Genomic DNA, 65279 nt, shown 5'->3' on the forward strand with positions numbered 1-65279 from the left:
TGGTATCTGTCCTTCTCTGCCTGACTTATTTTGCTTAGCATGACACCCTGGAGGTCCATCCACCTTGCTTCAAATGGCCATATTTCATTCTTTCTCGTTGCCATGTAATACTCCATTGTATATATATACCACATCTTCTTGATCCATTCATCAGGTGATGGACAATTAGGCTCATTTCATGATTTGGCTATTGTAGAAAGTGCTGCTATGAACATTGGGGTACATGTGCTCCTATGCATCAGCACTTCTGTATCCCTTGGGTAATTCCCTAGCAGTGCTATTGGATTTTAATACACATTTCTCCAAAGAATATATGCAAATGACAAAGAAGTACATGAAAAGATGCTCATCATTAGCTATTAGGGAAATGCAAATCAAAATGGAATACCACTTTGCATCCACCATATGGCTACAGGAAAGAAAGAAAGAAAAAAGAAAGAAAGAAAGAAAGAAAGAAAGAAAGAAAGAAAGAAAGAAAGAAAGAAAGAAAGAAAGAAAGAAAGAAAGAAAGAAAGAAGAAAAGAAAGAAAGAAAGAAAGAAAGAAAGAAAGAAAGAAAGAAAGAAAGAAAGAAAGAAAGGAAGAAAGAAAACAGACAATAACAAATTAGAACCTGATACTGCTGGTAGGAATGTAAAATGGTACAGCTGCTTTGGTAAACAGTTTGGCATTTCTTCAAAAGTTTAGGCATTTGGTTATTATACCACCCAGCAATTCTGCTCTGATACAGATATCCAATATAAATGAAAACACGACCACAGAAAGACTTACACATAAATGTGTGTAGGTGTGTTATCTATAATTAAAAATACTAATAAGGAAAAACTCACAAATGTCTGTCAACTGATGAATGAGTAAACAAAATAAAGTGTATCTATCCAATGGAATATGGTTGTGCAATACAAAAATTAAGTACTGATACCTGCTACAACATGGATAAATCTTGAAAACATTACAGTATTTTAAAAAGTCAACAACAAAAAGACCACATCTTCAATGATGTCAAATGGCTAGAAGGGGCAAATTTGTAAAGACAAAATTTAGATTAGTGGTTGCCTAGGGCTGGGGGCAGTGGTGTGGTGGTGGATCACAGAGAGGTGGATGGTGTTAAAGGGTAAAATCCTTTTTTGAGAGTAATGAAAATGTTCTAAAGTTAGATTGTGTAGATATTTGCACAGTTCTGTGAATATACTGAGAACCACTGAACTACACACTTTAAATGGTTGAATAGTGTGATATGTGAATTATATCAGAATAAAGCTATTTAACAAAAATTCATCCCAAAGTCCATTTATCCAAGCCAAATGTTTACTCTGGGTTCTTTCCCATTTCAAATAATTTCCAGCCACATTGTCCATTCAAGCCTCAACAAAATTAAACAAATACAATTAAACAATTGTACTCTAAATATAAGTCAACATAGAAATTTCCCACCACCTCCCCCCACCCTCATTAACTCATTCCCAGGAAAAATTAAAGTTGAAGACTAATTCCCCTTATATGGTAAAGTCCTAAGTATTCAGAATACTCTTATTCTCATGTGAGTTAAAACACCCAAAAATTTAAGTTTATAGTTTATAAATTATCCTCCCCAAATTCTTATTCAGCTCAGATTCAGTCAGAATCTGAGCCATTGAGATTCCCAGGCTCAGTGGCTGGGTGAAGTCCAACTTCCTACAGCAGCTAAAGCCTGATTCTCATGATGATTGTGTATAAGGTTTTGAAAGCAGCAATTCCCAAAGTGTGGTTTTTGGATCAGCTGCAACAGTAACTGTTTTTGGATCAGCTGCAACAGCAGTTACAGCAGCCAGGAATTTGTTAGCAATGCAAATTCTCAGGGCCCATCCCAACCCTGCTGAATCTGAAACTCTGTGGGAGGGTCCGATAATCTGTGTGTTAATAAATTATGATAGGCAGCCTCCTAAGTGGCCCCCATGATCTCCTGTCTTCACACCCTTGTATAATTAATCAGCCCCCTTCCCCTGAGCATGGGCTGCTCTTAGTGACTAGTTTGCAATGAAAAGGATATGGCAGAAATGAAGAGATGTCACTGGCAAACCCAGTCTATGCAGTCCATAAAGACTGTGACTTCCATCTTAGGTACTCCCTGGGTCTCTATCTCTTAGAGCACTAGCTGCTGCAATGAAAAGACACTAAGGAAGCCTGCGGAGACACTGACATGATGGGCAACCAACGCTTGCCAGCCACCACGTGAGGAAGTTTGGCTGCAGTTCCCCCACCAAACAATTCCAAACAAGCCTCCACTGGAGAACACAGCTCTGGCCAATAGCTTGGCTGTAACCTCACAGAGACCTTGAGCTGGAGGCACCCAATTAAGTTGAACTTGCATTCCTGACCCACAGAAACTTAGATAAGAAAAGCTAACTGTCTTAACCTTCTAAGATTTGCAATAATTCATTACACAGAAATATGTAACTAATTTACATATATTATGTAATTAGGTGATTCTGATACAAGGTAAGGTTTGAGAACCACTGCTTTCACATCGGAAGTCGTCAGTCACCAACTGAGGCAGAATTTCTCACTCTTGCCCTTGCCTTGCTGTAAGGATCAGGTAAGTTTTGATGGCTTTACCTACTTCTCAGATTGGTCACCAGCCTTTCCTAACTCTGGTAGGACTTTTGTTCTTTGCCAGATTGAATGCCTCCCTTTCTGGCTTTTACTTTCTCCTTGCTTTCAAACCCCACTAATTTTTCTTCTCACACTATATTTTGCCCAAGTGGTACCATCTAGAAGGATATAAATCAGTAACAGCTATCCTGTCAAAGTCATCAGCTATTGAAACAAGTCTTGTCCATTATCTCTTCCTGAGATGGATAACTTCCATCTAAGGAGACATTTGCCATCACAGTCCACTCAGTGCAATTCCCTGTGGTAAGTATATTCTGTCTCTGCTGTACTCTCCCTGGTTTCCTTCTGTTCATCAAGTACACTCTCCTGGAAGTGAAGGAAACCTGCATCTCCACCCATAGTGTCCACATCACCTGGAAAGCCAGCACAAAAACTCTAATGAGTTTAGGTTGGTGAAATTGATTGGCAAATCTGACCGAAGCTGTGATCCTCTCCCTGACTGTACATAAAATCACTCAAGAGCTTTGGACACATGCTGACCCCTAGACTCCATCCAGACTGCTGAAGTCACACTCCTCAGGTGACTCTCACAGTTTTAGAGAGCAATCCCTCAACTCTTCTTACTGTGGGTACTCTTTGTGCAGCACCCTTCCCCAACCCCATGGTTTCATAGATCTCCCCACTCCTCTAAAGGTGTCATTCCAGTCTCTCCTGAAACCTCTCTTCTCTTCAACAGTGGGATGCCTTTGGCTCCAGCCACTGTTTTTAATTCAGTTACAACATATGTCTCCTTCACCTCACATTTGCATTGCCTCCTTCAAGAACAATTGGATACATACTGGTCTCCATCTACCTTTCCTGGCCTTCAAATCCATTTTGTGTTTCATGTCAGTCTCATTGGTCCAGATACTTAAATTCATAGGGAAGACACTTCCTTTAGCTAAATTAGTGGGTATATCAGTAAGTGTTCTCCAAAGAAACAGAAACAATAAGATCTATGTAAATATATGGAGAAATTTATTTTAAGTAATTGGCTCATGTAATTATAGGGGCTAGAAAGTCTGAAATTTGCCAGGCAGGCCAGCAGCCTGGAAACTCAGGAAGAATTTATGTTATTATCTTAAGGCAGAATTCCTTCTCCTGGGAAGCTCAGATTTTGCTCTTAAGGCACCAAACTGGTTGGATGAGGCTTATCTAACATTGCCAAAGGTAACTCTTTTACTTAAAGTCAGGTAAATGCAGATGTTAATCATATATACAAAAATACCTTTACATCAACATCTAGACCAAACAGCAGAGTCAAATAGATACATAAAATTTAACATCACCATTGATTTTCTTCCTTTTTGTTCTTATTCTTCCTCTGTTCTAGTTTTGAAAGCTAATCTTAAGAATGCTTTCCAAAACACTTCTGTTCTTGCTTACGTTTTCAAAGAAATATCATTCTAGGGACAGAATGTTCCATACAGAGGCCTTTCAGTGGCATTCCTGGCCTGTAGCTTTACAGTGATATCACTGAGAAGATTATTTTTATAAATACAGCAAGAAGTGCAGTGACATCAGCAAGAAGGCTGTTTTGTTCCTGATATGAGCTTATACATGTGAGCACACTCATCTGGGCCCAGGCTTGTGTTTCAGAACCAGTGGTATGTTTGGGCTGGTCCTTGTGGTTCTTATTATGATGGCAAGATGCCCTAGGTAATAACCATCAGAAATATGTAGAAAACCTTAAATACTCAACAACAACAACTATTAGAACAAGTAAATAAGCTAAACAAAATTGTAGGATGCAAAATCAACAAACAAAAAATCAGTTGCATTTCTATACACCAGTAATGGATTACCAAAAAAGAAATTTTAAAAATCCCACTGACAAGAGCACCAAAAAGCAGAAAATACTGAGAAATAAGCCCAGATGAGAAGGTGAAAGACACATACACTGAAAACTATAAAATACTAATTAAAGAAATGAAAGCAGAAACACATAAATGGAAAGCAGTCCATGTTCCTGAATTGGAAGAATTAGTATTGTTAAAATGTTCATATTACCCAAACAACTTATAGATCCAATGTAATCCCTCTCAAAATCCCAAATACATCTTTATAGAAATAGGAAAGAAATCCTAAAATTCCTAAAGAACCACAAAAGTTTCATAAAAAGGTCCAAAGCTGAAGGCATCACACTTTCTGGTTTCAAAACATGTTACACAGCTACCATCAAAACAGCATGGTACTGGTATAAAATAAACATATTGCCCAATAAAATAGAATAGAAATCTCAGAAATAAGCCCACATGTATACATGCTCCTGGTTTTTGTTAAGGGTGCCAAGAATAAACAATTGGGAACAGATAATCTCTTAATAAATGGTGTTGAGAAAGCTGGATGTCCACATCCATAAGAATGAAATCAGACCCTTCTCTTTTACCATAACAAAAATTAACTAAAATCAACTAAAGGTTTGGACATAGATTTATAAACCTAAGCTCCAGAAGAAAATATTACAGAAAGTTTCTTTTTTTTTAATTTAAAAATATTTTTAATTTATTTTTGAGAGAGAGAGAGCACTAGCGCGAGAAGGGCAGAGAGGGAGAGACGGAGATACAGAATCTGAAGCAGGCACCAGGCTCTGAGCTGTCAGCACAGAGCCTGACTTGGAGCTCAAACCTTGAACAGGGAGATCATGACCTGAGATGAAGTTGATGCTTAACCAACTGAGCCACCCAGGTGCCCAGAGAGTTCTTGACATTGGTCTTTAGCAATAATCTTTTGAATGTGACAGCAAAAGCACAAGCAACAAAACCAACAATAAACAAGTGGGACAATATCAAAGTGAAAAGCCTCTGCACAACAAATGAAACAATCATCCGAGTGACAAGACAATCTACAGAATGGGAGAAATCAGTTGCAAACCATATATCTAATAAGGAGTTAATTTCCATAATGTATAAAGAACTCATAAAGCTCAACAACATAAATAAATAGATAGATACATGATAGATGATAGATAGATAGATAGGTAACCCATTTAAAAAATGACCAACAAACTTTAATAGACATATAAATGGTCAACAGTTACATAAAAAGATGCTCAACATCACTAATCATCAGGGAAATGCAAATCAAAATCACAATGAGACATCACCACACATCCTTTATGATGGCTATTATCAACGAAACAAAAGATAAGCATTAGGGAGGTTATAGTGTAACTGGAACTTAAACAGTGTTGGTAGTGATATAAAATGATGCTCCTGCAATGGAAAATGGTATGTAGTTTCCTCAAAAACTCAATAATAGGATTGTCATATGATCCAGAAATCCCACTTTTGGCTAGATACACAAAATAATTGAAATCAGGATCTCAAAAAGATATTTGCACTCCTGTGTTCATGACAGCATTATTCACAAAATCCAAGATATGGAAACAACCTAAAGGTCCATCAACAGATAAATAGATAAAGAAAATATAGTTTTACACACACACACACACACACACACACACAACTCTAATTCATCCTTGAAAAAGAAGTAAATCTTACCATTTGTGACACTATTGATGGATCTAGAAGGCATACCAGGTGAAATAAGTTACTCACAGAAGGAAAAATACCGCATGATTACTCTTACCTGAAGCATCTAACACAGTCAAAGGTATAGAGGTAGACAACAAAATGATAGTTTCCAGGGATGGGGGGAGTATAAGAAGTTGCTGTCCAAAGGGTAAAAAGCTAATTTTACAAGGGAAGTAAGTTCCAGAGATCTTCTGTACAACATAGTGACTGTAGTTAACAATAAGGTGTTGTGTTCTTAAAAATTTGTTAAGAGAATAGATTTTAAGTGTTCTTATTACAAAAGAGAGGGACACAAGAAAATATTTGGAAGTGATGGATATGTTTATTACCCGAACTGCAGTGATTGTAACAAGAATCTATGCATGTGTCCAAACTCACCAAGTTATGTACATTAATTATGTGCATTTTTGTGTATCAATTATACTTCAATAAGCAAGAAAAATTAAAACAAAATAAATGCAATGTGTGACACTGGATTGCATCTTGGACTAGGGAAAATCACTTCTATGATGGACGTTAGTTGAACAAAATCTGTCTGTGGACTGTAGATTAACCATTAATGCCATATCAGTTAAGTGTCCTGATGTTTATAACTGTCTTGTGGTTATGAAAAGAATGTCCATGTTTTTAGAAAATACAACTGAAGTATTTAGGGGTATTACATAATTGTAAAATATGCATACAAAGAAAAAATAGAAAAAAACGTAGCCAAAAATGTTAATAATTGGTGAATCTTGGTACAAGGGAGGTTTTGTACTATGTTTACAAATTCCTTATAAGTTTTAAATTATATAAAATGAAAGCTTAAAGGAGAAAAAAAGATCAGGGAGAGGAATTTATGACCCTCATGGATCTGCTTTCCTTCTGCCCACACCTCCAAGCCAGTCATGACTCACTGGGCACCCCCAGCTGCAAGGCGTGTGGGAGCTGGTCTCCAGGCAGATTCTTGTGCCAATCACAGCTCAAGAATTCTATTGTTAAAGAGAATACATATAATATAGCAAGAGTGGGCTAATGGACCCAATTGTTATTCACATAAATAAAATGGATCCATATCTCTGCTTTCTAAATTCTATAAGTTAAACATTATAGTCCATGAAATTAAACTGAACAGATCTTGCATGAATGTAAAATATACCATCGCCCTTACATGTGACTTAGAATCAAGGAGAGAATCTCCACCTCCATGAAATATCTTCCTGATTTTATCTGTCCTGGATCCACTTCCTTGGGATATACACAGTCTCTGAGAGCAATATCCTTTCAGATATGTGTCACTCTGTCTCCTCCAGCTTGACAAGTCTCCTGCTGGCACCATACTGCCCCCCACCCCAACTCAGCAGAGCCCAACAGGGGGTGGCTGGCCTCCGGCCCAGAAGTGCTGTAGAGGTTCATGGCCAGCACAAGGGCAGAGACTGGAGGGGGACCTGTGTGGCTTAGAGACAGCAGGCGCTAACAATTGGAGAAGGTAGTCATGGATCCTTGTTCAAAATACAGTTAAAAGTTTAAACCTAGCTTGCACCATTTAATAGTTTTGTCCTTTTAAATATGTGTGTATGAGCAAAAGAGAGGGAGAGAGGAGGATTGGTTCTCTGATGGGTTAGATCCTTCATTTGGCTTGGGAAGGCAGGAGACATTATATTTTAAAGAAATTAAGGTATATGGTTTCAAGATTTTTAGGATTTGTGGGTCAGCACCCCAAAGGTGGATTAGTGGGAGTCACACAAAAGAACAATCCCTGGTAGAACATACCAGGTGTGGAGCAACAGTCCTCTCATTCCAGGTACTTGGGTCTGCTCTTTGGTGCTACATTTTCAAATACGAAATTCCCCTTGGGGTCAAAGCTTAACTAAAACTCTATGTGATCATTAGGACAAGGAAACTTAAAGACAAACACATTGTATTTCCAGGGGAATGACTACATTTCCTCTTAATTCCCTAAAGTTTTTCTTCCTTACCATTTTCTTAGCTCTCTTACCTGTGTTTTAAAAATATATGGGCATAAAAGAATATTATGCTAAGTCACAAGACAATCGCTCTATGGTTCCACTTATATGAAGGGCCTGGAGTAATTAAATTCATAGGGATGGAAAGTCTAGTGGTGGCTGCGAGGGGCTAAGGGGAGGGTAGAATGGGGAGCTGCACAATGCATACAGATGGGGAAGATTAAAAAGTCCTGGAGATTATGATGGTGATGATTCACAGCAAGGTGAAGGTATTTAATGCCACTTAAAATGGCTAAGATAGTAGATTTTATGTTATGTATGTTTTACCACAATAAAAAAGGGGGGAAACCCCTCCAAATTCACGCAAATTATTATTCCCCTAGAGTGTTTCTTGCATTGATCACATCCTTTTCAGTAGTTGAAGACACTGAAATCTCACATCAAGCCAAAAAGTTTCCCAAAAAAGCAAGGTCATTCATTACCCATCTCTGAGACTAGGTTGGGCAGAACAAGATTGGAGCATGCTTTCTGAGGATGGTTCTCACCTCCCATAAAAGGCCCTGCTGTTCTCCTCCAGGGACTTGCTGGGCTAGAACCCAAAGGGGGTCACAGTGAAGAGCAGGAGCAGTGTGTGCTCTTCCCACGAGAGCTCCTTTCAGCTCCCAAAAGGATCCACGACTTGCGAGAGGCATGACATGGGCAGGACACTCCTTTTGCAGTGAGCTGTGGGCAACCCTGAAGAAATTTCTGATCCTCCTCCTATTAACATGTTGCCTTGTGTTAAGAATGCATTTATTACATCAAAAGATGGGGAGACAGGAAAGCTCAGAGGACACTTGAGATCTTCTGCCTCATGGTTTCCAAAGGCTGGCCTGTAGATGATGCCCTTCCTGTGTATCAGAATCACTTGGAGGGTTTGTTTAAAAAAAATGCAGACCCCACTGCCAAGAGGGTCTGACTCTATCAGATAAGACCTCAAAGTCTATATACATTTTTTAACTCTCCAGGTGTTTCTGGAGTCAGATTTCAGATTGTTGCCAATGGCAAGTAACATTGAACGTAACTTCCAGTTTGAAGTTGAAAGGTTTGAGTGTGAGTCTGATGGAGTTCAGTGGCCTCCTGTAGCATAGGAGGATTTATAGTCCCTGACCATCTCCTCCAGTACTCAAGTAGACTTTGAGATTGGTCACACCTCCAGGACTTTAGTAACCCATCTAAGGACACAATAGAAAGTGCCACCCTCTGGGGCCAGGGCACACTTGTGTTAGGGCTGAATTCAGTACTCTGAATTTTCACTAAAGAATCCTTTAGTTGCTTGGGTATTTTTGTTTGTTCAGTTGGTGGGGGGGTTTTTTTAGTGCTAGAGTGCATAAACATTGCTTTGAATTCAATTTTTCCAAAGTAATCTTGCAATCTCATGAGACAGGATAATGTGCAAGCTCTAAGGTAGAATGTCCAGAAGCAAAGGCAGGAGCACATAAATAGAGTTTAGACTGAGGAGCCTAAAGGAAAATTCTATAACCTCAGAATCTGATTGTGAAGACCCAAGCTTCAAGTTCTTGATACATGTGGTAGTGAATGAAGAATTTCCCCAAGGTTATCTTAGACCATTTAATTGAAAATCTAAAGAAAAGTGCCACAAATTATTCCCCAAATGACTCACTGGATTTTCCAGGAGCTTTCCTGCCCTTCTGTCCTGCTGCTCACCTAGGTACTGCTAAGGAGAATGGAACACCCCCAAAGGAGGATGGAGCATGTCTTGCAGAAGATGGAGCACCCCCTGAGGAGACAGGATCACCCCCTAATGCACTCTCTCACAGCCTCCTGTCCCTGATCACCAAACTGCACCATTCTATTGACTCGGATAGCTGCCCTTTACAGTCAAGAAGATGAAAAAAAGCTGAGAACCATTATTTGATTTTTGTCAAAGTAATGTCTGCAAAGAATAGGAAGCATGGATGAACTTAAGATGAAAAACAATAGTCTCTTCTGCTCCAAGCTACTGCCCTGGTCCCACAGGCAGACTGCAATGCTGCAATTCCTCTAGTGCCTTCCCTTATGACTTGTCTAGGCTGTAGGCTTATACTACCCTAATCATATTTTTCAGTGTTGGACAAGATCTGTAAGGTTTCTGATATGAAAGGTGGCAATTGATCAACACAGGCATATCCCCATCTCCAATATTTGATGTTTATATTTCAATACCACTATTCACTATCTTTTGATTTGTACTACTGTGTATGTGGACATTGGAGATATATATCCCAAAGCTAATTCCTTAGCCTGAATTCACATGGATTGCACTGTGGCTTAAGAAAGGCATTAGCTTAGTCAAGAACAGCTGATGTGCATGGAAAAGTAAAAAGGTGGAAAATGGACTGGTTTAGTATTTTGTTCCCCAAAAGGGAGTGTTATCTTTGCAGCAAGTTGACTGTTTTATGTTTCCAAAATAAGTGCCAATGTTGGACATTTGTGCTTGAGGAAGTGGAAATTTGGCTGAGTCAATGGAAACTGCTGCAGGAGACCCAAAAGGAACTCTGAATGGAACCATTTCAGGGAGAAAGCAGCCCTTGTCCATGCCTGGATAACCATTAAGGAAGGCAAAAAGGACACATTTGTCAAACTGGCCAAGAGATTGTTTTGGAAGAAGCAGCAGTAAACATTGCCCAAAACTGCCAAATTGAAAAGAATTGAGAACACTGTGCACAATGTGAATAAACTGTCTAAGGCAGGACAACCTCGACAAGCAGTGCAGAGAGGGCTTCTGTGACAATGAGCCAGTGTGAAATAAAATGGAGCAGTTGAATGGAGATTTTTGAGGTTCTATTTTTATTTCTTATTTTATAATGCAATATAATTTGCTCCCAGTAGAGAACAAGAAGAACCAAAAGCTTTTGGACTTCAGCATGGGGGCAGAGAATAGGGGTAATATACAAGGCAACATTTAAATTGTGTGTAAGAGGCCATATAGCATCTTTCCACATGTCTTGCATGTGAACTTGACACAATACCATGTCACAGCAAAGGGGAAGGGGCTGCAGGAAAGCTGAGTATGGGGCAGGGGGTTCCCAGCTTCAAGGTCAGAACATAAGGACTTGAACCTAAGCTTCTCAACACCAGTTTAAAGCTGAAGAGGGTGAGTTTAGTTGACAGAGCCTCTCAAAGAGGAAATCATTATACTTGATTCTCCAGAATAAGTTTTTTGAGCTCGGATCTCACATGAATCAGACTGTAAGTCTAAACTTAGGCCAAACACTGTAAGGCCAAACAGCAGTGCCTATTCCTATGTCCACACCATCTCAGGGAACCTGATAGATGTAACAGAGCCATGGAAACTTCTATTCCCCTGCCTTCCCAACACACTCCCCAGTCCCAGAGCTCAGAATATGTAGTGTTTCACACCTCAGCTCAGTTACCTTCTGCGGGAGATGATAATTGTTAGAACCAGCTTGTCTCCTGAGGGATGCTTTTCCAATAATCAAGGAGAAGAATCAAGGACCACAAATATAATTTGTTGAGCATTGAGTTCTGCCAGACTTTCTATCATAGGCCTATGTCCATTGTCTTATTCACCTCATAACAACCCCTTGGGTGCAATACCAGGTAATTCTAATTTTATTGTTGTGAAAACAGAGGCTCATGTAAAGTAAAAATGTGCCCTAGGACTGCAACCAGCAAGAGATTCAAAGGGGACCCAAACTCAGGTGTGTCCACCTCCAAAGACATCAAGTCAGCTTTGCCTCCTTCCATGGCTTCTATAAACTACATCATACTGATGATGCAAATCATCTGAAAACTTGAGCTTCTATAATGGACACAATGATGGTACAGCTTGTTTGCATCAAACCATGTTCTCAGTCTGCATCCCCAGTTTTTTGTCTTGCTCTTCTGAGCAAGGACTTGCCTGCATCCAAGAGGTAATTTCAACTTCCTAGGAATACAAACTTCTTGAAGAATAAAACCCAAAAAAAGTTCAGAAAAGGATAAAAGAATAAGTCTCATGTTTCCAAATGATAAAGGAATAAGGTGGAGCTTGCAGTGTTGGTGCTGGGGATACTAATAACAGCATAGCTTATCATGGCTGTGACTTATCAAGTCCAGGAAGGGCTTCCTAAAACCTGGGATCAAACCCAGACCACCTTCCCCAAAATCAGGGTGTGAGTGCAGAGCACAGAGGGCCACAGGCTTACTGACCTAAGGTCACAAACACAAGTTAGGGGCTGGAAGGGAACAGCTCTGTGCAATAAGTGAGGCCTCGGCTCAGTAATGTATCTGGACATTTTATTCATTTTTCTGATCAAGGTCAAATGATCACCTTCTTATAGTGGGCCTATGCCTTCACCTAGCCAAAAAGGTAGAAAGGAGACTTAAAAGGAACCAGCATGTTTGGAAAAGAGGCATAGGATAGACATGATTTTGGAATCCAAGAATAAGGACAAAATTATTCTATAAACAATGCCAAAAAGCCATCTGTGCATCTGGGGGCAGGTGTCAAGTCTCAGATCCCTACTTTACACCTAACACATACTCAAACTCCACCTAAAGGAAAAAGCAATAAAAATAACACAGTTCAATGAAAATATAGGAGAATATGGGAAAGAATTTTTGGGTTTTTTTTTTTGAGAGAGAGAGAGAGAGAGAGAGAGAGAGCGAGAGCGTGAGCAGGGGAAGGTCAGAGAAGGAGAAACTCAGAATTCAAAGACAGGCTCCAAGATCTGAGCTACCTGTCAGCACAAAGCCCAACACAGGGCTCGAACCCACAAACTGCAAGATCATGACCTGAGCCAAAGCCGGACGCTCAACCAACTGAGCCAACCAGGTGCCCCATGAAAAGATTTTTAAAATTAACATAAAAAGAGCACAAATCCTCAATAAAGATGTTGATACACTAAACTATCTTCAACCTAATCTGTATAATACACTGTCTTCAGTTTAATCTGTAAACAGAAATGATTAGCACAGTGATCTCTGATAAAGCTAAAGGAGGAGCTATCCCGTGTCCCAACAATACTCCTTCAGAGGCCCACCCCAGAGTAACTCACACGTGTGCATGTGGACAGTAGGATGAAGGTGCCAATTGCAGGCCCAACTCTATCAGAAAAAGAGTAGTTTGACTCGGTGTCACCCAGCAGAGAATGATTTCATCCACAATGGTCAATTACAGCAAGGTTCTAATGCATTACACAAAAGCAATGCCTGTGGAAGAACTAGATTGAAAAGTGCCCACATTGGGAGGCCTGGGTGGCTCAGTCGGTTAAGCTTCCGGCTTTGGCTCAGGTCATGATCTCACAGTTCGTGGGTTCGAGCCCCGCGTTGGGCTCTCTGCTGACAGCTAGCTCAGAGCCTGGAGCCTGCTTCAAATTCTGTGTTTCCCTCTCTCTCTGACCCTTCCCTGCTCGAGTTGTCTCTCTCTGTCTCTCAAAAATAAATAAAAAGCATTAAAAAAAAAGTGCCCACATGGGCAACTTCACTGATATGATTTCAGTAAAACCATAAAGTTGCAAGAAATGCAGTATGATATATATGAAAAATGCTAAAAGCCTGTAACTCAATGATATACATCTTCTTGGCTGATTTTCTCCCTCTTTATTTTAAGATTTTTTTTTTTTTGAGAGAAAGACAGAGCACTAGCACACAGAATCTGAAGCAGACCTTAGGCTCTGAGCTGTCAGCACAGAGCCTGACGTGGGGCTCAAACTCACGTACCATGAGATCATGACCTGAGACGAAATTGGGCACTTAACCGACTGAGCCACCCAGGCACCTCTGACTTTCTCCCTGTTAAGCATCAATAGGACAATATGTATAGAGAGCCTGGGACAGTATCTGGCAAGAGTGAGCCCATGTGACTATCAGCTACTGTCCTTATCAGAAAAAAAATAAACCTCTTGCTTGTTGAAAGTCCTGTTATTTGGAGTTTCCGTTTTGCTGAGGTGGCTCTACATTTTACCTAGTAAAAGTGGTGTTGTACCATTTCATACTTGTTAAATTTATTTAGAATATTTTAAATTTTAAAAACTTAAGTACATACAAAAGAAAAATAATGGGCAATATTAGGAGAAAATTCTGTTCTGAGCACACAGCCAACTTATTGAAAGAGAAAGTTGGTGCAGGTGCACCTCAGGAAAAAGTGAGAGAATTTAGGACCTGTTAGAAGTGAGAGAAAAATGTCTTAAAAGACAAGATCTCAGCAACTACAATCACATTTATGACAGGATTGGCTGTTTTTCTCCTGTTTCAGTTTTTAAATCCACTTTGCCCACATACAGCTGACCCTTGAACAACATGCATTTGAGCTGCATGGGTCCACATATAGGTAAAGTTTCTTCGACAAATAACATAGGACAGTGCTGTCAACATATTTTTCTCTTCCTTGTGATTTTCTTACTAACATTTTCTTTTATCTAACTGAGTTGATTGTAAGAATACAGCGTATAATACAAATAACACCCAAAATACAGGTTAAGCAACTATCAAATTATCAGGAAGGCTTCCTGTGAACCATAGCTATGTTTTGGGGGAGTCAACAGCTACAGGCTGCACAAAGGTTGGTGCCTTTAACCGCCCCTATTGTTCAAGGATCAGCTGCATAAACCAAACTTCAAGGAAAGCCTCTGTTTTCATGTAAACAGCAACGAAGGAGATGGAACAGCTAGCTCTGATAACGAAGGAAAAGGACAATTTCCAAACATGAGGAATGGAGGGGTGAGTGGGGCAGCACTCTGGCTCAGCGGGAGCATAGCTGCCCTGAAATGAGGCACTTGTGGTTTCTGTCTATGTGCAGTAGGCAAGACCACTGGCTCATAATCACACTGCAGAGTGGATGGGTGGAAGGAGGTAAAAACCACCCTGCTGGCTTTCCATCCATACATACTTCAAGTGATTCCTGATTGAGGACTCACATATTTTTGGTAACATTAATATTTTTATTCTTCTTTTGGCCATTTTCACATTCAGTTTTTACTCCTCTTCATCAGTTTAAATTTTCTGGAAGTATAAATGAGATGTAGATATGTATGCTTTAAATGATCAGGACTCAAAGTCTCCTGAAGACTCAAGCAAGAAGAGCACTCCAAATGAGAACCAGGTGAAGAGAGGTCCAGGGTGGAAAGAAGCTCTGCCATGCCTAATGGTTTCCTTCTTCCTCAGTGGTTTCCTTTAATCTGGCTGTGATCACTCTATTCTGTGATGAGTCTTGGGGTTCTCTCTCCTGATGTTTTCCTCTTTTGCTTACATAGACTCTGGGCACATTCTTGTTTCTCAGCACAAGAACATGAGCAATCTTGGGTTATCTGGGTAGAGCCCCATGAGAGAGTGTTAAGCCAGAGGTGTAGGGCCCTTAGTAAGTGGTCAGGAAACCAAACAGGTAATTCTGAGCAAGATGGTGCAGGACAGTTGGAGGGTGAGGCTGTGTCAGGCTGGATGGTGAGTCAGACCACCTGGAAGGTGTTGAGCGATGAGGTCAGAGGAAGGGAGCTCAGGAGGAGGAATGCCACATGTCCAGAACAGAGATGATGGTTTTTGCTCACCTGCTGCCTCACCTTTGGCTTCACAGAGAAGAGCTGGTGGGTTGGTCCTAGCCACTGTTGACATTTTCTGATTTCTGAAAAGAGTCTTCCAGAAAAGCTGTGTTTTGCATAAAGAAACTCATTGATATTAATACAGTAAAAGTAGGATACTTTAATACCCAACTTACAGCAATGAGCAGATCTAAGCAGAAAATCAAAAAGGAAACAATGGCTTTGAATGACACACTGGACCAGATGAACTTAACAGATATATTCAGAACATTCCATACGAGAGGAGTGGAATACCATTCTTTTGGAGTATACATGGAACATTCTCCAGAATAGATCACATACTGGGACACAAATCAGCCCCAAACAAGTACGAAAATATTATGATCACATTTTCAGAACACAATGCTATGAAATTAGAAGTCAACCACAAGAAAAAATCCCTCAATACATGGAGATTAAAGAACATCCTACTAAAGAATGAATGAGTTAACCAGGAAATTAAGGGAGAAATAAAATAGTACAAGAAAGCAAATGAGGGGCACCTGGGTGGCTCAGTCAGTCAAGCATCAGGCTTCTGGCTTCGGCTCAGGTCATGGTCTCATGGTTTGTGGGTTCAAGCCCCGCATCAGGCTCTGTGCTGACAGCTAGCTCAGAGCCCGGAGCTTGCTTCAGGTTCTGTGTCTCCCTCTCTCTCTGACCCTTCTCTGCTCATGCTGTCTCTCTCCGTCTTTAAAAAATTAATAAACATTTAAAAAAAGAAAGCAAATGAAAATTAATGCACAATAGTCTAAAACCTTTGGGATGCAGCAAAAACAGTATAAAGAGAGATGTATATTGCAACACAGGCCTACTTCAAGAAGCAAGAAAAGTCTCAAATATATAACCTAACCTTACACCTAAAGGAGCTAAAAATGTAACAGCAAATAAAGCCTAAAGCCAGTGTAAGAAGGGAAATAATAAATTTCTAAAATTTTCTCACTTCAATATCATAAATGAATCATATAGTATGTAACCTTGGAATCAACTTTTTTTACTCAGCATATTTTCTTGGAGATTTGTCCAAGTTGTTGTGTATATCAGTATATTATTCCTTTTATTCTTAAATAGTAACCCTTAGTTAATATACACTGTAGTTTGTTTAAATAGTCACCTGTTGAAGGATTTCTGGCCTGATATCAGTTTGGGGATATCACACAAAATAATCTGTTATAAACACTCTTGCACAGGTTTTTGTGTAAATATAAGTTTTCATTTTTGAAAATCGAACATTTTTGAGATCCCAGCCCAAGGTGTAATTGCATGTTGAATTTTATAAGAAATTGTCAAACTGTTTTCCAGAATGACTATAACATTTTATATTCCCATCTGCAATGTATAAATGGTCTAGTTTTGCACATTATTGTGGGTATTTAGTGTTGTCACAATTTTTTTTCTAGTCCCTCTGATGAGCATGTAGTATATTTTCTGGGTTTCTTTCTGTTGAAAAATATAGTTCAAACATAATGTTACATTGGTTTCAGATGTAAACCATAGTGACTTGAGAAGTCTATACATTACACTATGTTCACCACAATGTAGCTAATGTCTGTCATCATAGAATGCTCTTATAGTATCAGTGACTATATTTCTTATGTTGTACACTTTATCTCTGTGACTTATTATTTCAATAACTGGATGCCTGTATATCCCACTGCCTTTAACCTATTTTTTCCATACCCCATGGAAGTCATCAGTTTATTCTTTGTATTTATGGGTTTGTTTCTGCCTTTTGTTTATTTGTTTTGCTTTATATATTTTTTAATTTTTGTTTTTGAGAGAGAGACAAACACAGACAGAGGTGAATGGGGGAGGGACTGAGAGAGATGGAGACATAGAATCTGAAGCAAGCTCCAGGCTCTGATCTGTCAGCACAGAGCCTGATGCGGGGCTCGAACTCACAAACCACGAGATCATAAACTGAGCAGAAGTTGGATGCTTAACCAACTGAGCCACTCAGGAGCCCCTTGTTTTGCTTTATAGATTACACATATAAATGAAACAAAATGGAACTTGTCTTTCTCTGACTTATTTCACATAGTATAATACCCTCTAGAGCCATCCATGTTGTCACAAATGGCAAAAATCCCATCCTTTTTATGTCTGGGTAATCTTCCATTATATATATATATCTTCCTTAAAAATTTTTAATGTTTATTTATTTTTGAGACAGAGGGAAACAGAGCATGAGAGGGGGAGGTGCAGACAGAGAGGGAGACACCAACGTGGGGCTCAAACTCACAAACCATGAGATCATGACCTGAGCTGATGTTGGATGCTTAACCAACTGAGCCACCCACATGCCCCATTGTTTATGAATTTCTGAGACAGAGAGACAAAGCACAAATGAGAGAGGGGCAAAGAAAGAAGGAGACACAATATCTGAAGCAGGCTTTAAGCTCTGAGCTGTTAGCACAGGGCCCAATGTGGGGCTTAAACCCACCAAGTGCAAGATCATGACCTGAGCTGAAGTTGGGTGCTTAACTGACTGCACCACTCAGGCGCCACAACCACTTCTTATTTATGCATTCAACTACTGGGACACTTGGGTTGCTTCCATATCTTGGTTATTGTAAATAATTGGTTATTGCAATATTGCTGCAATAAATGTAGGGATGCGTATATCTTTTTCAATTAGTGTTTTCACTTTCTTTGGATTCCAAATATTGGAATTACAGGTTAAATTTAAATTTTTCAATTTTTAATCTTTTGAAGGGCCTCCATACTGTTTTTCACAATGGCTGTACCAAGTTCCCATTAACAGTGCTCTATGGTTCCTTTTTCTTTACATCCTTGCTAATACTTGTTATTGCTTGCCTTTTTGATATTAGTCTTTCTGACAGGTGTAAGGTGATAGCTCACTGGGGTTTTGATCTGCATTTTTCTGTTGACTAGTAATATTGGGCATCTTTTTATGTGTTTTTTGGCCATCTGCATGCCTTCTTTGGAAGGAAGTCTATTCAGGCCCTCTGCCCATTTTTGTATTTAGATTTTTGGGTGGGTGTTAAGTTGTATAAGTTATTTATGTACTTTGGATATTAACCCTTTGTGAGATATATTTGCAAATATCTTCTCCAACTCAGTAGGTTGCCTTTTCAATTTTGCTGATAATTTTCTTCATTGTGCCAAAACTTTCATTTTGGTGTGGTCCCATAGTTTATTTTTGTCTTTGTTTCCCTTGCCTCAGGAGACATAACTAGCAAAATATCATGAAGGTCCATGTCTGAGAGATTACTGCCTATATTTTATCTAGAAGTTTTATGGTTTCAGGTCTCACATATAGTGATAAAATAAATTTTGTTTTTCTTTTTGTGAATGGTATAGAAAGCGGTTTAATTTCATTACAGTTTTCCCAGCACAACTTATTGAAGAGACTGCCTTTTATCCACTGAATATTCTTATTTTCTTTGTCATATATGTGTGGGTTTACTTCTGGGCTCCCTATTCCTGTTCCATCCACCGATGTGTTTATTTTTGTACCAGTACCATACTGTTTTGATTATTGCTGATTTGTATTATATCTTGAAATCTAGGATTGTGATACCTCCATCTTTGTTCTTCTTTCTCAAGATGGCTTTGGTTATTTTGGGTATTTTGTGGTTCCATATTTTAGTATTACTTGATCTAATTCTGTGAAACATGGTGGTATTTCAATACAGATTGTTTTGAGTCAATAGGTTGATTTGGGTAGTATGGACATTTTCACAATATTGATTCTTCCAATCCATTGTGCATGGACTATTTCTTCATTCGTTTGTGTAATCTTCAATGTCTTTCATCAGTGTTTTACAGTTTTCAGAGTACAGGTCTTTCACATCTTGGGTATGTTTATTCATAGATATTTTATTATTTTTGGTGCAATTGTAAATGGTTTGTGTGTACATGAAGAAGGCAAGTTCAGGGTCTTCCTACATTGCCACATTGTACTCTTCTAACTTATTGCATTTAATTTGCGTTTCCATGTTGCTTAGAAATGTTGAACCCTTTTCATATGTTTATTTTCCATCTGTATATTTTCTTTGAAATGTCTGTTCATATTTTTTGCTCATTTTCTAATTAGTTTTAACTTTTGAGTTTTTGAGAGTTATTAAACATTCTAGATCTTAGTTATCTATTGAAAGCATGCTTTACAAATGTTTTCTCCCACTCTGTTTCTTGATTTTTCATCCTGTTCACATGGGATCTCACTGAGAAAACATTTTTATTTTTGATAAGAATCACATCTTTATTTTATGAATTATGCTTTGATGTCAAATCTAAAAACTCTTTGCCTTCTATAGAATTTTTATATTCACATTAATGTTTGTCCTCTATCTCTAGGTGTCTACTTTTTCATTATTAATATTTTACATTTTATCTTTTTCTATCTTTGTTTCTATTTAGTTGCTGCTAAATATCTTCCTGCTTCTAATAATCTTTTCACCCAATGTTTGGCTTTTTCTTATTTTACAGTTTTGTTTTTCATTAATCTCAATGTTCTATCTTATATAATAGTATATTTTTATGTTTCCATTATTTATAGCATAATACATGCATCTATGTGTATAAATATCCCATGTAATACTATATTAGCTCCAACTGACAAAATTTAAAATGTATTATATATGTAATTTAAAAATGATTAACAGATGAGCTATTGGGGGGTAGGTATTCAATAATATAACAAAATGTTCCAGTTGTGTTTTTGCTCTTTTTGTGAGATTTTACTATGAGCAAAATGTATAATGGACTTATAAACTAATTTACTATCAGTTTATTTTATAGTTCTTTGTTGTGAATTTAATTTTGGTCATTTCATCTTCACAATAATTTACTAACATTTTTAATGTTTATTTATTTTGAGAGAGAGGGAGAGAGAGAGAAAGAGAAAGAGAGAAAGCAAGCAAAGAGGGCAGAGAGAGGGAGACACAGAGAGAGGGAGAGACAGAATCCTAAGCAGGTCCTGCACTGTTCTGGAGCCTAATGTGGAACTCGATATCACAAACTGTAAGATCATGACCTGAGCTGAAATAAAAAGTTGAATATGAAACCAACTGAGCCACTTAAGCACACCATGAATGTATTTTTTATTACTAATATTATTACCAAGAAATGTGATTAATCTGAAATTCATCAGATACAATTTTATTGATGGAATGCTAACATGTCTATGACATTTGCAATGATATCATCTCATGATTATCAGGCCATTATGTTAAAAATCCACTTTTATTGGGTGAGAGGGGTTTACAGGTACTGTGGACATAGACTAGTTCACTCATCTTTCATCTCTGCTGCTTCTTTTATAATATTTAGTCTTCTTGGTATCGGCTTTGAGACACAGGATGGTGTCTTCTGGTGTTATGTGCCATTACCCATTTTTCATATAAAAGCATCAACTGCTGTGTTGAATAGTCCAACTCAGTGGTGTTAATGGATGCATGTTCATGAGTACTAGAACTTCCTCATGATCATTTCTCTTAGCATCATCTCACTGCACCTGTATTGCTCCAGAGGTTTCCAGCCTCCATGCAACCACATACAGCATAATTACTGCTTTAAGAATATTCTTGCAGTTGTCTTCTGACTAGTGATGTGTGAGAGGAAATAGGCCCACAATACAAGACTTTGAGAGGAGCTATAGATGTCCACAATTGAGGTGGGTGATGTCCTTACATGGGAGAGAAATGTGACTTCCACCCTCCATGCTTGTGTGGTTCTGTGATGAGGGTTCAGCATGAGGGCTGGAGAACACACATGCTATAGTGTCAGTGGGCATCATGTATTGCAAATAGTAAGGACAGAGTACTGAAGCAGGGGCAGGTGGGTGGGCTGGACGGTGGATGAACCAAGTCCCTCAGCACTGGGAGGTGGGCCTGAGACTGGGGTTGCAGTTCATCCTGCAATAAGGCCTGTGCTCCCACCCTCTCCATCAGGGGGACCACCCCTGACCCACACTCAAGGTCACTGATAATCACATTGGTGAGCACAACTTCTGGAATCTGCACTTTGATGTCATCTCAGTTGCAGGACCAAGGCCCACCTTAACTCTTGTCCCCAAGGCTGTAACCAATGGTCAGACACCATGGACCAATAATCAAGTTCCACATGGACTTGAGTGGAGACAACAAAAAAGAAGAAGTAGTCAGAGTAGCTCCAAACTATGGAGACCATTCTAGAAAACATGGCACATCTACTCCATAGCCCCAAATATTGTCCCAAACATCATCCTTTGGAGAAAGTATGGGCAATGCTATCCCCATGTGGAGTGGGGCAATCGAGATATAGATGGCTCAGGGCAGGGCAAAGGCTGCAAGCCTGCCATGTGACAGAGCTAGGCTTACCCTCTAATTTCCAGCCAGGACCCCCACAAACTCCCTGGGACTCCTGGAGAACTGAGGAGGAATTCAACACAGCTTTCCAGTGCTGAATGTCCCCCAGGGTTCTCAGTGGCCTCACACCAGGAAATGACCTTTGTCACCTACTGCCTAGAGCAGAGAGGGTCAGCCAGAGAGTGGGGACCTGTATCCTCAAAACCTGACCCTGTTTCACCTTACATGGGTTAATCTCACCTGTGTTCTCTCTCTTGGCATGATGCCCATGGAGACAGGGTGTGCTCATACACAAAGAGTACTATGAGCCTGAACAGGGTCTCTGCCATGGCCACACTCATACTTGGCCCAAAGCCTCGAAGGCTGTGAACATCTGGCACTCCCTGAGGTAGGATGGTTGCAGGCAGTGTGTCCCCAATGCTTTTTCAAGTTCACTCCACAGCTCTTCCCTGGATACTCAGATTTCTTCCCTTTCCCAACTCCAGGAAGCCAGCTTAGGCTTATTCAACAAACTTATCCTGAAAGGAGGAGAAGCAGGTGGGAGCCCCTCAAGCCAGGTGGGCAGGGTAAGAGAGGAAAGGTCTCCCCATCGTACATGGTCCTCAATCCTACACCTGCTACAAAGCTGAAGCACCTGGAACATGGACTCACCATCAGGGTCCTGTATAGAATAACTGGGTGGAGGGCAGGACCATTATCAAATCTCCACAAGTGTGATCTGAGGCAGGGTTTAGTGAGTCTGTGTTGGGAGCCATGACTTAATGCTTTCCTTGTGGGCTCAGAACACAGAGAAGACCCTTTCCTGGATCTACCTGATGGGACTTGAGTAAAATTGGTATGGTTGTCTAGAAAATATGTTGGAATCACAATGTCTCAAGAGACACTTTTATGTTTCCTTCTGTGGATTGAGACACAACTCAGGACAGACCAGTATGAGAGTAGGCAGGAGGGTGGTTGGTGGGAGGATCTGAAGAAAAATCTACTCAAGCCTGGAACCAGGTGGGAGGGTTTGGGGACAAAAGTACAAATGTGTCCACTCTGAGAGATGCTTGGATGACAGCAAGGATGCCTACCATGAGGTTCTCCCTATGGCTCTGCTTCAAATGTGCCCTCCTGGGAAACTCATACAAGGCTGCACAGATGATGAGCCTTGAAGACGTCTGCTCTGAGTCCCCAAGGAGACCCTGCGATTCAGACTGGAGGGTGCAGGAAGAGCATTTGAGAGATGATCACAGGGGACACAGAAAGGAAGGGAGGCAGTCAATGTCGCTGCTGTTATGGGTCACTGAGCAGCTGGAGAACGCGACAATCCTATGGATTTCTGACCTGCCCATCTGGAGCTGGGACTCTAGGCTTTTCCCTGCTGCAGCCCTATGTAGGTGTGGAATGTTGTTTGGGACTCATCTCTCCCCGCTGAGGTGTGCCTGTTTTCTTGACGGAGTTCCACTTGCACAGAAGAAGCCCTGAGTAGAGCTTTGGGGAGATGGAGATCTTGTGGATCAAGGAGTGTCAGGTGCTGGGTGGTCCAGCTGCAAGGGCAGTGGAGACAATCCTACTTGGGGAAAGTGAGCCATGGCCCCAGGACCAAATGAAAGCCCTGTGTATTTAAGTAAATAGTCTTACTGGAATACAACACTCCTATTTGTTTTATGTTGTCTATGGTACTTTTTTTTTAATTTCAAAAATATTTATTTTTTATTTTTTTTCCTTATCAAGTAAGTTTCTTTTTTTTTTAATAGTTTATTGTCAAATTGGTTTACATACAACACCCAGTGCTCTTCCCCATAAGTGCCCTCCTCCATCACCACCACCTCTTTTCCCCCCTCCCCCTTCCCCTTCAACTCTCAGTTCATTTTCAGCATTCAATAGTCTCTCAAGCTTTGCGTCCCTCTCTCTCCCCAACTCTCTTTCCCTCTTCCCCTCTCCCAGGTCCTCCATTAGATTACCACCCTGAAAACGGCCAATCTCGTCTGATCTCGGAAGCTAAGCAGGGTCGGGCCTGGTTAGTACTTGGATGGGAGGTCTATGGTACTTTTAAAGAGAAGTTAGGGAGTTGAAAACAAGGTCATCTGGCCTACAAAGTCCAAAATAACTACACTTTACTTACAGAAAAAGTTTGTAAATTATCTTCTAAGAGATTCAGGCTGAATCTCACACCATCTGGTAGTGCGGTACCTCTCAAATGGTAAGTGTCCATGGGTCTCCTGGGAATTCATGGACATGCAGCCTCCTTGTCCAAAGGTGGAAAGGCCCTGAAGGACAAGTTTTGAGTTTCCCGGACATGTTGATGCTGCTGGTGGGAGCTTCCAACCATTCTGTGGATGGAAGCTACAGACCCTCCCACATCTTCACAACTGTGTGGACCAGGGAATGGGTGTGAGCAACCCCCCAAGACAGGGACCTCAAGTGTCCTGAGGACCTGAGGGCCTGTCTGGGTCAATCCTGCACTTTGGGTTCCCTGTCAAGTCACAGTCACAGTCACTGAACCTCTAGGGAGTCAAGGCATCCCTAATGAGCCCAAAACAATAGCTCAGAAGTCCCTATGCTTCCAGAAATGGCTCCATAGGTCCTAGAGGGAAGAGAACCCTCCCCAGGCACACCCTAGTGCCCTGCTGAGATGAGTCCTTCACTTGCCCAGCCACTCCCTCTGCAACTATGTCTCAAAAATTTTCTTGAAATGTAGATGTTGAATGATCTGTTTTATAAGAAAAAATGAAAAATGAAGAGTTTCCACAATGCCTTGAAGTGAGACCCAGACATGTGCAAGAGAACAACCTGTATGTTGTTCCACCTAATGGAAAACTGGTGTCTAGAAGAAGAACAGCCAGAGGTCAGGTAGAGCATGGGCTCAATCAAAGAATTCCTCCAAGCAGGTCTCGTTCAGGAGTTCAAACCTTGTTCTCCAAGTACTGATGGTGAAGAAGCAGGTGGTGGTCTGAGAGAACAAGCACAAGAATGGAGGGTGGGTGGAGACTAGCAGGAAACAGCCCCTCCAGCTCTAAACCACCCATCCTGGGTTGAGCAGCTGGGGATGCAGTGTTGGGGCCCAGATAGGCCAAAAAACCTCCCCCATAGCAACCATTGATGGCTAGGCCTCCGGGGCACAGGAGAATCTATGTAAGTGACTGTTGTCGGCTCTGCCTCTGGGGTGCAGGAGAACTATTTGGGAAGTTGTGGAACAAGTTGAAAGACTGTGAAACAACATTTGGCCTCTTGGGCCGCACATGTGGCCTCTGTTCATCCTGTCTATGATTTTCTTGTAAAGAGGCATATACTTTTAGGCTTTGAATCAACTTGGGGCAGTCAGTGGTTCCAGCTTTCCCCTTACTTTGCTTTCTAGCTCTTTGTCTGCTGTTGGGAGTAAATGCAATCCTCTGCCAAAAGATTTGCCTCTTAAAGGATAAGCATCTCGCCCATGCATAACTGATGAGGGGCCTTAAGAAATGTAAATCTCCTCATAGAATTCTTCAGGCTCATCTTCTGCTTGGAGCCAGACTATTGTTAGGGAATCCCTCTCTTGCAATGACTTGATAATTCCTGATATTTACACCTGTCCTGTTAAGCATGACCCTTTCCAGAGCATGTCTTTACTTCAAAGACCTTGAACTATGTAACCATTAAAGAAATGATGTAATCACCCATGGTATATAAAACCCTGGTTATCTTAGTAAAACGTGGCTTTTCCACCATTCACGTTGTAAGTCTTCTTTCTTATAGATATTGCACCGACACCAACCTCCTACTCAGGACCTTTCGACTGGGGTGAGTGGGCTGGTCCCCTTCAATGCAGGATGTGGCATTCAGGTGTACCCCCATCTAAGACCAGCACCTTGTCCTGACCTCAGGGGCACCTGTGTAATATGTCCTACCTTGGTCTGTGGTCTCCTGGGGAACACTCAGGCTGACTCAGTGTGACCCATGCCCCTAGTTCAGCATTGGAGTGCTTTTTCCTAGTGGGTACTCAGAAGAGTCTCTGACCTTAGGTGGGCTTGTCCTAGAGCTGGGTACTTCTCTTTTGACCAGGAGCTTGTAGTTTAGTGGAACCCAGATAAGGGCATAGAAGAAAAGGCAGTGGGCCTGTCTTTAATCATCACCCCTTCAAGGTCTTTACAGAGCCAGGGGGAACTCCAAATATCCAGTGAGTCAAAGGGAATGTAGGCCTTTGATCTATACTCCTTCTCCTGAAGGTAAGAAGGGAGGTGGATAAAGGGACATATTGTCCCCTCCCATGAGTTTGGATTCTCATGGCCAAGAGTAATCTGACACCACCGTGGCCTGGGATTCAGGGAGCTTGAATGGGGTGAGTTAGCAGAGTCAGTTCCCAGATTGGCAAGGAACCTAACAGTGGACCCTAGGGCAGGCCTGCCCAGCTAAGCTTCTACTACAGGACCAGCAATTGGCATAACAGGGCCTGAAGTTCCTTCACTCCTCTGTGACCCAAAGAATGGCACTATCATCTGCTCCACCTCCACCTCTTCACCGTGCTGCATCCTCAGCTATGTAACCCCAGGGACCTGCTGTGTGTCTTACATTGTTCAGCTCTGGGCTTTCTTGGAAGGAACAGTTGTCAATGTCATCATCAAACTTCCCACATTCAGTTCTGCACAGCTTTATCTCTATGAAGAATGCCAGGATGTCTTCTATCTGTGGTACATGCAGACATTAAATGCCAACCTACCTCGTGCTTCTGTTGAGCAGCTGCTAGTGCAGCTCCATCCAGTGTAGGGAGAACCCCAAACTTCTCCACTAGAGAGCTGCCTTTGGGTCTGGATCAGTGTGCTGGGGTTAAGGCCAAGTTTGGGAATTCAGAGCAAAGAGGCCTGTGGTTGGTATTCAGGCCAAGGAGGGATGCTAATAGAGTCATACACCATTAACACATCACACCTTGCAACCCCAGGTCCTCAGATGCCCCAGGGAGACATGAACTGATGTCCAGCATGCTTCTCAAGCTACAACAACAGGAGGGTGTTGGCTGTGTAAGAGTTTGCCAAGTAATATCAGCCTCAGAGTGGGAAATTCATCTACAGCCCTATTGTTATACCCGTCACCTGCCAAACAATGGGAAATCACCCTGCAGTGCTGCTGGAACACTCCCTTGTGTGCACATACACACCCATACACATGAATAATGGTTTCTGTATACTTGTCCTATTACAAAGTGCTGCTGGAATTCTCTCTACTCTTCTCCACTCTATTCTGCTTCATTCCATCCCATATCCCCCACTCCACCTTCCATTACCCTCAACACCCAAACTGAATGTAAGTGCAGATTTAGGAAATTCACAACAGAGGTATAGCCTGAGAGAGGTTGGGTGGGAGACCCAGCTGGAAGCTGGCACTGCAGTGTCCATAGAGGCTGGAGGTCATGCAGGGTGGAGCTCCCACTGCCTTTCCCTTAGACTTTCAGGGCAGAGGCCCTGAGGGAGAGAAAGGAAGATCCCAGGCTCACAATGTGCACACACACTCACTCACACACACCTGCAGGACTTTTGCAGGCCCACTTTTATGTTACTGGCACAGAGCGCCCCATATGGGTTGAATGTGAAAGTCTCAGTAACTAACTGCTCATTGAGATGGGCCTAATTCCCTAGAACCAAAACCCTGTATTTCTTCTTTGTAATTTTAAAATATACTTTCATATTTATTTTTTTTCTTTGCAAATTTTAATTTAAATTCTAGTTAGTTAACATACAGTACTCTATTGATTTCAGGAGTAGAATTACTAACATGCAACACCCAGTGCTCATTGCCTTAACTGCCTCCCTTAATCTCCATCACCCATCTAGCCCCCCCACCCAACTCCTTCCATCAACTTTTAGTTTATTCTCTATCTTTAAGAGTCTCTTATTGGTGGCTCATGGTTTGAAAGAAAAAAACATTGCTAAAATGTTTATACTATTCAAAACCATCTACACATTAAATGCAATCTAAGCAAAATACTGCCACCATTCTTCACAGAGCTAGAAAAAACAATCCTAAAATTTATATGGAATTGGAAAAGACTCTGAATAGCAAAAGCAATTTGGAAAAAGAAACCAATGCTGGAAGAATCACAGCTCCTGACTTCAAGCTGTATTACAAAGGTGTAATCATTAAGACAGTATAGTACTGGCACAAAAACAGATACATAGATCAATGGAACAGAATAGAGAACCCACTAATGGACCCATAGATGCATGGACAACTAATCGTTGACAAAGCAAGAAAGAAAAACCAATGGAAAAAGACAGTCTCTTCAGCTTTTGTGTATGGTGTTAGGAAAACTGGACAGTGGCATGCAGAACCACTTTGTAATATGATAGTCAATGAGTCTAGTGGGGCGAGGGCAGGAAAAACTGAGACAGGCCACCTTGATTGCACTGTGAGCCTTTTAAATCCTAGTACCATCTGAGCAACCAGTCGCCCTGCAGCCACAGTCCCCATGCCACACACACATCTTACCTCAGTGGGGGAACAAGCACTTAAGACTAGATTTAAAATACTTCCTTGAGATATTGCTGTTTAACATTGAGATATTGCTCAATAATTAGATGGTGGACAGAACCACTTCTATGCCCTTGACTCTTTTTGTCATGAGATTATCCTACAGAGATGTTCTAGAATAAAGTATCTTACCAGCAGAGAAGTGATACTCACTGATCATTTTGAAATCAATGACATAGAAATAACTCATATTAAAAAAGAGAATGACAATGTTTGAATGACCTAAAAATGGACATTTATATGGACATATCCTAAGAGAGGAGCAATATGCAACCCTGACCATGAGGAAGTTGCCTGAAAATCACTGGAGCCCAAACTCTTGATAGAAATGGCCCTAGCTCAGGCAAGAACATTCAGGGAGCTCACTGCAGAGAGGACATTACTAAGTTAGCACACTGGGAAGTCTGCTCCACATTGGCTGGAAGTGGACAATGCCTGAAACCAATAATCTGAAGGATATGCTGTTTGAGACTATACACTTGCCAATGTAAGGGTCAGAGCTCATGCCACCTCCAGTGATGCCTCAATGGCTATGAGCACCTGCCAGTGTAGCAGCCTGGCTCTGTGCTCCAGGCACATAGGCTGTGGGGACAGACTTTGGTCCCAAGCTTCACCACAGGGGGCTAGAAACTCCTCCATGACCAGCAATTGGTCCTGCACAATGATAACAGCCAGAACGCTGGGCATCCTTAGAAGGCAATTCATATTTGGACATGAACGCCTGACACCATATGTTGGTAGAGGCAATCTTCATTCTTCAGAACCACCTGAAAGCCAAGATTTCTGGCAAACATTCTCAGGAATGAATCCCCAGGCCTTCTCATGTAGGACATGAGAAGAACATACCTATGTGGTCTCTTCTGCACCAACCAGGGAACATTGGACACTACTCTCAGCTTTCCCAGGGTGTTGGGGTCAGGAGACATACCTGGCAAAATAAATATAGGACTGCATACAAAGTAGCAATGAAGTGGATAATATCTCCCCAGGCTTCCCCCACGGGGAAAAAGGAAGAAGAAGACTGGAGCAGGGGATGATAGACTGTCCAGTGATATAAATAAGGACCTACCCCAGCTGCCTGCAGTCCCTGCCATATGTGTGGGACTCAGCATGGCTTCCCACATCTCTGAAGAAACTAAGAATTACCTCTATGACATGGAAAATATAGGGGAACATCAATTATATTGCAACTTTATAAGACATAAAGATGTAGGGTAACTTTAAAGGGGAAAATAGCACCATTTGACCTATATCAAGGCTGAAGGGCCTTTCAGGATAGGGGAAGAGGTACAGAGCATTCTGATAAAGGGCAGTGATTGAGATTTGTACTTATCAGAAAATAAAGCAATTGCTTACTGTCTGAAGAAGCCAATGAGGATAGAATTATCATAAATAAGACTTGGGAAATAAAAACAATTTTCAAGAATAATTATAGGGGACATTTACACAATGTGTATTCCAAATTCTGAATAAGTGAAACAATATAGAATAAGAAATTGAAAGTCTGGAAATTGTGCTTACAAAGAAAGAATGATCAGGTATAAAAATACACACAGTAAAACGTTAGACAGTAAAACATTAGATTCTGAGTAACTTGTTCTGCAAGTGTTCGGCAAGATGAGAAAACATTTCTAATAAATGTTAACTTGATAAATGAATGATATCTTGCAATGTGAGTAGTATATGATGCCATACTCATACTCATAATCATAATCACACTCAAAGTCATACTCATAATCACAACTGAACCAATGATTTTTGAAATTCATGTTGATATACAAGTGCTTTGGATTACAAGCATGATTCTAAAATGAATTATGCTCACAAGCCAAGGTTTTGCTACATAGAAAAGAAATATTTGGCACAAGACTTATCACAATAGAGGAAAATAGAAAAAAGATGAATCAGTAAATTTAAGGGCATTGTTTAATGTGAGAATGAGTTTTGAGAGGCCCTATCCTGGGAAGAATGCCAACTCTCAGGGCCTCTGTGCAGTGAGAGCAGGCTGTCAGCTTAAAGCAGCTTTCTTTCCATCCATAGGGCCATCTGATCACTGATGTCTAGGGGTCTGCATCCTATAGCAGGCAAGGAGTGGCAACCCCTTCCTTGATCCAGTGCAGCCTCTACAAACCAGCCTCAGCCTTAGCCCTATGCCCTTGCAATTGTGCTCTTGCCTTGTGATTCAACGGCATCCCCTCCAGGCACTCACTCAGAACTGTGCTGCCCAACATGTGGTCCAGGACCAGGAACCATCATCATCCCCCAGGCGCAGGTGAAGATGCAAACTCTCCCACCCTGCCAGAATGACTGGGTCAGAATCCTAAGTGAGGGAAAGGCCCAGGGTCCTGGATGTCCACAGGCCTTCAGGGCATTCTGGTCCCCTTGAGTTCACAAGTAGCTGCAGACATGTGCTGAAGCTTTTCGCAGGCATAGAGCGGAAGCCTTGTTTTTGAAAGATGTATTCTTCAGTTCTTCCAGAGCCTCATTTGCTGTTCCAGATGGAGGCCGTAAGGGTCTTTTTCTAGAACCCAGACTCTACACAAGAAATTGTGTGTCCACTGAGCCCTGAAAACTATGGCCACCAGAGGGCACCTGTGCTTACCTATGCCCTCTCTGGGAACTTACTGGCTTTGCTCTGTGTCTGTCTTCTGTCTGTCTTTTACTCCACCCTCCCTCCTCTAGAACAAATTCCTACAAAGGGATCTATCTCTAGACCCAGGGTGTGTCATGGGTCACCCTGCTGCCACACCTTTGGAGAGAGGACTCTTATGTCACATCCAGACAGGCCCCCAGGCTGAACATGTGGCTGATAAGTGCAAAGGGAGATGCAGTGAGCTTCTGGGACTCCAAACTCCCCTAACCTGGCATCATCCCAGGAGCCAGTGAGCCTTGTCTGCTCCCCTGCTCAAGGCTGGCTGGGGAGCTGAGGAAGCACACAGACACCTTTGCCCATCAAGACCGCCATGCTCCTTCCTTCCCATGACACCCATTTTCTCTGGACAGAGTGCCTTCTGTCTTCCCCAAAGCTGACTCTCAGCAACTAACTCATCCTTTTGGCTCTGTCCTTGTCTCAGTGGCCCTCACTCTACTGCTGTGTCCTGGGACCACCTTCCACTTCTACTTCTTGCTCCTGTGTCCTTGTTTCAGCCTCTGGTTCTGGGGCATCCAGATGAAGTCCCTCCCCAGGGAAGTCCGGAGGGAGAGGTTGTGGCTGGAAATCAGCTACAGGGGATCCCTTCCTCCCATTGTTATTTCTTTCTAAACCACCCTGCCTGAGCTTGTTCCTCTTTCTGTACAAGAGGCAATTATGCAGCTTGGGATAGGGGAGACAGGGTGACATGTGGGAAGAGACAAGGCATAATCACAGAGAGGAGATCCAGAGGAGGATTTGTTCTGAAGCTGATGTACTGGACCAATGTTCAAGGAGGCTCAGTGGGAGCCTGAGCTAGAAGGGCAAAGTCAGTGGGTGTCCTGGTATCTGTAGTCATGCCACACTGGCAGTGCAGGTTGGCTCTGCTCTGGGTCACGCTTCTGTTTCTTTTATGTTCGGAGCTCCTGATGACTCATGGGTCAAGGTACCAAAAGGAAATAGAGAGTAATGACCAAAAATCATTTCAAGATACTTCCTTGCCACCTTGGGGTATGCCATATACATATTCAACCTGCAGAGCAATGATGCCCGTCCAGTGCCCATGAAGCTGATGGACCCATTGTCCCATCTTCTATTATTTAATCTTGGGCTGAAAATCACTTTATAATTAACACTTTCATGATTATCTGATTTTTCAAAAATCCATATTCTATATTGAGTAAGAAGGGTTACAGTCATCATGCAAGCAGACAAGTTCACTCAGCTTTCAATTCTCCTTCTTCCTTTATAATGTTTAGCCTTCTTGGTATCAGCTCTGAGACATGGGATGGAGACTTCTAAAGTCATGTGCAAATGTCTGCTTTCTACATAACAGCTTTAGCTGCTATGTTGAATAGTCCAACTTGGTGGTGTTATTGGATGCATGTTCATGAGTACTAGAGCTTCCTGATAATCATCTCTCTTAACATCACCTCACTGTGACTACTGCTCCAGAGGCTGCCGGCCACCATACTCATACAGTATCACCACTGCTCTAAGAACATTCTTGCAGTTGCCTGCTGACTAGTGATGTGTGTGAGGGAATAGACTCACATTACGGGAGATTAAAAGGGAGATAAGATGTCCATACTTGAGGTGGGGAATGAGTTTACCTCCTTGTCCTCACATGGATGGGAGAGAAACATGACATGGACAATCCATGCTTGTGTGGTTCTTTGTGGACAGTGGGTTAAGCATGAGTGTCAGGGATCACACATGACGTGGTGTTGGTGGGCACAGGTGTTGCAGGTGGTAAGGATAGAGCACTGGGGGACCCCAGGTGGGAGGGCTGGGCCAAGCACAGTGATTTGCTGAGTAGCAGGCTGTGGCAGGGAATCAGCTACAGGGGACCACTCTGTACCATTGCTGGTTTTTCCACCCCACCCTATGTGGAGCTTGTTCTCTCTCCTGGACAGCAGACACACTGATATACTTGGACAGATAAGGCAGAGTAACAGATCAAAGGAAGAGGGTGTAATAACAGAAAGTAGGCCTGAAATAAGAGTTGCTTTGGAGCCAATGAATTGGATGAATGCCCAGGGAGGCTCAGTGGGAGCCTGAGCTGGGAGGGCAAAGGCCATGAGTGCCCAGATGTTTGTAACCATGCCACACTGGAAGTGCAGATGGGCTCTGCCCTGTTTCATGCTCCTGCTTCTCTTAGGTTCCCAGCTTCTGGGGACTAACAGCTGGAGTTCCCAAGAGGAAAGGGACAGCAGTGAACAAAAGGACATGGAAAGTCATTTCCCTGCCACCATAGAGTATGCCTTACACATATATAACCTGCAGAGCAAGGACTTAAAGGCCTACAGGCTGGTGATCATCCTGAATGCCTGTAAGGAAGAGGTAGGTGACTGCATTTTCTGGACTAATGACCTGTACTTGCTATGAAGTTAGGGTCAGGAGAGAAGGACATCTTCTCAAGGAATCTTGCTAACTATCTGAAATCCATAAAATATAGCGAAACTACAAACTATCCAGTTAATATTAGTTTTATAAAATAAATAATTTCAAATTTAAACACTCCACACAAGGTCTAGTCATTTGAAGATGTATTTTCATGACATTCCATATTTTATGAAATTGTTTAATAATAAATGACATCAAAATCTGGACTAGGAGGTAATAAAGATCTTGAGTAAGGAAAAGAGGAGATGGGTAGAGGAAATACCCTAAGAAAACAAAGGCAAAAAGATTATTAGCAAACAGAGGAACAGACAGGAAGAGAGAAGGAGGGAGAGGGGACCGAGGATCCAGGAACTAAGAATTTTCCCTCATTCAAAGCAACCTCGTGACCTGAGGGCTTCTTTTCTGGACTCCTCCCTATAGTCTTCACCTAAGGGGATGAATGCTATGCTATACTCTTCCCAGACCATGGATCTCAATCCTAGAGTGTTGTTCTTGTAATCAGGCATCTGCAAAATGCAGCCAGGAATGGTGTTTTCATGTGGGCACTGCATTAGAAGCAGGATTGCTCATGTGTGTTTAGGTGTGTGTGAGTGTGTATGTCTGTGAATGAGTGTGTGTGTGCACATTGGGAGTGCAGGACTTTCTTTCTCCCTCAGGACCACTGGCCTGAGATCCACAGGGAAGGGTAGTGGAAGCTTCACCCTGCATGAGCTCCAACCTTTGTGGATGCTGCAGTGTCAGCTCCCAGCTGGGTCTGCTGCCCAAGTTCTCTCAGGCTGTACCTCAGTTGTGGGTTTCCTGGATCTGCACTTACAATCAAATACTGGAGTGTGGAGTGGGTGGTATGGAATGGAATGAAAGAGAATAGAGTGGAGAAGAGATCAGAACATTTCAGAATGCACATTGTAATAAAACAAGAGGTATCCAGAAACCATGTCCGTGTGTGTCTGTGTGTGTGCGTGTGTACATGTGTGAATATCAACCACAGGCCTCTTTGCTCTGAATTCCCAAACTTGGCCTTACCCCAGCATGCTGACCCAGACCCAGAGGCAGCTCACTAGTGGAGGAGTGTTTGGGTTCTCCCTACACAGCATGGATCTACACTGGCAGCTGCTCAACAGAACCATGAGGTGGGTTGGCATTTAATGTCTCCATGTACCACAGATAGAAGACAGACTGGCCTTCTCCATGGAGCTGGAGCTTCACAGAACCAAATGTGGGAAATCTGATGATAACATTGACAACTGTCCCTTCCAAGAAAGCCCAGAGCTGAACAATGTAAGATGCTCAGCAGGTACTTTAGGTTACATAGCTGAGGATACAGCTTGGGGCAGAGGGGAAGGTGAAGATGAGTGCCATTCCTTGGGACACAGAGGAGTGAGGGGGAAACCGGCCCTGTCACACCCATGGCTGATGCTGCAATAGGAGCCCAGGTGGGCAGACCAGCCCCGGGTCCACTGGTAGGCCCCAGGCCAATCTCATAACTGACTCTGTCCACTCACTCCATTCTAGCCTCCTGCACCATGGGCCATGGTAGGGTCAGACTGCTCCTGGCCACAGGATCCACATGTCTCCTGGGGCTAAAACAAGAAGTCCTTTCTCTGAGCTTTATCAGTCTGTTTCTTGCCTGCAGGAGAAGGGACATGTCACCTGGTCTGTTGTGGCTATTTCTGAGGTTTCCATGTCTCTGCCGAGTGTGTGAGGGTGTGAGGGTGTAGGAGGATCCCACACTCCTCTTTCCCATGCCTGACCTGCATCCCACTGATCTATCAGCTGCTGCTCCAGGGAATATATTCAAGGTGAACCCCGAGTCTGAGACATGATCACCTGGTGTTAGAGGCTCCTCTGAAATAGCATCCATTGGGAGAGAGCACCCTAATGCTCTACTAGTGGTCAGGGTCACACTGCATCAGCCTGAGTGTTTCCCTGGAGTCCACTTGCCTAAGGATGAGAACATGATACAGGAGTCCTTGAGATCAGGACAAGGTCCCAGGTCCAGAACAGGCAGGGCTTAGTCAGGGAAGAACCTGAAGGTCACAGCCTGCATCCCTAGCTGCTCACCCAGGATGTGTGGTTGGGATGTGTGCTGTGTTGGGAACTAGAGCCTCTGTTTTCCACCACTCTCCATCCACCTTCCACCTGTGCTTGTTCCCTTGGACTTTAAACTGCTTCTTCTCCATTGGCACTATGCCCTGGGAAACCACTTTCAAACTCTTGTATAATGATTGCTTAGAAGGCATCCACTGAATGATGTCACAACCTGCCTGTCTCTGACCATTCTGCATCCAGTTATTCCTTGTAAATATCACTTTAGTGACTGTGCAACACCAGCTCTGCTTGTTTTCTAGCAAGTGCCTAGGTCTCACAAGTGTCTGGGTCTCACTTCCAGCCATTATGGAAGTTTCTCATTGTCCATTTTCTTCATGTAGAATAGATCATTAAAAATCAGCATTTCATGAAGCTTTGTGTGGCATAGTTCCAGAAGGAAGGGATGAGAAAGTGAAGGAACCATCCAGCAGGGAAACCTCATGGTCCCAATTGTGTGAGTTTTCTTACCTCTGGGACCTCAGGAGCCAGTTCCAGGTGGCACAACCTGGAAGCACAGGTGCTTCTGAGCTGCTATCTAGGCTTATGAGGGATGACCTGCAATGAGGTGCAACGACCATGACCCTACAGGGAACCCAAAGTACAAGATGGACCCAGAGAGGTCTCCAGCCCTCAGGACACATGTGGCCCCTGTCTCATGAATCTTCTAAAGAAAATTTCTGGCCAACTTTTGGCTTTTGTGGCTCAAATAGTGTTGTTCTCAACTCTCCAGCATTGTCTTGAAAGTACCATAGGCAATATGAACATAAATAAGGGTGTTATATTACAGTCACACTGCATTTATACACAGGCAGGGGCCACATTTTTTCTGGGGCTGTGGGAGCACCCCCCAAATAGCCATCCCTTCAGTGCCCATGCAGTTGGACTACCCAGTGGCTGACATTCCCTGCTTCACCCCAATATCCTTGTCTACCCCAGTTTCTACTCAGGGCTTTTTCTGTAAAAGTGGCACTCCAAAAGCAGAGCAAGCACAGCTCAGTGGTGAGAAGTAAGGCAACACTTGATCGCAAGGTAGGGCTATAGTGGGGAAAGACCCAGTGTCCTAGCCTCAGAAAGGCTATCAGAAGCAAAATCCACAGCGTATCACAGTCTCCAGCAGGACAAAACCCATGGCTGCTCAGTGGCTCCTAACAACAGCCCACAATGACTTCTCCCTCCTCTGACTCCCTTCTTTACTGTGTGCCCCTGTGATCATCTCCCAAATAAATTGCCTGCATCCTCCAGTCTGCATTACAAGGTCTCATTGGGGACTCGGCAGACATGTGGTATTAGATGTCTTCAGGGGTCCTCCATAGAGACATGGATGGGATTCCCAGTATTCAAGGCAGAGACAGGGGTAGAGCCTGACAGTGGGCATCCTTACTGCTGGCCAAGCATCACTCAGCATGGACACAGCTATGTTCTTGTCCCATAGTTCTCCTGTCTGGTCCCAGACTTAAAGATTTTTTTTGAAGATTCTCCCACCCACCACCCTCCTGCCTGCTCCCACACTGGTCTGTTCTGAGTTGTGCCTCCGTGGGGAAGCATAAATGGACCTCTTTACCCACTGTGATCAGTACCATAAAGGGACCTCTTTACCCACTGTGGGAAGTACCATTAGGTAGCTCTAGGAGACAGTCTCCTGTGGTGGGGTGGGAGAGATACCTGTACAAACCCTTTGTGATCTCATCCCACCTCCTGGGACTGGGGGAGTGGAGCCCACAAGGGAGGCACAACAGTGGCTCCTGGCAGGGTCTCACTAAATTTTCCCCCAGATCATATTTATGGTATTTTGTTAATGGTTCCACCCCACCCCCTTCCATGGGAATCTACAGAGAGTGGGGATTTTGTCCCAATCCCTACTGTGCCCCAAGGGCCCTGGGAGTGAGTACATGTTTCAGGTGCTCCAGCTTTGCAATAGATGTAGGACTGAGGGACCAGTTCTTGAGGGAAAGCCCTTCTCTCTTACCCTGTTCATCCTTTTTGGTTTGGGGTGGTCCTGCTTGCTTCTTTGCCAGAATCTGTATGTTAAAGGCACAGGGAAATGGGTTTCTGCATAGGTAGGTCTTTAGGCAAAACTCTACCAGAAGCAGAGGTAGAAAGTTGCTAAAAGCTTCCTGGCCAGGTCCCAATTACCAGAAAGGAAGAGTCCCAGCCCATGGCTCAATCTCAGGATGGCTCCTACTTCTCCTGAGATGTGAGTCAAGTGTTGACTCCATCCACCACCCTAGTTGTTGGTTGACCTGTCAGCCTCAGTCTCTGGGTCAAGACCTAAAACCTCAAAAATAGCTGTGCTGGTTATCAAATGGTCTTCACACATTAACAATATTCTGCTCTATTGCCACCTCACCATCTTCAGGGGACATTGGACACTTTCCTCAACTTTTCCAGGGTGTCAGGGTCATGATATAGCTTCAATAAGTACAGGACTGAACACAAAGTAACAGCGAAGTGGAAAACTTGAGGCAGCTTGGAGGATGCCCGGGCCTCTCCCATTGGAACCAGAAGGAGAAAAGGGGATGGAACCTGGGAGAGGTGGAGCTGACAGGTGATATACATGAGAACGTACCCCAGAAGCCAGCAGCCCTTGCCCTCTGGGTGAGCCTTAACATGACTCTGCACATTCCAGATTTCTATCCCAGTCCCTGATGCTGATTCCCCTCAGATCCTAATACCTTGGCTTCTCCCTGGCCTTCTTCTAGCTCAGGAAAGGAGCATACCCTGATTGAAGGTACATTTTTGACTACCTTTTTTTTCAAAATTTCCCATGATTTAAAAAACAAGGACATGGTGGCAAAGCCAATGCATCTGTCATCTATGTGTCTTCTAAAAAGCACAATTTCCACAGAGAAGTTTGAAAGCAGTATGCAATTTCTCATTGGCAGCCACCCATCCCTACCCTCCCCCTACCACCAGTGGCCCAGGCTTGGCCTTAATGAGCCTTTGAATCTTGGAAGGGAATGAGCCAATACTGAAGGTGTCTCAAAGCCCGTACACCCATACATTCCAATATTCTTCATGCTACATATAACCCTGCCAACTTTAGGCAAATAAAAACTCAGAAATCTCAGTCAATGTAACTGTCTTGATCCTGATTCTTCATTCTTACTAACTCAGGGCATCACAAGGGCCCAGGTAGTTTTAGAGAGTTAAACCGAAGCAGTATCCCACTAATACTAACCAGCTGACATGGCTGCGGTTAGTACAGTCTGGTTTGCCCCAGATGCTTGCAGGTTATTATGGGTAAGATGAAAACAATCAGTCCAGAGTGTGTGAATGTGTTAGGTCTTTCCAGGTGTGGAACCACACTGTCAGGGCTCAGGGGAGACAGTCCTGCAACAGGGGCTGCTCATGGGAAAAAGTGAGGCTGGCCAACTCCAGCTACAAAGCAAGAGAACAAGTGCCCTAGAAGTTCAGGTTGTTCACCACAGTTGTTAGGGGCTGAGAGGCAGAGGTGGGCAGAGAAGCACAAGATACAGGTGCTGTAGGCATAGGGATGTGATGAGACCTAATCTGACTATATCCCCAGAATTCCATGACCACATGGAGGAAGATAGAGGCCAGTGTATGCCTTTCCCAGGACACTAATGTTGGCTGAGGTGAAAAGGTATAGACAAACTGTGCATTGTTGCCTGGCTTCCCCAGACATATCCCGGGTGGTCTCAGGCTGCCCCTCACAGTGGACCTGAACTCCACTATGAGGTTGTTTCCTCCAGAAGCTAACCTTGAGACAAAAATCAAGTGAAAGTTTTTTATTTGGAGATAATTGTAGAAACTACCATAAGAACAATGGGGAAATAAGAATGGTAAGAACCATGCAATGGTGAACAGATTGACAATGTGGGCAACTAGGGCTTTGTCTTGTCACCACTCAGTGGCAGATAGAATATGGCTCTGTGTTTTCTCCCAGGGGTAGAAAGCCTGGAGCATTCCCTCCCCAGCACTCTAGCCACCTCCAGCAGGTGGAGAGGAAGCCTTCAGGGCAGAGAGGCTCAGTGTGGGGGTGTTTACCTGTCAGTCGAGTAGCCTCTGAGCTTTAACATCTCTCATATGTCTAAGATGACATGCATTACTGCTCCTGTGCTACTGTTGACTGCCCTGGCTGGCCTTGACCTGCACATTAGTGCTGTAGTTTCCATATCCAGGTTTCAGAAAGTGCCCCTTTTTGGTCCTGTTAACTCTCTTCATTATCTTAGCCCACCTCTACACACATACAGACAAATATACACATGTACACAAACACACACACAGTGGTAGCCAACATGCAACATGGCCTCCACAGATCCTTATCTTCTGGTCTCACACCCTTGTAGAGTCTCCCCAACACTGAATCAGAGCTGATCTGGGTGACCAATAGTACAAGGAAGATGTGATGGTGTGTGATATCTGAAGCTAGATCACAAAGGGCTCAATGCCTTTTGGCTTCCACCTTGGTCTCTGAGCACATTCTCTTTGGAGGAAGCTATATGAAGCACATAGCAGCCCTGTGGAGAGGCTGACATTGAGGAGAACAGAGATCTCCTGTCACTGGCCAATGTCAACTTGCAGTTATGAGTGTGAGCCACCTGGGAAGTGGATTCTCCAGAGCCAAATTAACCTTCATATGAGGCCAGTGTAGTCAATGACTGAGTGTAGACACTCAGACACTCACTCAAGAGACAGTGACATCTGGATTGAGGAAAGCAAGATGGTGGAGAAGTAGGCAGCTCTATAATCTTCATTGTCCCTCATCTACCAAACTGAGAAGGATTGAAGCATCAATACTCTGATCTGCAAGAGTGGGAGGAGAAAACACAGACTCCAGAAAGAAGACGACCTCAAAGATGCCTGAGTGAGTGAGTGCAAACTGGGGAAATTAAAAAACTGGCCAGGCTGGGAGGTGCAGAGGGAGTGGGAGCCACAGCCCAACACAGGGAAAGCGCGTGAAGCCCTAGAGAAACAAGAGGAAGAGAAAAAGAGATTGAAAACGTTCCTAGTACTGTCTCTAGAGAAGAGATAAAGAACTTAGCTGGAGACAGAGAGAAAGAGAGAGAGAGAGAGAGAGAGAGAGAGAGAGAGAGAGAGAGAGAGATTGTCACCCCATACATATATAACTGCTCAGCTCAGGGATGGAAATCTGTCCCATATAGCTGGTGAATTCTTCCTTAGGCTCAGCGACATCAGTGTCAACCCCCAGACGGCACCAGAAAAAAACAGCCCCCACCCCTACGGGGGGGCTGGCCATCAGCAGGCACACACCTCATCTCTGATGGCGGCAAACCCAATCCTGGGCGGTGCCAAGAGAAACAGCTCCCTCCCCCTATGAGATCCTAGCTAAAAAGCCAGCTGCCAGCATGAGTACATCTCATCTCGGGTGGTAGCATTAAAGTGCATGGACTAGGATTTCTTAGTGAGGTGGGCTTGGAAAATACAACTTCATTCACCGTCGGGCACAGGAAGATCAGACTCAAAGGAGAGGCTTGCAACATTGGTTGGAGCAGAGCTTGGGGTTCGGCTATTCTTCTCCACACAACCACCAAGGCAGGGCCTCAGAAAGCAGTCCTGGAGACCTCCCTACAGCAAACCATGCCCATCCGCGATGGAGAGCTGCTTTTTTTTTTTTAATTTTTATTCTCTTTTATTCCTTTTCTTTTTTTCCTTTGTTTTTCTCTTGCCATCCAGATATATTCTCCCTTATCTCATTCTTATCTCTCCCTCAGCTGGTTATACGCTTTTCAACTGTCCACTGTTTTTTTTGTTGTCTCTGCCCACCTCCTTTTTTTCTCTTCTCTTCTCTTCTCTTCTCTTCTCTTCTCTTCTCTTCTCTTCTCTTCTCTTCTCTTGTTTTCTTTTTATTGGTCTCCATTCCTTTTCTTTTCAACCTTTTCCCTTTTTGATTGCTTGTTTGTTTGATTTGTATGTACATTTTCAGGCTTTTGTTCCCTGTGTGCTTGTCTGTTTTCCTTCTCAGGGTTACCTCCAGAAACAAACAAAAGTACACATGGCGGAGAGTCCCAAGTATTGTTGAGAAGGGAAATAAAACAAAGGCACACCAAGAGAAACTGAGAGACACCATTAAAAAGAACACTTCCTGAAATGACAGGCCCTGGACAGTCAATGAACCTCCTTTAATAGAGCAATACAAGCAGGTGCACAGTGCAGAACAAGCTTTTAAAACTGACAAGAGACAGAAAACAGACCAAAATGACAAAACAGAAGAACTCTTCTCTAAAGAAATTCCAGGAAGAAGTCACAGCCATAGAAATGCTCTAAACAAATATAAGCAGCATGACTGAACAAGAATTTAGAACAATTGTCATAAAATTAATCACCAGACTTAAAAAAAAAAAAAGGATCAGAGAAGCTATTGATACAAAGACTAGGGACCTTCAAAATAGCTGCAACGAGTTTTAAAAGGCTATTAATGAGGTCCATAATAAAATGGAGGCGGCCATTGCACAAACTGAAGAGGCAGAGAGGAGAATAGGTGAATAAGAAAACACACTTATAGAAAGAGAGGAAGCCAAGAAAAAGAAATTGATAAAGGAGTATGAAAGGAGAATTCGACACCTGAGTGATACAATCAAACAGAACAATATCCATATCATAAGAATTCCTGAAGAAGAAGAAAGAGAAAAAGGTCCTAAAGGGATGCTTCATCAAATTATATCTGAGAATTTCCCAAACCTGGGGAAAGAAATAGACATTGAAAGCCAAGAGGCACAAAGAAGCCCCTTAAGACGTAACTTGAATCGGTTTGGCATGATATATCATAGGGAAACTGGCAAAATATAAAGACAAAGAGAGAATTCTGAAAGCAGCTAGGGATCAAAGGGCCTTAACATATAAAGGGAAACCTATTAGAGTAGTTACAGACCTATCTACTAAAACTTGGCAGACCAGAAAGGAATGTCAGGAAATCTCCAATGTGATGAACAGAAAAAATCTTCAGCCAAGAATCATTTATCCAGCGAGCCTCTCATTCAAATTAGAAGGAGAGATCAAGGTTTTTCCAAATAAACAAAAATTGAAAGAATTCATGACCACCAAACCAGCCTTACAAGGAATCCTAATAGGGACTCTATCAGGAAAATGTTGTAAGGAATACAAGGTACCAGAGACACCACTACAAACATTAACTCTATGGAGAACACAATGAATCCAAACCCACATTTTTCAATAATAACACTGAATATAAATGGACTGAATGCTCCAACCAAATGACACAGGGTAGCAGAATGGATCAAAAACCAAAATCCATCTATTTTCTGTCTACAAGAGACTCATTTTAGACCTGAAGACACCTTCAGATTGAAAGTAAGGGGATGGACAAATATCTATCATGTGACTGGAAGTCAAAAGAAAGCCAGAGTAGCCATACTTATATCAGACAAACTGGACATTAAAGTAAAGGCAGTAACAAGAGATGAAGAAGGGCATTGTATAATAATGACAGGATTTATCCATCAGGAAAAGGTAATAATTATACATGTCTATGCACTCAAATTGGGAGCATCCAAATACATAAAAGAATTCATCACAAACAGAAACAATCTTATTGATAAGAGTGTGCTAATTGCAGGGGTCTTTAATACTCCACTGACAGCATTGGATAGATCAATCAGACAGAAAATCACTAAAGAAGCAATGGACCTGAATGACACATTGTAATAGATGGAATTGATAGATATATTTAGAACTCTGCATCCTGAAGTTAGGAAATTCACCTTCTTCTCGAGTGCACATGGCACATTCTCCAAGATAGATCACATACTGGGTCATAAAACAGCCCTCCATCAGCAAAAACGAATATAGATCATGCCATGCACACTTTCAGATCACAATGCTATGAAACTTGAAATTAACTACAGGAGAGTCTGGAAAACCTCCAAAAATGTGAAGGTTAAAAACCACCCTACTAAAGAATGATAGGGCAATTAGAAAAGAAATTTAAAAATATAAGGAAACAAATAAAAATGAAAATACAACAATCCAAAATCTCTGGGATGCAGCAAAGTCAGTCCTAGGAGGAAAGTATATTGCAACCCAGGCCTATTTCAACAAACTAGGAAAAGCGCAAATTCAAAATTTAACAGAGCACCTACTGGAACTAGAAAGGGAGCAGCAAGAACACCCCAAACCCAGCAGAAGAAAAGAAATAATAAAGATCAGGGCAGAAATAAACAATATAGAATCTAAAAAACAGTCAAGTAGATCAATGAAACCAAGAGTTGGTTCTTTGAAAAAATGAACAAAATTGGTAAACCTCTAGCCAGACTCCTTAGAAAGAAAAGAGAGAGCACCCAGATAGACAAAATCATGAATGAAGAAGGATCTATTACAACCAATCCCTTAGAAATACAAGCGATCATTAGAGATTACTATGAAAATTATATGCTAACAAACTGGACAACCTAGAAGAAATGGACAAATTCCTAAATGCACATGCTCTGCCATAATTCAAACGGGAAGAGATAGAAAGCATGAATAGACCAATAACCAGTGAAGAAATCGAATCCATTATCAAAAATCTCCCAATGAATAAGAGCCCAGGGCCAGATGGCTTCCCAGGGGAATGCTACCAGACATTTAAAGCAGAGCTCATACCCATTCTTCTCAAACTATTCCAAAAAATAGAAATAGAAGGAAAACTTCCAAACTCATTCTACGAAGCCAGCATCACCGTGATTCCCACACCAGGCAGAGACTCAGCAAAAAAAGAGAACTACAGACCAATATCCTTAATGAATACAGATGCAAAAATACTCAACAAGATAATGGCAAATCAAATTCAACAGGATATAAAAAAATTATCCATCATGATCAAGTGGGATTTATTCCTGGGTTACAGGGCTGGTTCAATATTCGCAAATCCATCAATGTGATACATCACATTAACAAAAGAAAAGATAAAAACCATATGATCCTGTCAATAGATACAGAAAAAGCATTTGACAAAATACAACATCCCTTCTTAATAAATTGAATCAGTTATCAAAAATCTTCAAACGAATAAGAGCCCTGGGCCAGATGGCTTCCCCAGGGAATTCTATCAGACATTTAAAGCAGAGTTAAAAGCCCATTCTTCTCGTTATTCCAAAAAATAGAAATAGAAAGAAAACTTCCAGACTCATTCTACGAAGCCAGCATCGCTTTGATTCCCAAAACAGACAGAGACCCAGCAAAAAAAGAGAACAACAGGCCTATATACTTGATGAATACAGATGAAAAAAATACTCAACAAGATATTAAAAAATCGAATTCAACAGCACATAAAAAGAATTATCCATCATGATCAAGTGGGTTAACAGGGCTGGTTCAATATTCACAAATCCATCAATGTGATACATTACATTAACAGAAGAAAAGATAAAAACTATATGATCCTGTTGATAGATGCAGAAAAAGCATTTGACAAAATACAACATCTCATCTTAATAAAAACCCTTGAGAAAGTCAAAATAGAAGGAACTTACCTAAACATTATAAAAGCAGTTTATGAAAAGCCCACAACTAATATCATCCTCAATGGGGAAAAACTGAGAGCTTTCCCCCTGAGATCAGGAACACGACAGGGGTGTCCACTCTCACCACTGTTGTTTAACAGTGCTGGAAGTCCTAGCATCAGCAATCAGACAACAAAAGGAAATAAGAGGCATCAGAATTGGCAAAGATGAAGTCAAGCTTTCACTTTTCGCAGATGACATGATACTCTACATGGAAAACCTGGCAGACTCCACCAGAAGCCTTCTAGAACTGATCAATGAATTCAGCAAAGTCACAGGGTACAAAATCAACATACAGAAATTGGTTGCATTTTTATACACCAAAAATGAAACAACAGACAGAGAAATCAGGAAACTGATCCCATTCACAATTGCACAAAAAAACCATAAAATACCTAGAAATAAACCTAACCAAAGATGTAAAAGACCTGTGTAATGAAAACTATAGAAAATTTATGAAAGAAATTGAAAAGGCACTAAGAAATAAAACTTTGTGCTCATGGATCGGAAGAATAAACATCGTTAAAATGTCATTATTACCCAAAGCAATCTACACATTCAATGCGATCCCCATCAAAATTGCACTAGCATTCTTTTCAAAGCTAGAGCAAATTATTTAAAATTTGTATAGAACCACAAAAGATCCCAAATAGCCAAAGTAATATTGAAGAAGAAAACCAAAACGGGAGGCATCACAATCCCAGACTTTAGCCTTTACTACAGAGCTGTCATCATCAAGACAGTATGGTATTGCACAAATACAGACACATGGACCAATGGAATAGAATAGAGAGCCCAGAACTGGGCCCACAGGTGTATGGCCAATTAATCTTTGACAAAGCAAGAAAGAGTACCCAATGGACAAAAGACAGCCTCTTTAACAGGTGGTGCTGGGAGAGCTGGACAACAACATGCAGAAGAATGAAACTAGACCACCTTCCTACACCATTCACAAAAATAAACTCAAAATGGATAAAAGATCTGAATGTGAGACAGGAAACCATCAAAATCCTAGAGGAGAAAGCAGGTAATACCCTCCTTGACCTCAACCACAGCAATTTCCTACTCGTCACATCCCCAAAGGCAAAGGAAATGAAAGCAAAAATGAACTATTGGGACCTCATCAAGATAAAAACTTCTTGGGGAGAGAGAGGGACACAAAACCTAACATACTATTGAATACCGAAAATGAACCAAGGGTTGAAGGGGGAAGGGGAGGGGAAAGGGAGGTAGTGGTAATGGAGGAGGGCACTTGCAGGGAAGAGCACTGAGTGTTATATGGAAACCAGTTGGACAATAAACTATTAAAAAATAAAAAATAAAAAAACAAAAATATAAAATATAAAAAATTAAAGATTAAAAAAAAAAAGCTTCTGCACTGCAAAGAAACAATCAAGAAAACTAATAGGCAACCGACAGAATGGGAAAAGATAGTTCCAAATGACATATTAGATAAAGGGCTAGTATCCAAAATTTACAAGGAACTCACCAAACTCCACACCTGAGAAATGAATAATCCAGTGAAGAAATGGGCAGAAGACATGAACAGTTACTACTCCAAAGAGGAAATCCAGATGGCCAACAGGCTCAGCATCACTCATCATCAGGGAAATACAAATCAAAACCACACTGAGACCAGTCCAAGTGGCTAAAATGAACAAATCAAGAGACTATAGATGCTGGCGAGGGTGTGGAGAGATGGGCACCCTTCTACACTGTTGGTGAGAATGTAAACTGGTGCAGCCACTCTGGAAAACAGAGTGGAGTTTCCTCAAAAATTAACAATCGAACTCCCCTATGATCCAGCAATATTACTAGTAGTAATATTCACCCAAGGGATACAGAAGTGCTGATGCATAGGGGCACATGTGCCCCAATGTTCATAGCAGCACTTTCAACAATAGCCAAATCATGAGAAGAGCTTAAATGTCCATCAACTGGATGAATGGATCAGGTAGATGTGGTATATATACACAATGGAGTACTACATGGCAATGAGAAAGAATGAAATCTGGCCATTTGTAGCAAAGTGGATGGACCTTGAGGGTGTCATGCTAAGTGAAATAAGTCAGGCAGAGGAGGACAGATACCATATGTTTGCACTCACAGGTCTAACAGGAGAAACCTAACAGAGGACCATCGGGAGGGAAAGGGGGAAAAAGAGTTAGGGACAGGGATGGAGGAAAATCATGAGAGACACTTGAATACTGAAAATGAACTGATGGCTGAAGGGGGAGGGGGAGGAGAGAAGGGGGGTGATGGTCATGGAAGAGGGCACTTGTGGGGAAGAGCACTAAGTGTTATATGGAAACCAATTTGACAATAAACTGTATATGAAGTAAAAAAAAATAAAAAAATAAAAAAAATAAGAAGGGACAGTGACTAGTCAAAACACCACACCAAGCCATCCTCAGATCTTTGACCCACAGGCACCATGAGAGACATACATTTTTTAAGCTACTAGGGACAGGGTGTTTAGTTTCCCAGCATTAGATAACTAACACATTCCACTGTGTGCACACACATGCACAAAACAATCTATTATTCATGAAACACCAGTCCCTTTGCATTTTTTTTCTGCTTTACTTTAAACCCATAAGTACATTGCAAATCTACAAATGACCCAACTATCTTCCAGTGGATTGGTTGTCTAAAACTGTTTCTAAGTCATTGAACTCTATCTTCCTTGCAGCCCTAGCCAGGGAAATTTTTGTGGCAATCCATGAAAAGAACACCCTCAAGGCAGTCAGACCCTCAGAACCTGGATGAAACAACCCACCACATCAAGACAGTTGAGCTTAGTTAGTTCCCCCAAAACAACTGTCCTCCAATTAGTTCTCCAGAAACAGCTGTAGGGGAAAGTAATTTGTTCTCAGTGTTCAATGAGATATTGGAAACAGGCTCACACAGCCTTCCATTTATTGATAGCAGATTGTCTTGCTAGTAGTTGACAGTCAATTGGAAGAGGCTGATCAACACTGTAAAAAGGCATTATGTTCTCAGTCAGCCCCTATACAGCACACAAAAAAGCAAAAAGGCCACAAAAATGAAGTCAATGGGTCAGCTTATTTAAATGTTTTGCAAGTGTCTTTGCTTCTTTTAAATGGAAGTTAGAGCAGCCAAATATGCTTGAAGATAATTAGACTTCTTTGCATTGTTTCTTCAGCATAGTGAACTCAAATTTCCAAGGTTTGGTTGCAACAATAAATGTGCAATAAAACATCTGAAAGAGACAGAAAGAATAATCAGCTTGTAAGAAAGAAAAATACAAACCAAACAAATAAACAGAAGTTTCTATTTCCCCCTACTGGGATTTAGCTTCAGGGTGGCTAAAGGCAGTCTGAGCCAGCCATGTCTCCACAGTCTCTGGAGCTTTTGGACCTGAGACCTTCTGGCAGAGGAGCGAGCATCAGTCACCAGGCTGGACCACTGCCAACTCATCTCCTTGTGATCTAAAGCCATCATAGATAGCTGGACCCCAGAAACTGGTTATTCTCAGAAATCATCATATCTCGTTTTGGCCCTCATCTAGCCACACTGACTTCCCTGCAGCCCACTGAGACTCCATGTTGCATGGAAAACCCAGTGAGTCCCCCAGGAGACGCAACTCAATAGGAATAGTACAGAGTCCTATATGTCTTGAGGAGGCAAATCAAGATCAGGCCAGAGATGAAAAGTAAAACTTGCAGCCAGGGAGCTAAGGGGACACACAGAGCTCTTCCCATGTCCTACAGAATAAACAAAACTTCAGGTTTCTGGTGTAGGATGAGTTCACCTAAAATCTTCATTCAGTTAGAGTAAAAATATAATCTAGGAATGCCTCTATTATATTAATGGAAATATGAATGGCAACATCCAATAGAATTGAAGTTATATAAGATACAAATTCTGATTAAAAAATCAGTTTGAGAAATAAAATAGGACAAAGCTACCAGCAACCCAGACAGACCAATGGAGAACTAAGGCTAGTCCAGGGACACATCCCGGCTAGAGGGGCATCTGGGATAGATTTGGCTGGTTCCTGTCAGTGGTAGGAAGGGGAGACAGTAGACTTATCAGAGAGTTAACTAATTGCTTAATTTCTGGATCAGCCATAGTAGACAGGAAACAATCAGGAAACAATCAGGAAACACAGAAATTGAAAACCCAATTATCAGGATCAATTCTAGAGGACATTTAAACAATGTATATCAAAAATCTTTAAGAAGTGAAAAAATACTAAATGAGTGATTCAACTTCCAGGAACTTTACTTACAAGGAAATAATAACAAGATACATGTACAAATAGAAATAAAGGATATTCATTAAAGCACCATTCATAATAGTTAAAAATTAGGAAAACTTAACATTCTCATAGATTGGCTTAGTAAAAGGTGGAAAAGCATTAAATGAAATCAGTGTCACTATATGATACTCTCAAATAATTTTACAGTTTTAGAAATTATTAAAGTTTATTATTAAGTGAAAATCTAGATTATAATACAGTCGACAGTATGATCCCAACTGCACAAAAATACAAATATAAAATATAGGAAATCTAATATAAATAACAATATATTGACAGTGGCAAACTTTACATAAGGGTGTTTATAGTTGATTTTAAATTATTTAATACTTTCAAAGGTTCCAAATTTTCTACACAAAATGAATCAGGCCAGTAACTATTTTAAATCATATCAAGTTTTAAATTTATATTCCAAAGAGCTCAGATGTTTGCCTTTTCTTCCTTTCTAAATCCCAATAAATAATTGAAGGAAGCAGATAAGGTCAAATCATCTATAAGAGTTCTATGAAATGGGAAAAGACTCTGTACAAGGACAGAGATGGAAAGAATTCTCCACATGCTAATAAGTGGATTCAATCAAGGTAATGACATCTTCTGAATGGCAGATGCTCCATGTAGAAGATGAGTTCATAAAAGGAAACCAAGAATGCGAACTGTCTCTAAACCCCACAAGGCTTCAAGTCATCTTTGATTTTTCTCTCACTCTCGATGGCCAATCCATCAGAAATTCCAGCCAAACCTTTCACAGACATTCACAACCCAGTACCTCTACCATCCTAACCAACATCACAGCCTCCTAATCATCTTGCTGTCTCCACCCCTGCTCCCATGCTGGCTCTTCTCCATGTGTCTCTCTATGTTTGCACACCTGTTTCTACCTGGCATGTCTTGAAAACCCAGTGACTTCTATGGGTTGTGTCAATGAACACCCTTACCCTATGACCTCTACTTCCTGTGCCAAGGGTGTCCTTGCCCTCTGACCTCCACAAGAGCTGTGTCAATGGGCCCTCTTGCTCTGTGACCTCTATATACCACATCAACGAGCACCCTCTGACTTCCAGTTGGGTTTAGCCAAGGAAAGATAGAGGCAGGAAGTGGGGGGCATGAGGAGTTGAGGTCAGAGGGTTCTAGGGTGTTGGCTGTGGTTCCGGACAGAGTCCCTCAGATTGCTCCAGGAAAAAAAAAGATATTAAAAAACAAATCTGAATGATTACCAAAAATATTAAAATATCTCAAGCTTACTAGAAATCAGGGAGTGACAATGTGAAATGGTGAGATCACCTTTCACATACATCAGAGTGAAAACATTTAAGACTCAACCGCAAGTGCTGAGGGAACATGAACAATCACACACACCACTGATGAAACGTATGCTGGTGCAACCACTTTGGAGAGTAAAACTGAGGTGTTTTACGAGCGAATGTTTAAGCTGTATGTGTGGCAGTATGGCAGCCCCACTCCCGAGAACCCACACTGGGAAAGTCCCAAACCTGCTCTGTCAGCACCTGTCTTAACTGTCATGGCTGCATTGTTGTTAAAAGTGAAAATTTAAGACAACCATAGTATCTAAAGTAGCAAGATGTTTACATACAATGTAATACAGTCATATGAGGGCTTAATATGCAGTATTAAAATAATTTTAGCCAATTTCTATATACTTTAAATGGCCCAAGGAAACATTTGGCATATTTAGCATAAATAATATAAGATTGTACTAGCATAATAAGTCTCAAAACATATTGTTGAGTGGGGAAAAAATTAACAAGAGAAATTTCCAAAATTTGTGTACCTTTTGAAAACACACAAAACTCTACATACACAGATTAAATATTTCTTTAAAAACTGGATAGGAACACTTCTCAAAAATTTGAGTAGTTATCTTTGGGGGGAGGAGTGGAAAGGGTGTTTAACATTTTACTTATTAATATAAACATTTTAAATTAATGTAATAAAATGACAACAGTTATGAAATCAAACACATGGGTATTTGATATATCATTCTCAGAATCTACCAGAATTTTTTAAATGTTACTTAATTGGAGAACCTGGGTGGCTTAGTCAGTTAAACATCTGACTTCGGTTCAGGTCATGAACTTGTAGTTCATGAATTCAAGCCCTTTTTCCCTCTCTCTCTCTCTCTCTCTCTCTCTCTCTCTCTCTCTCTCTCTCTCTCTTTCTCCCCCAGCCCCTGTCCTGCACTCTCTCTCTCTCTCTCAAAATAAACTTTTTAAAAACTTAAAAAAAAGAAAAATGTTACTTAATTGAAAACAAGGTCTAATAATTTATAATAATAGCCAAATTTCTAGATGTGGCCATTGACTTGCATTTGGCATTCATTAGAATACATACTACTTATTAGACTATGAAGATATAGTTTATTTGCATATCTGGGCAATTTTCAGTAACCACTAATTTGCCATTATTTTTGCTTAGCCATGTGTCATGCCGGCTTTAAGTATATACTAAATAGTTGTCTTCTGTGAAGACACAGAAATATACATACTTGTATATGCAGTTTCAATTATGAAAGAGAAAAATTGGATTTTCTATGGAAAGATCACCAAATCAAATTTGAAAAAGTGAAAAAGAAAGTTACAGCTGTCCAGCTAAACCTAGTCCAGCTTACAGAATTGTGAGAAACAATGAATGGGTATTTCTTTAAGCCACTAGGTGTCTATATGTGTGCTGAGAAGGGGTCAGGGGAAGGTGGTATCCGCAAAAAACAATAGTCACAGTCTCTATGTCTAGAACCTGGCCATTCTGGATCCTGAATATGATCAGAATGTGGTTTAGAAAGGAAAGTAGAAAATCAAATCAGGATTGGTCCTATTGATGTTCTCGGTCTGGTACACAGACCTGAGACCATCACTGCCTCCACTTGAGGCATATACCTTTTGCATTTGGGGATCCTGTTGTAATAAGCAGTTTTCATTTTCTCCTGAAATTTTCTTGCACATTGTTCGGGCAATTTTGACTTCAAGAAAGTAGTCCAAACTCTCTGTGACCTGTCAAGGAGCAATTTAAAAATTAGAGATCATAAATGAATACATGATATCAATTGTCATCTCTGATAAATGAACATGTCATTGACTGCTTAGAGCAAAGAATGTATCCCCACCTCCCTCCCTCCTACAGTTTCCTTTCCAGAAACCTTAGGGTAACTGGAGGGGGAGGGGTTCTTCTCTTGATTCCTCTTTTTCTGTCTCTCATCATGATGTTGAATGTTAAATAATGACAACTGTCCCTAAGATAAAGCAAGGAAACCATTCCCCAAAGAATGTTTTCTCCAGAAAGGTAATGGTTTGCTTATTGGAGCTGGGTAAATAAATAACAGAGTTTAAAACATCTTCTTACTTAGTCAATAGATATTGGAGGAAGAATATACAAGACATCCCAGAACTGAAATTTACTTGGAGGGTTTTGCTTCTCTCTCTAGCTTCTCTCTTCGATAATTTTAGCAATTCCATATGATATACTCTCCTAAATCCTTGATTTCAGGTCCTCTTCCTCACCTGTGCAGACTCCCCTCCAGCCCTTGTATTCCAGAGGGACCAATGGGGAAATGGAGATGCACTATGGCAAATGGAGACTTTCATTGTTTAAAAATTAAAACAAGGTAAGATTTTACAAGCCTTAAGAGAGAGAAAGTATCAAAGAGAATGACCAAGTTGAACACAATAACTGACCCTAGAAGAATCAGAGACAATTCAGAATCTACAGTAAACATTTTGGACATTCAAGAAAATGGTTGTGGTGGGCAGAACTCTAAGTATGGCTTCTAGAATATCATATATACTTTAAAATATGCATGTGTATATAAAATGTCTGGAAGGACAGAGTCAACTGCCCTCAGGAAATGATGAGTCAGAAATTGAGTCTTCACTTCCATTTTTTAACTCAGCAACTTCCAACCTACTCCTGGAACTTGTTTTTATGATGGGATAACAAGTTTCTTAATATCAGTACTATAAACATTTGGGGCTAATCAATCTTTGTGATGGGAGCTGTCCTGGGAGGTTCAGGGTGCTTAGCAGCATCCCTGGCCTCTCCCCACTAGATGTCAGCAGCAGCCCCCTCTGGTTGTGATGACCAAAGATGCCTCCAAATATTGCCAAAAACTCCCTGCCAAGCAAAATCTATGCTCACTTAAGAACTGCTGCTTTATATTTGAGTAATACTTCCAAGTTAAAACTATCATAAAAACAAACTGCTCTGAGTCATACTCAATACCCACCAACTGACCACCAGACCTATCTTGACCCCTGATTGCCCAGAAAAGGGAGATAAATGAGGGTCCTGGCTGCTGAATTAGCTCTGCCATAGACAGGCCCCCTACCCTCCAGCTACAGTGTCCCACTACTCGCACTTTACTCATATCACTTAGGCAGTAACATGTGTTCATTCCCAGCAGACAGCCTAGGTTTAAATCTTGGCTTTTTTATATACTAGCTGTGTGTGCCTGAGCAAATTACTAACCCCCTTAGTGCCTGTTTCCTCTTCAAAATGGAAGAAAGTAGTTCCTATGTAAAGAGTTGTGAGATTTGAATGAGATGTGAAAAGCAGCCAGGTCCCGGAGCTCCTGGGTAGTTAAGCCTCTGATTCTTGATTTTGGCTTAAGTCATGATCTCATGGTTAGTAAGGTAGAACCCCACATCAGGCTTGGCACTGACAGAGCAGAGCGTGCCTGGGATTCTCTTTCTCCCTGTCTCTCTGCCTCTCTCTTTCTTAAAATAAATAACTTTAAAACAAAAGAAAGAAAGAAAAGGAAACACAACCAGAGTGGACACTTCAACAATGTGGAGGTTATACATACAGTCAAAAATCCAAGTGGAACTTTGGACTCCTCAAGAACTACTAATAGAAGACAACAATAACATAAACAGTCAATTAACACACATTTTGTGTGTTGTATATATTATATACTGTATTCTTGCAATAAAGTAATCTAAGATAAAAAAATTTTTATTAAGAAAATCATAAGAGAATATACATTTATAGTGCTGCACTGTATTTCTTGAAACAAATTAGCATATAATTAATCCATAGTGCTCACTTTTACCATCATTCACCTTGCACAAAATCTACAGTAGACCTTCAATCAACTATGAACTAGAACAGATGGTTACAAACTTCTTCCTTAAGGACTGGAGAGTAAATATTTTAGGCTCAGAACACACAGTCTTGTCATTGTAGTGCAAAAGTAGCTTTAGACTACACTCAATTAATGCAAGTGTCAATGTTCTAATAAGACTTTATTTATAGACACAGAAATTTAAATGTTATGTAATGTTCATGTCACGAAATACTCTTTTTTTATTTCTTATAACCATTCTTAGTTCATGGGGCATATGAAATAAGCAGCAAGCCAGACTTAGTTGCCGGCTATAATTGTCCAACTCCTGATATAGATCTTTGTATGTTTAAGTTAAATCATCCAATAAAATATAGCTCTTTTCTTTATATAGAGACTGTGTGTGTGTTACTAAGTTTAATCTGAATTATCACCAAGCACATTTCTTTTTGCTTTTGTTTTGTTTAACACTTATGTATTTTTGAGAGAGAGAGAAAAAGAGCAAGTGAGGTAGGGGTAGAGAGAGGAAAATACAGAATCTGATCCAGGCTCCAAGCTCTAAGCTGTCAGCACAGAGCCTGATGAAAGGCTCAAACTCACAAACCTTAAGATCATGACCTAAGCCAAAGTCAGTCACTTAGCCCACTTAACCAAGTGTCCCAAAGAATTTCAAATACCTCTGTTAGAGGCTCTTTTTGAACCTGTTTCAACCTAATTCTTTTGAATTCTTACCTGCATTCAAGAGTTTACAGTGAGCTGAGAAATAAAGTGTACATTCATGAGGGAAAAATAGCACACAGTATAATATAATATAATATATAATTTGGGAGACATGAGAATTTGGTGTATATTTGATTAAATACCTGCCTATAAAGCAGAATCATTTCTTTGTGGAAGCAAAAAAGCATAGATAGAGAAGTCCATGAAAATAGAATAGTTTGGGACAAGGTGGGAACTTCACTAAGGAGAGGCACTAAATATAAATGAGACCCCCCAAGGCAATTGATGTTCATGAGGCTTTGCTTTGTCCACCCAGTGGTGAGGGAGAGAGTCAAGGTCTGTGTGTATGGAGGATGGACAAGGGACCAAATGTCCCAGCCTCATAGGGGATAAAACTGCCAAGTGGGCCTTCTCTCCAGACCCTGTTAAGAAAATGGGAATCTGAGTAGGTTCTTGGTGCCCTGGAGGGATGGACAGCAAAGATTAGAAGGAAGAGGGCAAGAGGAGACAGAGCTAGCAAAAAAGGAAAAGAACAAGAAACGCATCCCTGTACTACATGTCACTTTGATGTTGCAGGGTAGCTCCCATTCCCCATCAGCCACTCTCTTCCCTTCCTTCAACTCCAGCCAGACTGACTGAACTCCCTTTCCTTCTATGTACCTACTGATTATTCTCTGAGGTTTCCCCAAACCACAATCCAATCATCTTTCTCAGGAGACAATATTGGCACAATGCTCTCTTCTATGATGTGGTCCGTATTCCAATTCCTCCAACTACTCCAATAACATTTTGTATATGTTTTCTTTTAATTCAAGAGATAATATAAGACCACATATTGCATTTAGTTGTCTTGTTTCTTACATTGCATTTAATCATTAGTTTCCTTGCTTTTTCTCCTGATCTTTCATGACACCAATATTTTTAAGAGGTCTTACAGAGTGTTCTGTAATATGGATTTGTCTAATTGTTCCTCTGTATTACTTTCTTTCTCCCAAGATTTTATTTAAATTCAAGTTAGTTCACACATAGTGTAGTATTTGTTTCAGGAATAGAATTTAATGATTCATCACTTATATATAACACCCAGTGCTTATCACTCCTTAATCCCCATCACCTGTTTAGCCTGTATCCCCATGAGTATCCCCTCCAGCAACCCTCAGTTTGTTCTCTATAGTTAAGAGTATCTTATGGTTTGTCTCTCTGTTTTTATCTTATTTTATTTTATCTTCTATTCTTTCAGGGGATGGATTTTAGACAAGAATACCATAGACAGGTGAGATTGCGTCTCTTCCATGACATCACATCATTGGCACATGATGTCAGTTTGTCCCAGTGTTGGTGATAAACATTGGGTGAACAAGGCATTCACACCATTTCCTAATTGTCAGGGTATATTTTCCCTGTTGTAATTAATGAAAGAATTCCTCCAGCAATTTGTTCTCCATACTGCCCCACCAAGTGGATGTAGGATTCATTGATGATGTTGCCTGAAGTAGTTGTTGCCATAATTTCCTACTTACATAGTCTTTTACATCTACAGGCAAGCATTTTTCTGTAAAAGAAAAGGCTTCCCTTCTCTGTCCTGGTTCCTTTTTCTTTTTTTTTTTTTTTTTTTTTTTTTTTTTCAAAAGCTAGACATGCACTTTCTTTGCTTTTTCACTGTTATAATCCATACCTGTAACTACTCATTTTGATGATATCAGTTCCAAATGGGGTCCTTCAAGACCCTTTTTGGGTTCTCACCTATGCTTTCTGATATCACTATAATCAATTTTCAATTATTTTAATGGATACTTTATGTTTCATCCCAGAATAATAAATGATGAAGCTTAATTAATTTTCCTCCAAAACCCCCTAAAATAAAATCAATATATATTTGACTATAGACATTTCTCAGCCGTTTTCCACTCCCTGGTCTCTGTGACCCTCCATGGATAAATGGGACCCACCATGACTGCATCTTGGGGAGAAAGAGCAAGGAGAAAATGCTTACTGACCTGCTCCTGGGATTTCAGGACCTTCACCACCTTGTAACTGTACTTGTCTTTGCTGCTCTTATTAAATTCTTTCATGGCAAACCACAGTGCTTGCTGCAAATAGACATAGGTTTCAGGGATGTCTTGGAATTTCCTCACCACCTTTGACCTGCCCCAGGCATGGACACCTCTGGACACAAAGGCCACAGTGGCCACCAAAAGCAGCAGGCTCAGGCAGAGTCTGGCCATGGCACCTCAGCCAAGGGGGCACAGGCCTTGTTCCTTCTGTCCTTCCAGGGTTGGAGCAGGATGTGTGCTGGGCTGGCCCTGCTGCTTCTGCACCCCCAGGTCTTCCTGGCACTGCTAGGAGCGAAAAGAGGAGAACTGTTACCTCTGTGTCTTATGGGCTTCTTTCTCTCCTTTCCCAAAGAAAAAAGGAGTGAGAAATTGGCAGTCACAATTCAGAGCATTTTCCCATTTGGGTTGTTTCTTTCTGGAAGGATGCATGCCTCCATGCACTCACAACCTTTCCTTTCCCTACCAAGAGATTGCTGCCTCTTTGTCTGCGAGGTCCCAACACATCCACTGCAGGTAGCTGCCTGTCTCAGATCTCTGTGCACAAAATGGCATAAGGACCTGCAACAGATACACTGCCACAGGGAGAACATGAGTCTCAAAATTCATCTTATTGTTTCCTCTCCAGGAGCATGTATGAAAATCCTCAGCCAGAACCTTTGGCCTCAAAAGTGCCCCCTGGATCTCCCCTGTTTGTAGTCAGGCTCACTAGCAATAACTGAGATCTATTTACAAAGTATTATTTAGTCTTTCCAGTCTTCATAATAAGGATGTCACATACTTCTCTTATTTAATCATCCCCTTTGGGGCCACATAATAAGTAGCCCCTTTTACACAGGAGGAAAGTGGGACTCACAGAGAACTCAAGTAAATGCCTCAGGCTACTTGACTGCGTGTCAGAGCTTTTGCCTGCCTGACGCATACCTTCAGATCTACCTCAATCTAACAGATGAGTATGTGTAGATCACAGCTTGTAATGTGCATTTGCTTCTGAGGACATTTCATTCTACTATAGAAGGTGAATCAGGAGTAGTTTGTGAGACAGAGGCACAACAGTTAATGTGTTAAATATAGGTAATGAAGAAATAAATAGCTTGAGAGATGTAAGGGACAAGGTCAGACCACCTCAAGATGAGCCACTTTAGCATAAAGATTATTTTGATTTTAAAAACAATCAAAGCTGGGGCTCCCAACTCCAACTCTTGATTTTGGCTCCAGTCATGATCTCATGGTTTGTGATCAAGCCCTATGTCAGACTCCATGCTGACAATGTAGAGGCTGCTTGGAATTCTCTCTCTCTCTCTCTCTCTCTCTCTCTCTCTCTCTCTCTCTCCCTCCTTCTCTCTGCCCTTCCATTGCTTGAGCTCTCTCTCTCTCTCTCAAAATAAATAAATAAACTTTACTTTTTAAAAATTTTATTAATGTTTATTCATTTTTGAGAGAGAGACAGAGCACTAGAGGGGGAGGGGTGAAGCAAGAGGGAGACACAGAATCTGAAGTAGGCTCCAGGCTCTGAGCTTTCAGCACAGAACCCGATGAGGGGTTGAAGTGCACAAAGTGTGAGATCATGACCTGAGCCGAAGTTGGACACTTAATCCACTGTGCCACCCAGGCACCCCTAAATAAATAAACTTAAAACAATAAAAATTAAAAAGATCTAGTAGATTCAAGAAAAGTTCTTCACCTCCTCCCCTTCCTCAACTGCCCCAAAGGAATTTAGATAGAGGATCTGTTCCAGGGAGAAAGCTACTACCACAGACAACTATATTATACTGTGAACAAAGTATGGTAGACAGGAAGGAACCTAGCAAGGCCTGTTGGATCAAAGTCTTCTCTGTGTCCCATTGTTTCTGTGGGCTCAACAAAGATTTGTTTACCAAACATCTATTCTTTTTTATTCTTCCTGAAGATTACATTCCTTCCCTTTGAAATTCCAGACCCTGTCCCCTTTTTCCTTAATTCAGAATGACATACATACCTCAGTTTACCTAACTGTCTTTGGAATTTCCATGTCTGTATGGATCCCCCATATGTATGAAATTAAATTTGATTTTTCTCCTGTTAATCTGTTGCATGTCATTTTGACTCTTAGTCTGGTTAGAAGAATCTTGAAAGAGACAGGAAAGTTTTCCTCCCCCAGCAGAGACAAAGGCAGAATCTGTAAGCTGTGTTTATCACAGGCAAATGGTAAGTACATCTCACCTAGGTTGAACAAGGAATGTGATGGCAGAACCAAGAGACACCTGATGTCTATCAGACACCAGCTACACATGAGATACATGAAGCACAGAATATTTATGAGGTCTTATGTTAACCACTCAACAATGATACCATCCTGGCCCAATGTGTCCTCACTCCAGGAACCACCAATCAAATCCTCAGGATGTTTGGCTGTGCCAGACAAACTTGCCCATATGTGTTCTCAGGGCCAGGATATGTTTCTGACCTGCTGCAAAACTTTGGTCAAACCACCACTCTGGGCCTCATAACTCCATCAGTGGGGAGGCTGAGGCAGCAGAGAGTTGCCCAGGGTCCAGGCAACATGGCCTTTCCTTCTCCCCTGCTTGCCCGCATACCTGAAGTATGTTAATCTGTTCCCTTTACCTTCCTAGCCTCTGAAGTCAGTTTGCACTGACTTGATACACATGGGACTTGCTCAAGTAGCTAACTTTGACCTGTGAGTCTTTCTGCTCTGTGATGTTGGAATGAATTCCCTACAGCATACTTGAAGGCCACCCAGACATCATAGTTCTTCCCACCAGCTACACCCCAGGCACACCTCAGAACAAAGTTCTTCACCTCGTTCTGCTTGCTGAGGCTTGAGCTGGCTGTCCTCGCCACAGGTTGTCTCTTTCTCTTTCCTGAGGACTTGAGCTCTGAGTCGCTCCCCTTCGTGGGCCACTATCCAGCCCCAGCACACTCAGTTCATGCCCTTGGTCAGGGTGTCAGTCAGGCCTGAGCTCAGGGGTGCTTCTGCCCTCTGGCTGCACTCCCTGGCCAGGTGGTCATATCCATGGCCCCTTTGTGAGGTAAGCCCAGGCCCTCTGATGCTGCTCAAGTGTGGGACACCTCTAACATGTCTCTCAGCTCTCAGAGGCCCACAAGCTCAGCAAGAGCCACCAGTATCTGACCCTGGTGCAGAAATCTCACCTGCTTCATACCTCCTGGCTTTCTAAATTCCTGGGCTTTGGATTGAACCCCTTGGAAATTAAAGCATCTCCATGTCAGTTTCTATCAGGTTCTGTTATGTGACTCCATAGTCCTAGAGGCAGGATGAGACACCACACTGCCAGGCTCAAGGAATCTGGGACGAAAAGGTCCTTGAGGAGGTGATGCCTATGGCTTGCAGGAGCTGTCCCCAAAAACACCAAGTAGAAGGCATCATTTGGCAATGGCAGTGCTTGCATAACTTACCACTGTGGGATGAAAAAATGAGCAGATCCCCATGGACCCATTAGCCATATCTCCTCCCATCATTAACCTTGCATTCCTAATTCTGCCTCCCTCCCCCTTGTTGGGGTTCCCTCTCCTGGTGATGATTCTCAGGCCTCAAGCCAGGCTCTACTGGAAAGCACTCTCATTCTACTCCAGTGACAATGAAGGAGCTCCCAAGAACTCAGAAACCTGGGAATTAATATTTCTGTTTCCAGAACAAAATACAGATCAGCATAAAGAAGATCATACCTGAGATATATAAGATAAAACTCCAAACAGGAAGTCAGATCCTTGGGCCCATAAAATCTGAGCCACCTGGCTAAGCGCTCAAATGTTTGAAACAAAGTTGTGTACTCTATTTGAGGAGCCCTTTGTAAGCACATATAAAACACCGACACCAAAATGGTAAAGAGTGATTGACTTGGCCACACATTCTGTTGTGCACACATACATATACATAGAGTCAAATGACAAATGGAAACACAGACTAAGTTATTCAGAAGATATTTGGTATTTGGCAAAGGACTAAGTTCTCTTTTATGGAAAAAACTCTTTAAAATCCAAAATAAAAAGACAATTTCCTAAATGGCTTGGCTCAAAGTGAGTCAAGAATTCAAGCAAACAATACACCCAAAAGGAATCCATTTCTCCTCCTGGCCACATATCAATTATTGGAAAACAACTGGCCTGTGGTGAGGCCTCTCTCTAGCCACCTCTGTCAATCCACATTCTACCTGAAATCTGTGTTCAGACGAAGTTGCACAATGCAAAGCAGAGAAATACCCATACCTTTCGCTGTGAATGCCATAAATCTGGACAGAAACCCAGGCATTTGTGACCCACATCTTCTGAAGAAAGTGATCCTCAGAAAGTAAGATGGGCTGTGGAATGGGAGAGTGGCTGAATGCTGTGATGGGTATGGACCCACAGATTTGAAGGTCATTTTGCTCATGACAGTAGGCAACAGGATTTCAAGGCTCACCTGGGTGCTTGTCACGCAAAGTGTCCCTTGTGTTTGAAGTGGAGCTGGGGTGCATTTGGGCTCACTTCTCATGTGTAGGGTGGTCTTCTAAACAACTTTATCAAAATCTAATTCCCATACATTTATCCATGTACATAAACAATTCAATGGCTTATAGTATATACACAGAGTTTAATGTCCAAACCCACAATCAACTTTAGAGGATTTTCATTATCCTGAAAACTACTAAGCTGTCATTCCCAGCTTCTCCACCCACTTCAGCCCTAGGCAACCACTAATCTCTCTATATATAGACTTACCTATTCTGAACATTTCATATAAATGCAGTCATATGATACATGAACTTTTGGAGTCTGGCTTCTTTTACTTAGCATGTGTTCAAGTCATTCATGTTATAGCATGTCTTGCTACTTCATTTCTTTTTATTGGCAAATAATATTCCATTGTATGTGTATACAACATTTCCTTGATCTATTCACCAATTAGTGCACATTTGGGTTGTTTCCACTGTTAAAAAGAAAATCACAAGTCCAAATGTCTTCACTTAGGTTAAGGCCCCAAGTAACTAAATCAAGACTTAATACTAAACCTACTACAGTTCCAATCCCATTAGAAATGTAATCTTTAACCAGTCAACATGGAATTTCCTGGTCAGCACTAGGAAATTAACTGACAGACTCCTTCTGTTTTCCTCAGAAGGGCGACTTTGCTTAAACAACTTATTTCTTGCAAATAAATTCTTTTCTTCTTCTTCTACATCTCCTCCTCCTCCACCTCCTCCCCCTCCTTGTTTCTCTTCTCCTCTTCCTCCTCCTCCTCCTCCTCCTCCTCTGTCTCTTGCCCTTTGCCTTTAAAAATACTTGTTTGCTTGTTTGTTAGGTCAGCAGAGTTCCTTCTACTTTCTAGAAAAGGTGCTGCCTAACTTATGAATCATTTAATAAAGCCAAGTAGACCTTCAAATTTACTCATAGAATTTTGCTTTTTAACACTATTTTTGTTATTATGAATAATACTGTTATGAACCTTTTTGTTCTAAGCTTCTGTGTGGATACTTTCTAGTGTCTAGTGTACCTAAAAATGGAATTATTGTGTTGCATGGTAACTCTATATTTAATTTTTTGATGAACTACTGGATGGTTTTTGAAAGTGAGTGCACCATTTTACATCATCATGTCTTTTTGATTACAGTCATCTTAGTAGGAAGTAAATAAGACATGTGCTAAGAATCAGGCAAATGTGACACAGTAAATTTTAATTTCCATAATATCAAAGTGCTTTTATGAGTAATTTTTAAAGACAAGAATCCAATAGGGAACTCAGAAAAAAAGTCATGAACACACCAATCACTGAAAGGAAATATATATGTCTGTAATACTAATATGGAAATATGCTTAACCTCAACAATAAAAATTCATGTTAACTCAGCAATGAAATGTCACTCTTCTCCCACACACGGGGGAAAAATTAAACACAATGACAATGCCCCATTGATAAAACACCTTCCTCAGCACTGAGAGAGGAGGAATCAAACAGTCTTTGTTAACAGTGATTTAGCAATCACTGTCAAAGATTTAGAAGTTACATATTCCTCAGCAGAGTGTTCAACAATTTAGGACATTGTCTCACAGAATTACTTTATTATCAGCACAAAATTGAAAATTATTCACTGCATTATGGTTTCTAATCATTTTTTAAAAAAAGACATGAGGAAAACAGCCCAAATATGTATCTTTAGTGGACTACTAAATAAAATGTTTAGTATTCCGTGGCCACTGTGGAAGACAATGTGGAGATTCCTCAAAAAATTAAAAATAAAACTACCCTACAATCTAATAATCACACAGCTTGGTATTGGTCCAAAAAATACAAAAATACTAATTCAAAAGAATATATGCATCCCTATATTTATTGCAGCATTATTTACAATACCCAAATATTGGAAGCAACCCAGGTGTCCATCAATAAATGATTGGATAAAGATGTGGTATTATATACAATGGAATATTATTAAACTATTAAAAAAATGAAGTCTTGTAACTTACAAGAAGATGGATAGACTTAGAGAGTATAATGCTAAGTAAAATAAGTCTGTCAAAGAAAGGCAAATACCATGTGATTTCACTCATATGTGGAATTTAAGAAACAAAACAAACAAGGAAAGGGGAAAAAAAAGAATGAATGAATGAGAGAGAGAGAGAAACCAAGAAACAGAGTCTTAACTATAGAGAACAAACTGATAGTTACCAGAGGGGAAGTAGGAGGAGAGATGGGTGAAATAGGTGATGAAAATGAAGGAACGCACTTATTATGAGCACTGAGTGATGCATGAAATTGTTGAATCATTATATTATACACTTGAAACTAATATATAATTTCAGTGTTAACTACACTGAAATTATAATAAAAACTTAATAAATTTAAAAAATGTAATATTTATGAAATGATATCTAAAAAATCAAATATTTTTTATTTTTTATAATAGTTTATTGTCAAATTGGTTTCCATATAACATTCAGTGCTTCTTTCCACAAGTGCCCCCCTCCATGACCATCACCCCCTTCCCCTCGACCCATTCCCATTCAGTCCTCGGTTTGTTCTCAGTATTTAATAGTCTCTCATGATTTATGACCCTCTCTCTCTCCAATGCTCTTTCCCCCTCCCCTCCCTATGGTCCTCTGTTAGGTTTCTCCTGTTAGACCTATGAGTGCAAGCATATGGTATCTGTCCTTCTCTGCCTGACTTATTTCGCTTAGCATGACACCCTTGAGGTCCATCCACTTTGCTACAAATGGCCAGATTTCATTCTTTCTCATTGCCATGTAGTACTCCATTATATATATATATATACCACATCTACCTGATCCATTCATCAGGTGATGGAAATTTAGGCTCTTCCCATGATTTACCTATTGTAGAAAGTGCCACTATGAACATTGGGGTACATGTGCTCCTATGCATCAGCACTTCTGTATCCCTTGAGTAAATCCCTAGCAGTGCTATTGCTGGGTCATAGGGGAATTCTATTGATAGTTTTTTGAGGAATCTCCATACTGTTTTCCAGAGCCACTGAACCAGTTTACATTCCCACCAACAGTGTTGGAGGGTGCCCGATTCTCCACATCCTCGACAGCATCTATAGTCTCTTGATTTGTTCATTTTAGCCACTCTGACTGGTGTGAGGTGGTATCTCAGTGTGGTTGATTTGTCTTTCCCTGATGATGAGTGATACAGAGCATCGTTTCATGTGCCTGCTGGCCTCTGGATGGCCTTTGGAGAAGTGCCTGTTCAGGTCTTCTGCCCATTTCTTCACTGGGTTGTTCGTTTTTCGGGTATGGAGTTTAGTGAGTTCCTTGTAGATTTTGAATACTAGCCCTTTATCTGATATGCCATTTACCACTATCTTTTCCCATTCTGTCAGTTGCCTATTAGTTTTCTTGATTGTTTCCTTTGCATTGCAGAAGCTTTTTTCTTGGTGAGGTCCCAATAGTTCATTTTTGATTCCCTTGCTTTTGGGATGTCGAGGAGGAAACTGCTGCGATTGAGGTCAAAGAGGCTATTTCCTGCTTTTTCCTCAAGGGTTTTGATGGTTTTCTGTCTCACATTCAGATCCTTTATCCATTTTGAGTTTATTTTTGTGAATGGTGTCAGAAAGTGGTCTAATTTCATTC

The 65279-nt window shown here is 41.4% G+C and overlaps 2 protein-coding genes across 5 annotated transcripts; one reads left to right on the forward strand and one right to left on the reverse strand.

Annotated features, from left to right (window-relative positions):
- Nucleotides 1-33170: 33170 nt before the first annotated feature.
- On the forward strand, nucleotides 33171-35199 carry LOC115274487 (cystatin-9-like). The gene is made up of 3 exons (XM_029917910.1): nucleotides 33171-33434; nucleotides 34662-34775; nucleotides 35131-35199. The coding sequence occupies exons 1-3, from the start codon at nucleotides 33171-33173 to the stop codon at nucleotides 35197-35199; spliced, it is 447 nt and encodes a 148-aa protein (XP_029773770.1).
- A 12751-nt stretch (nucleotides 35200-47950) lies between these two features.
- Nucleotides 47951-60185, reverse strand: LOC115274692 (cystatin-13-like). Of its 4 annotated transcripts, none has more exons than XM_029918109.1 (4): nucleotides 59994-60185; nucleotides 57141-57479; nucleotides 52244-52357; nucleotides 47951-48290 (listed from the first exon to the last, which is right to left on the reverse strand). In XM_029918109.1, exons 2-4 carry the CDS (start codon nucleotides 57366-57368, stop codon nucleotides 48207-48209), a joined length of 426 nt encoding a protein of 141 aa, XP_029773969.1. In that variant the 5' UTR covers nucleotides 57369-57479; nucleotides 59994-60185; the 3' UTR covers nucleotides 47951-48206. The 4 variants fall into 4 exon arrangements, with proteins under 4 accessions (XP_029773969.1, XP_029773970.1, XP_029773968.1 ...); XM_029918110.1 differs by having other exon boundaries at nucleotides 57141-57482; XM_029918108.1 differs by having other exon boundaries at nucleotides 59974-60185.
- Nucleotides 60186-65279: the final 5094 nt, after the last annotated feature.

The sequence above is a fragment of the Suricata suricatta genome, chromosome 12, assembly GCF_006229205.1.
Source record: "Suricata suricatta isolate VVHF042 chromosome 12, meerkat_22Aug2017_6uvM2_HiC, whole genome shotgun sequence".
Classification (NCBI taxonomy): Eukaryota; Metazoa; Chordata; class Mammalia; order Carnivora; family Herpestidae; genus Suricata; species Suricata suricatta.

Bases quoted from the DNA above. Each gene is read 5' to 3' on its own strand.
- LOC115274487 (XM_029917910.1), top strand. From the start codon at position 33,171: ATGAGTGCCCAGATGTTTGTAACCATGCCACACTGGAAGTGCAGATGG. The intron at 33,435-34,661 runs GTAGGTGACTGC...CATGTACCACAG, and splicing joins TGAATGCCTGTAAGGAAGAG to ATAGAAGACAGACTGGCCTT. The intron at 34,776-35,130 runs GTAAGATGCTCA...TCTTGCCTGCAG, and splicing joins AAAGCCCAGAGCTGAACAAT to GAGAAGGGACATGTCACCTG.
- LOC115274692 (XM_029918109.1), bottom strand. From the start codon at position 57,368: ATGGCCAGACTCTGCCTGAGCCTGCTGCTTTTGGTGGCCACTGTGGCC. The intron at 52,358-57,140 runs GTCAGTAAGCAT...GCTCCTTGACAG, and splicing joins TCCTGAAATCCCAGGAGCAG to GTCACAGAGAGTTTGGACTA. The intron at 48,291-52,243 runs GTATATGCCTCA...TGTCTCTTTCAG, and splicing joins AGGATCCCCAAATGCAAAAG to ATGTTTTATTGCACATTTAT.